Here is a 72,089-nt window from a genome sequence, read left to right on the forward strand (position 1 = left end):
TCAGCAGAGTTTTACGAATACAGACGTCGGAAATCGAGCCTAGGGCGTCGAAACCGAGCGTCGCAAAATCACAAACGACAAGTACGAGTGTAGCCGTAGCACCACAATGGTCTAACCATGTGGATGCTAGGCTAGTTCGAGCTAGCATGCACCTAGCATGGCTAGGCGCACCAACGCAAGATCAAGGCGCACCATCGCAGCCTGGGCATGCACATGGAAACCTATCACAAAGCACCACAAGACCCAGGCAGCCCATCGCAGCTAGCAGCGTGCTAACCTGGGTGCCTAGGTGCGCATGGCAAGCCGTCGCAAGCGCCACAAGCACCACGCAGCCCATCGCAGCTCGCAGCGTGCTAGGTTGGGTGCCTGGGTGCATATGGCAGGCTATCGCATCAGCATAGCACCACGCACAACACCATCGCAGTGCTAGGCACATGCGTGTGTGCATGTGCGTGTGCACCATCGCCCAGCAGCACGCTGCTGTGTGCTTATGTGCGTGCCTTCACATGGCAGCACCAAGCACAGCGAGCTAGCAAACAACGCTGGCCTTGCGTGCATGGGTACCATCGCAGGCCACGCACCAAGCACAACGCACCTATGTGTGTGTGTGCCTCGCACTAAGCATAGCTGGCACGCTAGCTGGCAGCCAGCTAGCCCTCCCTTAACCCGATTTTGTGCAAGGTTGTGGGGACCAAACCAAGGCCTTGGGAAGCAAGGCATATGGTCCCCCACCTAACCTTGGCCACCACTCCTTTGCATGAGAACATGCCACTTGTCGCAATATGGTTAACTTGATTATTTATTTAATTTGGAAATTAAATAAATGATTGATTTTCAACACCCCCACATTGGTGGAGGATGAAAAACCAAGGGTTCATTTCCCTATAAATACCATGCTTGGGTATTGGGAAATGAACAACCTTGAGTGGAATTAAAAAGGCAACTCTAAGAAAGAGTAAACCTTTGATTCGTAAAACTCATAATTATTTTGTCTGGGTCTTGACTATACTTCAAGACTTAGGACACTCGGGTCGGGTCGAGGGTACGATCCGTCGGAGATCTCGTCTTTTCGGGATTTTGATGTAAGAGCTCTTTGGGAGCGAAGCACGCGTCAAAGGTATAATTCTTGTTCTTAATCTTGTTTGATTAAGTTTAATATGCTTGTTAATTGTTTTAATTAAGGGGTGGGTCTTGGTGGGTTTCCGTCCGCGTAGTTTCGGGTCACTACGAAACCCTACACTTGAAACATTTGAAGAAAGCCATTTATCATAAGATGAAACGTTGAATAGTTTCATGGTGGAATAAAATTTCACTAATAAAATTCCACAAACTATTTGATTATGGTTTGGAATCAAATAATGAGTCCATTCGATTTGTGAAAATATTCAAAACAGGGTATCAAGACCGTGTCTTGGATAAAGAAGCACCTGTTAAGTGAACATTAAATATTTAAATAAAAAATTATCCCTAATCGAGGTCATTTAAGCGATGGACGATTAATGACCACTGGAGATTAGTGTGTAGTATGATTTACATCACCGTTTCTTGTGCTGCAAGGACATAGAAGTCATAAATCATTTGCACAGGTGCTAGTTTGGAACTGCACCGGATCGACCTATGAGAGTACTTTAAGAGATTCAAAATTGTCATAAGTACATATCTCATTATAACTATTGGAACCTCTTTCCTCAACCATGAGTATTGTTGAAGTTCTCTTGTTTGAGTACTAGTCGTTTTGATGTTGTCAAACGTCTGCCGTAACTGGGGATTATAACGGCAACACTCAGGCGGCTAGGTCCTCTTAGTAAGGGAAGCTTACAGTACGAGACTGGGAATGTCCCCCTATTAACAATAGGGAATATGTCTTTGTTGTTTATAAGGCCGCTCGAAAAGCGAGACCGTGAAAATGCATGGTCGTGCTCAAATAGATTTTAGAAATTATTTGTTTATTGACTGTCGAACTCAAAGATCGAGAAACTCTTTTGACCGTAATAAGGATGACAATGAATCTTACCTTATAGTTCACGAAGAGACATTAAGCAACATAGGAAATGGGCTATACACTATACGCACACTTGTCCGGAAGGACAAGTGGGAGATTGAAAGGAATGGTGTCCTTCCAACAAGTGTATTATTCCCATAGAGGGTTCAGAATTATCGGAAAGCTAATTCTTCAGTAAGGTCAAGTGATCGAAATGTCTAGGTGGAGGTCGCTTCCAATCAGTAATATTAATGTACAATTAATATTACAGCCTGATCTTGACTGAACCCTTTGGGTCGAACCCAATCGAACATCCAATCCGAGACGACGAATCAATCTGAAGGATTTGATGAGTCGTCGAAGTTTTAACAACAAAGACGTCGGATATCGAGCTAAGAGCGTCGAGATCGAGCGTCGCAAGTCGAGTCGAATTTGGAATTTGACGAGGCGGAAAAAATCATTAAGTTCGAGCGTAGCCGTAGCATCACAATGGCCTAGCCAAGTGGACGTTAGGCTAGCTCGAGCTAGCGTGCATTATGCGTGCTAGATGCACCATGTGTGTGCTAGGCGCACCGCGCATGCTAGGCGCACTACACACCATCGCACAGCTAGGAGCTTGCGTGTGTGTGTGCATCGCTAGCTCTAGGCGCATGGCAGCACCATCGCAGCCCTGTGCATGTGCCTGCGTGCCATCGCAGCAGCAGCCACTGTGCTTGCTTGCTTGCGTGCATGCCTTCGCATAGCAGCACCAAGCAGCAAGCAGCGAGCAGCCACTTGCACACAGCCGCGCATCACAGCAAGCACGCTATGCGTTGTGGTTGTGCATGCTTGCGTGCTGGGCATCGCAACATGCTATATGCTATGGCCTAGCATGCTTGTATGCTGGGCAGTGCCTAGCACAAGCATCAGCTGCCAGGCAGCGCCTAGCATGCTCTACACTGCTGTAGCAGCCCGCATTGCATGCGTGGTGTGCTGGCTGAGTGCATGCGCATGCGGGCTAGCTGGCTAGCCCAACCAAGGTGCCAGGCGCCAGCTGGGCAGCCTTGGCAGCCATGGCAAGCTAGCTGCCAGCTATGCGTGGGTGACCTTGAGTGTTGGTGGGGACCAATGCTTGTTCATAGCCTTGGGGAGCAAGGTGGGATAGTACCCTCCATTAGTGGTCCTCACCTAACCTCTTCTCACCATGTGACACTTGTTGATTATCTATTGCTTGTCATTTTATGATTGAAATGCAAATTCTCCCACATTGGTGGGAGAATGGAAAATCAAGTAGCATTCCCTTATAAATACCCAAGTGTTGGGAATATGGGAATACACTTGATTAGAACTCAATGAGGCATCTCCCTTAAGGTGAGAAAACCTCTAAGTTCGTAAAACTCCAGTTTTTATTGGTCGGGTCCCGACTAACCTTCGGGACTTGGACCGTTCGGGTCGGGTTTGTGGGTACGAGCCATTGGAGGCGTTCACACTTGTGACGCTCGAGCTTTCGAAGTAAAAGCTCAATTTGCGAGCGAAGCACACATCAAAGGTGATTAGGGGATTTTGCTCCCACCAATCGGAATGCGCCACGTGGGCCAATCAGGACCTGCCAAGTGTCCCCCAGTTGGAACTGTCAGGGCTTGCCACGTGGCACGCGCTTATTCGTCCACCTTGGACCTATTATGTCATGACATGTGGCATACTCCATGCCTAATGGAGAAACCGGCCACCCAGGCCCAACTTCCGAGGGAAGCCCAATTGGCCCTAGGTTAACCTAAACCTAGGATGGGCACGTTTCCCAAGGTTATAAATACCTCCCTTAATCCTCATTAAGGGGGAGAATGAAAAAAACACATTAATTACACACAGTAATAACCAGCTGATCTCGCTAACAAAGCAGATTACCTACATTAAACACTCTCACCTAGAGAGACCAAATCACTTTAATTTCTGCATTAATTACTCCTTAATCAAGTACTAACTTGACCGTTGGAGGCGGAGCTCCCACCACCAGGAGTCTCCGTTATTTTGCAAGTACAGGCGTCCGGTTCTAGTCTCGGAATTGTAACTCTCCCGCAGGACATCAGAAAACCCCGAAACATTTGGCGCCGTCTGTGGGGAGAGTACTTCTGAGATGGCATCCAAGTCTGTACCGACTCCTGAAGAGAGGCGTCCCCTAGACAACCCTCAAGTTCAGTCGGACCATGATACCGAGAGTGAATTTGAAGTTGAAGCTCACACAGCTTCAGACGGGACCCTAAGGGCCCGACGTACCCGTCATACCGAAAGGAGGGAACGGGAACATCTTCAAACTGGAAGTGAGCCAGCAGGCGCACCGCCTGTTCGGCAACAGCCGACTGATGGGTCTGCTCCCATCACAAGGAATGAACTCATGACCTTCATGAGGAACTTCAAGGGAGAGATTCAAGAGTTGATCAACAAGAAGCCGCCTGCTCCAGTCAAGGAGCAGTAGGCTAAGAAACCATCCACTTCACTGAAAAGGAAGCCAGTTCAAGGGCGAGAGGCGACTCCTCATCCTAAATCTAGGAAGCGGGAGCCACCTGCCCTTGATTTCACAAAATTCTGTTTTCCTACAGGAAATAGGAAACATGTTCGTCATATTCAGGCGGACGGGTCGAAGCAAACATTCACAGACGCTCGGCTACTGCTAGAGCAGAAGAAGAGTGACCGATTGTCAGAGTCGGCCTCTACTTCAAACTTTCAAGACAGTCTGCGAAATGCCTCGATGAGGCATACTCAGTCGTATCATGAGAGTCAATCAGGCGGCACCTCCCGTTAGTCCGGCTTTCATAGCGACCAGGCGGTACCAAACTTACCATTTGTGCCGCAACAACATTATTTTTTGCAGCCACCTCCGTTTGGTGGACCTGCAGCAAAAAACGTCCAACCTATGGACTGGCAGCTACGGTTGCTTAGACTTGGTGAACAGCCGTCGGCCTTCTCCAAGGAAATTACTGAAGCCGCTCAGCCGGCCAAAGTGAAAAATGTACTAGTAGGCGCCTATGACGGCACTACTAACCCAGAAGACCATCTGATGGCATTCACCAACCTGATGTACCTTCAAGGGTTGGATGATCCCACTTGGTGCAAGTGTTTCCCAGCGACTCTCAAAGGAATTGCACAACAATGGTTCGGCAACCTGCCGACTGGTTGTGTAAATAGCTTCAGGACGCTTGCTTACTTATTCACCTCCAACTTCGCTATGAACATCCCTGCGAAGAAAACGACCCTTGATTTAGGAACAATTCAGCAGGGCGAGAAGGAGGGGCTTCGTTCTTACATCAGACGGTTTAACCTGATGAGAATACAGATTCAAGGGTTACCGGATCCGGGTCTACCTTCAAATTTGATTTGGTTCGAAAGAGGGTGGCGACTCTTCAGGAGGCCTTGATTGAAGCAGAAGCCTATATACAGGCGACTGATCTTTGTACGGTAAAACAGTCGGACGGGAAAAGGTTCGACAAAAGAGAAGGACGACAGAAATAGTCGTCAAACAAAGATGAGAAGAGAAAAGAGGTTTGGGCGGCTGATTCCTCTAAACAGCCGGCCCAGAAAAAGAAAAAAGAATTCAAACCATACTCCCCAAAGTATGCGTTTAACAAAGATAACCAGTTTATCCTAAAAGAAATCAAGGGACGGATCTCAATTGAGAAGCCGGTCCCCATGAAGGGTTCTGCAAACAACCGGAACCAAGATAAATTATGTGCTTATCATGATGATGTTGGTCATCACACCAATGACTGCATCAGTCTCATGCGGTATCTGGACCGCCTGGCTGAGCAAGGTGATCTTGACACTTATGTCAAGAAATCTACGGGGAACACTTCCTCAAAAAAGCAGTCGGCCAAAAAGAATCAACAGGCCGACAGCTCCGATACAGATGATGCAGTCGTCTACACCATTGCAGGCGGCTTCTCAGGAGGCGGCCCCACTATTAGGGGCAACAAAGACAATATCAGGCGGTTAGATGTAAATTCCGTTCACCAAGAACGGTCGTCCAAATATTCATTTCCTGAGATTGTCATCACTGAAGAAGATCTAGGAGGGGTAAGAGGGCCGCATGACGACCCTATCGTTATTGAATGTAAAGTGGCCAACCAGAGAGTTGGCCGAATCCTCATAGATACCGGAAGCTCCTCAGATCTCATCAGTAGCAAATGTCTGTCGAAACTAAAATATTAGACTGATTGCATACATCCGGCCTCCCACCCTTTAGTAGGGTTTGGAGGAGGAGTCGTCCACCCACTGGGACGAGTGGATTTACCCATCCGCCTGGGCGAAAAAGGGGAAGGACGACACATGGTAGTCCGGTTCCTGGTAGTAGAAGAACTCTCGGCCTACAACATGATTCTGGGTCGACCAACCCTGAATAATTTCAAGGCTGTTATAATCCCATCTCTTATGTTGCTCAAGTTTGAGAGGGATAATGGAACAGTCGGCTCCCTAAGGGGAGATCAGAGGATGGCCCGAGAGTGCTATCTCTCGGATGTCAAGCCCACTGTTATGGACACTGGGTCAAGCGGTGAAAAAACAGACCTTGACAATGTAAAGGAGAGTGCGCCTGTTCAAGAAGTAGGCGGCAAGAAGAGAAAGGAATCCCAGACAGGGGCCGCAAGAAAAGAAAGAAAATAGCAATCATTGGCAGAGGAGCGGTCGGATGAGTTCCGCCCTCAGCCGGCTGGTGAGCATGCGGACCTTATCTTAGACGACTCACGTCCTGACCGAACAGTCAAAGTTGGGACGACTGCTCTGAGAGACCTTGGTGATGACTTTCACAAACTATTGAAAGAATACAAGGACATCTTTGCATTCGAAGTCCATGAAATGCCAGGCATTAGTCCTGATCTGGCGGTACATAAACTGGCCGTGGATCCGAAAAAGAAGCCGGTACGGCAAAAGAAGCGGAACCATGGCGAAGAAAGAAGTCAAGCAGCAGCCGCCGAAGTTAAGAATTACTTGATGTAGGGTTCATTCGACAATGTTACTTCCCAGACTGGGTTGCAAATGTGGTGCTTGTTAAAAAGCCGAATGGCACCTGGCAAATGTGTGTAGACTACACAAACTTAAACAAGGCGTGCCCCAAAGACAGTTACCCTCTGCCTAAAATTGATAACCTGGTCGACTCAACAGCCGGCCATGCTTTGATGAGCTTTATGGACGCCTATTCTGGTTTCCATCAAATTCCTTTATGGAAGAAAGATCAGGAGAAGACGGCCTTCGTCACTGATCAGGGGTTATACTGTTACACGGTCATGCCGTTTGGTCTTAAGAATGCCCCGGCTACCTTCCAGCGAATGATAAACACTGTGTTCTTTGATCAGATTGGGAGAAACGTCGAGGCATACATTGATGATAAGATTGTCAAGACTAAACTTCAGAAAGATCATTTGTCGGACCTCCGAGAAACTTTCGCCACACTCAGGCGGCACCATGTCATGCTCAATCCCAAGAAATGTGTATTTGGAGTTGAGTCTGGGAAATTTCTCGGATTCCTTATCAATCAGAGAGAAATAGAGGCGAACCCTGAGAAGGTGCAGGCGGTCATTGACATGCAGTCGCCTCGTACCATCCGAGAGGTTCAGAAGTTAACAGGTTGTCTGGCGGCCTTGGGAAGATTTCTAAGCCGATCAGGCGACAAATGCCTATACTTTTTCCAGGCAATTAAGAAAAAGGCAAGGTTTGAATGGGGGCCGGATGCTGAGGCCGCTTTCCAGAAATTGAAAGTTCACTTGCATTCCTTGCCGAGGCTGGTCAGCCCTTTGCCCAAAGAAGTACTCTACATGTACCTGGCCGTCTCTGATCATGCGTTAAGCGCTGTTCTCCTTGCTGAAAGAGACGGCTGACAGCTCCCGATCTACTTTGTCAGTCACGTACTGAAAAATGCCGAGTTGAGGTATCCCCTAGTGGAGAAATTTGGTCTTGCACTCTTCATGGCTGTTAAAAAATTGAAGCCCTACTTTTTGGCACATGTAGTCGTCGTGTATACAGACCAGCCTATCAAGCGGCCACTTACCATCATGGAGTCATCAGGCCGAATGATCAAATGGGCCATAGAAATACAGAGCCTCGAAGTTACTTTCGAGCCTAGAAAAGCAGTGAAGGGGCAAGCCTTTGCTGACTTTATTGTAGAGATGACTCGTCCTCCTGACTCTCAAGTTCCAGACCAAGTATGGAACGTATATGTGGACGGAAGCTCTACTTCAAATGGTTGTGGAGCAGGCGTCATATGTCAATCGCCAGAGGGCGACAGGTACGAGTATGCTCTACGCTTCAGTTTTCAGGCTTCAAACAATGAGGCAGAATATGAAGCTTTACTAGCCGGGATCCGCATGTGCAAGGCGGCAGGGGCAAGTAAAATAGACGCCTGTTCCGATTCACAATTGATAGTGAGTCAGTACAATGGCGAATACGAAGCAACCCATCCGGCCATGATCAAGTATTTACAGGCGGTCCGACAAGCAGTCGGCTCCCTTGAGGATTTCCATCTGATCCAAGTGCCGAGATCAGAAAACAACCAGGCGGATGCACTGTCAAAATTAGCATCATCCGCCTCCTCTGATACTCCTCGAACTGTTTTTTGGGAAGTAATGGAGAAGAGAAGCATCGAGGAAAACCCTATTGGAATCCTAGACAGAAGCTCAACCTGGATGGATTCAATCAGGGCATATCTGACAAACGGTACACTGCCGGATGATCCTCTACAGGCGGCAGCACTGAAAAAACGAGCCACCTGTTTTGAAATGATCAAGGGAGAACTTCACAAAAGGGGGTACCTTCAACCATTCTTAAAGTGTGTTACTCCAGAAAAGGGACGAGAGATACTAGACGATCTTCACTCTGGTTACTGTGCTTCTCATATAGGCGGTAGGACGCTTGCTCAAAGGGCAAGGCGGCAGGGCTACTTTTGGCCTACTTTGGAAGCAGATGCAATGGAGATGGTGAAAAAATGTGACAAGTGCCAAAGGTTTGGCAAACTAATTCACCGTCCGGCTACTGACCTCACTACCATTCATAGCCCACTACCGTTTGCTAAGTGGGGCATGGACATTCTGGGTCCATATACGCCTGCTACAGGCGAAAGGAGGTACATACTTGTTGCCGTCGACTACTTCACTAAATGGGTAGAGGCGGAGGCTGTAAAGGGAATCAAGACGAAAGATGTAATTTCATTCATTTGGAAAAATGTCATCACTCGGTTCGGGGTTCCCATGTCTATGGTTTTTGATAATGGTCCCCAATTTGAGACGCCTGTTCTCAAAAGCTAGTTGGGTGACCAAGGAATTGCAAACTACTTTGCATCTGTCGGCCGTCCACAAGCAAACGGCCAGGTAGAAGCCTTTAATAAAATCATCTCGGACGGTCTCAAGAAAAAGATTGAAAGAGCAGGCGGCCTATGGGCGGATGAACTACCACATGTTCTCTGGGCCATTAGGACGACTGAAAAAGGGGCGACTGGAGAAACTCCATTCCTCCTAACTTACGGTGCGGAAGCTGTTCTTCAAATAGAACACTATGAGCCGACTCTTCGAGTAATGCTATATGACGAAGAGGCAAACTAGGAAGCCATGCGCCTGGAATTAGACTCACTTCCTGAAAAGAGGGGCAATGCTGTCTTGAGCCATGAAATCTATCGCCTGAGAATGACTAGATCATACAACAAAAAAGTACACAGGCGTCCACTCAAAGTAGGGGACTTTGTACTTAGAAAAATGAAAGCAGTTGGTAGGGATAATGAGTTTGGCAAACTAACTCCCAACTGGGAAGGACCCTACCGAATCTGTGAGGAAGTCAGGGACGGTACCTACCGTCTGGAAACACCAGACGGACAACCGTTGCCTCGAACTTGGAATGTAGATAATCTCAAGAAATATTTCTTTTGAATGATGTAAATAGTCAAGAGCTACTTAATAAAAAGTTTGCACTTACTATTCAATTTTGTACTAAGAGGGGCACGCCTACTAACAAATAGTCGGCTACTCTCCATGTTTAATTTTTACTCTATTTTCAGAGGGGCATGCCGTCTGTACCTTTACAGTCGGCTACACTCCATTGAGTATTTTTACACTCTTCAGAGGGGCATGCCGTCTGTACCTTTACAGTCGGCTACTCTCCATTGAGTATTTTACTCACAATAGGGGCATGTCGTCTTGACATATAGTCGGCTACTCTCCATAAGAAGATGGCCGACTAGTTCCAAACACATAGCCACCCCCCTAATACTTAGCTAAAAAGATTAGGGCCTGGCCGACCCTGTGCCTAACAGGCGGCTACCCTCCTCTTACTTAGCACCTACGTTCACCAAGAACTAACCAAGGCCACAGGCCGAATGATCAGACCAGGCGCCAAGCCAACTGATCAAATCTACAAAACTAATACGACCTGTCCCAACATCATAGCAGGCGTCCGGCGGCATCCCTCCGGATGAAATTCGTCGCAGAGAGCAGCTCCCTTTTGGGTGGAACATTGCTCTATAAACTAATTACACGGCACCTATACGACTGTCCCCAAGGGCAACCACGTAGCCGTTTTTGAGACAAGGATAACTCTATCACTAACCAAACCAGTGGTAGCAGTTGACATCTGAGTCAGATGACCGCCTGTATTACTTGGGATAAATGCAGGGGGTACCTCTTGAGTTAATAGCCAACAAACATTGGCGAATCAAGGGGTCTAGCCGGCCTCCGCCGCCTGGTACCGCTACTACTCAAGCAAGAGTGACGGCGACTGAGTAACACCAACGTTAACTCATAGTCACTCCCTCAAACTTGGTATGGAACTTAAAAGGTTTGAGTAGACCGCCTGTTTTTTGGCAAACAGTGGCACTCAAACCCCTATTCCTACTAGGTAACCTATTGAGTTAATAGCCAACAAACATTGGCGAATCAAGGGGATCAGCCGGCTTCCGCCGCCTGGTACCTCTACTACTCAATCTAGAGTGTGACGGAGACTAAGTAACTCCTATGTTAACTTATACACTCCCTCAAACTTAGTATGGAGCCTAAAAGGTATGAGACGTCCGCCTGTTTTTAGCAAACAGGGGCTCTCAACCACTACTCCTGCTAGGTTAACAAATTATGAGTTAAAAGCCAACAAATATTGGCGAATAAAGGGAAACAACCGGTACCCGCCGCTTGTTATCTCTACTACTCAGTTCCTTGGCGACTAGGTAACACTCATGTTTACTTGGTTAGACCACTTTCCTACTTGGTTAAATTTACAAATGACAGGACCGCCTGCCTAAAAAGGATCCAGACCTTAAAATAGTTCGAATACCGATTGGATAAATGGCCGACTGATCGTCTATCCTGGAAACAGACAACCAGTCGTCCAGGGGCATAGGCGGCGTGACTAACTATCCGTACCTGTCTGCAACTATCGGCCATGTAAAACAGTCGGTCTAGTGAACAATTGGATATTAGATATGGAATACTTAGACAAATTTAAAGCAAAACAAAAATTCATTAAAAAGAAGCCGGTCATTAAAGACCGGAAAAATATTCAAAGTCCCGGCCCCCTGGCCGGGTAAATACAAAACAAACGGCACGCATGCCGTGGAAAGAATACATAAAGCTTAAGAAGGGGGCAGATCTTCAATATTAGCAGCTGCCGCCTGGTCAGCACTCTTCTTGCTGGACTCGGCTTCAGCTGCATCCTTTTTTGATGCCTTACCCCCAAGCGGCACAAGCGCCACTACCGGCTCCTCCTCCTCCAACGCTTCCTCCAACGCCTCTTCCTCAGCAGCCGCCAGGATCTCTTGATTATATGTATCAGAACACTGGCGGTACGTTTTTTCCCATGAGGCAAAGTCGGCATTAGGGAAGAGGCGGCCCCAAGTCATGCGCTGGATTTGAGCGGAGTCTTCCATCATCTCCCGGACCAACTCTTTCTTCTCTTGCTCGGCCTTTTCCGAGAGCTCTTGAGTAAGACTCTTCTCCTGGGTCACCAGGCGTTCCTTTACGTTGGCCAAGGATTTCTCCAAGGCTTCGTATGAGTACATTTTTAGGCGAAGAGGTTTAAGCTCGGCCTTGAGATTGGTGATGGTCGCCTCCAGCTCGCCATTCCTCTTCTGGGCCGCCTCTAACTGAGCCCGAACAGCGGCGGTAGCCTGCGCCTGATAATAAAGAATATCAATGGTTAGAACTTCATTTTGGGCAATTTGAAACATTGCCTTATCACAGTCAGAGGCGGCCATAGCTTTTGCAGCCTTTACCTCTTTGTTCTTCCGGTCAAGCGGCTTGCGAAGGTCGTTCACTCGGAGCAGGGCCTAAGTACAAAGGAATGGGCGTCAGTTTCCAAACAAAAAGAAAACAGGCGTCCAGAAATTCAAATACTCAAAAATATGCTAAGTATACCTCAGCAAGGACCCCTGCAATCCCGTCTAGGTCAAGGGTGCCGACACCCCTGACCGCCTCCCTTTCAGCTGGAGGAACTGCCCTGATAATAGACTTGGCCATCTCTACCAAGTCAGGCTCCTGAGGGCCGGCTGCATCAAGCATAAACAAACGGATTAGACCTAGTAAAAAAGGGAGCAAGTCTAAAATTTACAAGGACAACTTCATATTTCTAGGCGGCCCAGTTGGAGTTTTAGAAGAAGTGGCCGGCTGTTTCTCAGCCGCCACCTGTTTCCTGGCTGAACCAGGAGAGCTCGCAACAGTCGTCCTCCGGGCCTTGGGGTCCGGCTGTTGGGAAGATGACGCTCTTGGAGCACCCGTCTAAAAAAGAAGAAAAAAGTCAGTATATGCATAAACACAACTCCAAAAAGAGGGTGAAAGGTTCGGAGCTCACCAAGGGTGCTCCCTTCTTGGGGGAGTCGGTTGAAGCTTGTTGCATGATGGAGGCCCGCAACATGGCCGCCGCAGTCTTGGAGGCGGTGATTTTGCTCATGGCGTCAGCTGCGAAAACAAACAGCAAAGTTAATAAAAGTCATAACAAGAAATGTATGGAACAAAAGAGTATTCGACAAGCCGACTACCTCTTGAGCACCGACTGCTGAGGCCACAGGCGGCCAAAAAGTACTCGTCGTAGAGCCATTTGAAGCTCGGGACGCAGTGCAGGGGTACTTGCTCTCGTACCCCTAAAGTAGAGTCGACCCTCGACTCTACTTTAAAGAGTCCTTTATCAAGGATCTCTTTCTTAGCCTTGGGGGGAACAGGCGGCATGCTACGGCCGCCTGCAAGAAGGAGCGGATTCCTGTTCCACCTATTGAAGCGCTTGTTCAGCTCAGTGTCTGAACTCTCAATGATAAGGAAGGTGCTCCGCCAGTCCTTCCACTTGTTTGCTTTACCTCTCGTCATGAGGTAGCCCCTGTGGCTTGTCAATTGATACCAGCCGGTACCGCCTGTCTTAGGGGTCCGGCTGAGATAGTTCATATGGGCGAAAGCCTCGAAGCTCGGCTCCACCCCGTGCAGTTCGCACCCGGCCACATAGCCGAGTACGTTGACCCAAGAGTTTGGGGCTAACTGCCATAACCCCAACTCATACCCATCCAAGATCCGCTAAACAGCTGGATGTAATGGGAAGCGCAGCCCTGCCTTGATGGCCGCCTCACAGCAGCCAAAGCAGGCGCTATCATAACTGGTACAAGACGGCCAGACGACTGTGTCTTTTGGATCCGGCACAAACACTAGAAAGTCGGGGCCCATGGTGTGGTTTGCAATAAAGCTCTCCACTTTCTCTTGCATGGCTGTGATCCGGCCCTGAGGTACCGTGCAGTAATAGGGGGTATTTAGCTCTCGGTAAGAGGCGGATGGCTCCGCCCAATTGTCCCCCTTCTCAACTGCGTGAGAAAGTCTCGCCTCTTGCAGGCGGCTGTTTTTCTCTTCTGTGTCCAAAGCATGGCCAGAAGAGCTTGACTCGGAATCGTCCTCTGACGAGTCCGAAGAGGACGACTCCTCCCCTCTCCCGGAGGGGCCTGCCTCCTCTCTTTGAAAAGGAGCAGAATTGTTAACTGTTAAATGGGAAGGGGTCACTATGACCCCTCCCACAGAATTGCCGGCTTTCAGGCCGCCTTGTTTCACTTCCACATCTGGCGCCTGGTCAGATGTTTCACTAAGCGGCACCCTGTGGGAGGAGCCGTCTGAATTTGAGATCCTAGCAGTCTTTTTCGTTCTGGCCATCCTGCTCTGCATAGACACAGATACAGTCGGACTTTGTATAAAGGGCAAAGATGGGTCCGGAAAAGGGCAGGCGGCACTCCTAGTCCTAGATTCAGCCGTCCCCGGTGACCGGCTGATCACTAACCTAGGTCGTGTCGTGTGCTTCCGTGGTGCCATTTCAAAAAATAAAAAGAAAATTAAGAGTAAGAGAACCGACAGTTACCTGAACGAGTGACGATTGATGAAGTGCTGAAAATCCTGTGCAGTCGGCTTGTCAGAACAGGCGGTAGGCAGAAAAGGTCCAAAATGTCAGAGCAAGTTCAGGGGTCCGAATGTTCTTTCTCAAAGTTCTCAAGTGTGAAAATGACTCAAGACAATCCTCCCTTATATAGGCGAAGTAAGAAGGCGAAGGGTCACTTTCAGAATTCAAAATTTGGGCGGGAAAATCTCTCGTCCTTTCGCCGACTGACACCTGTAGAAGGTCGTCGCCTGTTACAGTGCTACACCTGTCACAGGTAACACGTGACCAGTCACGTGCCACCTGTGAGGGGCAAATGATTAGGGGATTTTGCTCCCACCAATCGGAATGCGCCACGTGGGCCAATCAGGACCTGCCAAGTGTCCTCCAGTTGGAACTGTCAGGCCTTGCCACGTGGCACGCGCTTATTCGTCCACCTTGGACCTATTATGTCATGACATGTGGCATACTCCATGCCTAATGGAGAAACCGGCCACCCAGGCCCAACTTCCGAGGGAAGCCCAATCGGCCCTAGGTTAACCTAAACCTAGGATGGGCACGTTTCCCAAGGTTATAAATACCTCCCTTAATCCTCATTAAGGGGGAGAACGAAAAAAACACATTAATTACACACAGTAATAACCGGCTGATCTCGCTAACAAAGCAGATTACCTACATTAAACACTCTCACCTAGAGAGACCCAATCACTTTAATTTCCGCATTAATTACTCCTTAATCAAGTACTAACTTGACCGTTGGAGGCGGAGCTCCCACCACCAGGAGTCTCCGTTATTTTGCAGGTACAGGCGTCCGGTTCCAGTCTCGGAATTGTAACTCTCCCGCAGGACATCAGAAAACCCCGAAACAAAAGGTATAATCTTTTATCCTTTCTTGTGCCTTAAATTATGTTTTGCTTGTTAATTGCTTTTATTATGGGGGCGGGTCTTGGCGGGTTTCAATCCGCGTAGTGTGGGTCACTACGAAACCCAACAAGAAGGTGGTCTCTAATTTATAGGAGGGGGCAGAAGGTGAACCGTCACCTCCCCCTCCAATTCAAATACGAATCCAAATTCGAATTTAAAAAAAGAAAAAAAATAAAATAAAAAGAGGGAAGGAGACGAACCGTCACCTTCCCGGAATGTGACACGTGTCACAGACGCCACGTGGCAAGCCACGTCACACCTGTGAGGGGCAAATGTTTAGGGTAAACCCCCCCATGCCACGTGGCCCAATACTGCGCTAACACGTGGCAGCCCTTCAAAGGCCCAATGGTATCCAATCGGATGCTGACACGTGGCATTGTAATCCTAATGGTGGAGCAGATCTTCATCTGTTATAAAATAGAGGAAACTCCTCATTTATTACACATTTAGAAAAATAAAAACACAAACCGAGCAATATTAATTGCAAAATCTCTCTGAATCAGAGAGAAAAAAACCCATTTAATTTCCACACTTTTCTGCATCCGGAGACATACTAACTTGATCGTCGGAGGCGACTCCCCCCAACCGGAGTTTCGTGGTTTTGCAGGTACAGACGTCAGACGCGCATTCCCAGAATTGTAACTATCCCGAGGGATTCCAAAAACCCCCGAAACAAAACTAAGGCAAAATCCAAGTTTCTCATATTGATTAACAACTTTGTTTCTCTTGGGGGCAGTATAGTCTTTTTAGGGGTATGCTTTCATGTGATGTGTACAAAGATGCTTGCCAACTCTTTCCACGTAGGCTGACTTGGTGGACGGAGTTAACTAAGATAACAGCAGTAGAATTACTAGCAGTAGAATTAGAGAAGATGTAATTAGAATTAAAAAAAACGAAATTAGAATTTTTCAGAAAAACGAAATCGAGGAGAACGGAGAAGGAGGGATTACACGAAATCGAACATACATGCAGGTTGGAGATCAGATATTGTAAAGCAGAGGAATTTCGTCAAGATTAACAGCAGTAAAATTACAGAAATCGAAGAAATGGAGAGGAGCCGAACATTTTGCAGGTCGTTGGAGATCGGAGATCGTAAAGCGGAGGAATTTCGGCAACTCATATTTAGTGTTAATCGAAAAAGGTAACTTTAAATTTGAATTTGGGTTTGAAGTGTTGTAGATCTGACTAGGGTTTACAGTGGATACATGAAAAAGGTGGAAAAAATGCCTTCATCAACCTCTTGCTTCAAATTAGGTGATTTGTTTGTTGGAACGCGGTATAATTTGCTGAAATGTCGGATAATTTGCAAAAAATGAAGTGAACTACTGAATTACGAAAGTGTGAACTGGTTTAATTTCCGTAATTGAAATTGGTTGAATTATTTCTGGTAGAGGTGTATGTTGATAGATGAGCAATTTACAGGATTGTTTAATTTCCGTAATTGAAATTGGTTGAATTGTTTAAATTGTAAGCGTACATTTTGTGATGTACCAAAGAATGTGGTATGTACTTTATAGTTTGCTTAATACTGTGTATGTTCTGTAGATAGATGTTAATGCTGGTAGTAATGTGAATTAATACTAAGGATGGATTTGTGTTGAGTAATAAGGTATAACTCAATATACAATAATATGAATCTCATTAATATGAATCTGTGAAATGAATTTTTGGAATGAATTGATTGCAGGTAGTAGGCACACCGAGGGAGAAAACAATAGAGTTGTACCCCTGGAATTAAAGTTAGTTCTGGTTTGGTAGTAGTAATAAAACAGTTGGTAATGTAGTTGTTGTGGTAGGATTGATAGGTTTAGAAGTACGTATTGTCTTATTTAGAAGTACGTAATAAAATGAAGGTCTACAATCAAAAGATGGTATGGATGCTCTTCAAGTTTTTCCAGTGAGTCGTGCTGCGGCTGACAAGCGTGCTGGACGTGCTGGTAGGACTAGTCCTGGCACTTGCTACCGACTTTGTACAGAAAGTGCATATCTGAATGAGATGCTTCATAGTCCTGTACCTGAGATTTAGAGGACAAATCTTGGTAATGTAGTTTTGCTTTTGAAATCTCTTAAAATTGAGAACTTGCTAGACTTTGAATTCATGGACCCGCCTCCACAAGAGAACATCCTCAACTCCATGTATCAGTTGTGGGTGCTAGGTGCCCTTAACAATGTTGGGAGCCTGGCAGAGCTTGGTTGGAAAATGGTGGAATTTCCATTAGACCTGCCACTGGCAAAGATGCTACTGCTGGGTGAAAAGCTAGAATGCCTTGATGAGGTGCTAACTATTGTTTCCATGCTTTCAGTACCTAAAGTATTTTTCCGTCCTAAAGACAGGGAAGAGGAGAGTGATGCAGCTTAGGTAAAAGTTGACACTTCTCAATGTGTACCAGCAATGGAAAAGCAATGACTATCGAGGAGATTGGTGCAATGATCATTTTCTGCAGGTTAAAGCTTTACGCAAGGCTAGATCACAACTTATGGATATTCTGAAACAACTGAAGATAACCTTTACATCATCTCCTGACTGGGATGTGGTTAGACAAGCCATATGTTCTGCGTATTTCTAGAACTCTGCAAAGCAGAAGGGGATTGGTGAGTATGTTAATACAAGGAATGGCATACCATGCCATCTACATCCAACCAGTGCTCTTTATGTTAATACAAGGAATGGTACACGCCAGAGTATGTTGTTTATCACGAGCTGCTTTTGACCTCAAAAGAGTTCTTGCAGTGTGTCACTGCTGTGGAGCCTCAACGGTTATCAGAATTAGGGCCAATGTTCTTCTCAGTTAAAGAGTCTCAGATACATCATTGTTGGAGCATAAGAAGAAACAGAAAGAAGAGAAGACAGCTATGGAGGAAGAATGGAGAGTTTGAGAAAAGAACAAGAATATGCAGAGAAAAAAAGGAAGGCGAAAGAGAGGGAAAAACGTCATAAAGAAAACCAAAAAATTGCTATGCCAGGGTCGCGACAAGCTACCACATACCTTAGACCCAAAAAGATGGGTTTGTAAAATGTATAACTTGTTGCCATATACAATGTAAAGATATATAGTGATTAGTCAATTAGAGGCGAATGTCATTTTGTTTTGTTAGGAATGGCATTTTGAGTATCAATTTTCAAATGCATGGCCAATTACTACTAACCCCTGAATAAGACAGTTAGACAATATTAGATAATTAGCCCAATTTTAACTTTGTGAATACTATAACGTCGGTCAATACAAATGCATCAGTGACTATGTGCACTTGTTTGATTAATATAACATTCATTCCCAACAACCAAATATATCACAACATTCATTCCAACAACCAAATATATTACAAGATTCATTACAGTTGATCATCATGCCCACTTGAACTGGGTATTTAAAGTCTTACAAAAGATCAACTAATGCCAAGCATATGGGAAGCCCAAAGTACCTACTATATCACAAACAACAACCTGGAACTTCATCATCAATATTAATTCACTTGTCTTGACAACGACAAAAACAATCTCCCTTTTCCCTCTTCGGTCACAGATCAGATGTTGGAGAAACAAAACACTTCGTGGCCATTCCTAATACCCACACCTCAAACAGTATGAATTGGAGTAACCTCCTTGTCTTCATGGATCATTGTTATGTAGTCACGATTCACATCAACTTCCTCACTCTAGATTTGAAAAAGCTTCTCAAGATGCGCATCCACCCGGATTATGACCTTCTTATACCTTGGACGGGTTCGGACCTCTCGAAGGTAGATGACTTTTGTACGAACGTCCATATTAGACTCATCATTCTAGTAACAAAAAGTAAAGTTCTGGTACATTAGTAAAAAAAAAACCATGACTTGAATATCAAAACTAGGTATTATCACACAAATTTAAGATAATATCAAAACTAGGTATTATCACACAAATTTAAGTTTGGGAAAAATTAATCTTAAGATAATATCACAAAAACTTATTATATTATCACACAAACTACAGATATTATCACACAAATTTAAGATAATATCACAACATAAATAATATATTTTATATATTAAACTATGTTACCATAAATAATATATTCTATATAAATTGATAAACTAATTAACAAATATGAAACCATATTATATAATATATTATATATAAAGACTCCTAAGCTTACAAATACGATACCATGATCTTCGCTGTCATATTTCTACTTACCCGTCCGACAACAAACAACTTTGCTCCGTTGTGAATCCCAGCCCGTTCCGGTGTCTCACCTTCAGAAATTATAGCGCCAGCCTTCTTAATAGTAATATCATCCGGAAAGCAGTCCACCCTAGCAGCATACTTGTAGTAAACCCGCTCGAAACTTTCATTAACCCTAAGGCTAAACTCTACTCCAGAATCATTTTCAGTGAGGCTCCTTACCGTGAATGTTATCTTCGGGAAAAGGGAACTAGGGTTTGGGTAAACAGCCTGAGTTTCGGCCTGGTCTTCTCCGGCCACTTCCGTGTCGTCATCACTGAGGACATGTATCACCTTGGATTTACCGGCCTTTTTTCGCCTTGAGGAGGGTCTTTGACATCATTAAGGTCGATGATTACATCTTCCACCACCGGAACATCATGCACATTTGTCATGACTTTAGCCTGTTTTCGAGACACTGAGTTCCCAGCCTCCAACGTAGAAAACAGCCTACGTCGGGCATAGGCTGATGGTATTGGATGGGAAATTATGGGGCTGGAAGCCTCACTACTCACTCTAGTAGAGGGTTTTAATATGGGGTTTATGGTTCGAGAAAGAAGAGTGATGCATGAGATATTAGTGGTTCATTTTATATAACAAATTACTTGTGGGATTATAACCCCATTATAGTGGAAGACAATTTTTACGCATGTGATATTTTGGGGTTGAAAGACCACTCGTTGAACACTTGTGGAATGGGCCGGCCCATTTAGTTACACTCATGACTCATGTGGAGACCTGCAAGTTTGGGCAACACAAAAGCAACAAAAAGGAAGTGTCCTATTTACGTGATAAGTTCTGATGGTTATTAGACTTATTAGTACCCAAGGGATACAACAGGTTACTATCATTTGTTTTTTTCTTATCTGACTGATTTGTCCATATCCTCTTTTGTACAGATCATATCTCACCAAATCCCCTAAATCAATGAGATGAAAGTGCCTTTGTTGAATTGATGGGTATTAGTTTGTTCAGATACAACCGTTCAAGAAAAAATAACCTCTTGTATCCGTTTGGTAATACCCACCAAGACAAGTGAATTAACAATGTATTTTGTAAGACTTTAAATACCCGGTTCAAGTGGGCATGATGATCGACTTTAATGAATCTTGTAATATATTTGGTTGTTTGAATGAATGTTGTGCTATATTTGGTTGTTGGGAATGAATGTTATCTTTCATGTCTAATGATAATATTTGGTGATTGTTAAACGAAAATAATATAAAGATTAAATTATATTCTTTATATATAAGTATATGATTCATAATGATTAAGGTATTTGTATGATAATAATATTGATGATAAAATAAATTAATGATAATTCTAGGCCATATTAATCTAAAGTTAATCCAAAGTAACAGTAACTCTAAAACACCCTTGAAATGGAAATGGACAGTGCTTATAAGATGAAAGTGCCTTTGTTGAATTGATGAAAGTGCCTCTTGTATCCGTTCTGACGTTGAATTGATTGGTATTACCCAACGGATACAAGAGGTCATTTTGTTTGTATCCACTTTCTTACAAATCATCTCTCCAAACCCCCTAAATTCATGAGATGAAAGTATCTTTTTAGTTCCTTTTACTCATAAACATCAGAAACCGAAAAAGCAAAGCTATTTAATGATACATATATGTAGGCTTAGGTACTACTCAGCTTTTCCCTAAATTTCCCTTTTTGTGAAATGATATGTGATAAAGATACTACCTAAGATATCTCTGATTGCTATTATCTCTCCATATTTTTGCCTAAACCGGGATAGCTCAAAATCACAATATTCAACCATTGCCTTATTCAACTCCTTTAATTATGCTACTGTTTTGAATCGTGCTTGTATATTTGTTAACTTTGTATCTAGCTGTAATTTAGTTTTATATTCTTTGCATCCCTTTTTAGACTCCTAGCTGTATATATAGGTTGTAAGCTATATTCATTATTTATACAAGCAACAATATTATCTTATATGTAGCTATATTCATTACTTCATATGAATACATTGGAAAAGATTATTCAGTAACAATGTTTGACCACAGTAAAAAATTGGTTTGTTGATTTCAAAGTTCACTTTATGAAGTATCACTTAGAGGTAATGAGAAATCAGATGTGGAACGCATGTATTGCTTTTTTTTTTTCTTGCGATAAATGACAATTTAATGAACAAAGTTATCGCAAAATGTTTCATTCAACATATCAATTAACATATCATCATGATATGAATTAGTGACAATTCTTAAGTTAATTTAAATTAACAGTAAAAGGTTCTTTCTCAAAACTAAAATAAAAGAAAAAAAGACGACTATGAATTGTTACATACTTAAATAAGTGTTCTAAAGGTCTTAAAATAGGGAAGTACAAAATAAAAACACAGTTGTTCGAATTAACATTAAAGTTTCTATATCAAAAACGAAAAAAGAAAGACTAAAAGATAAATAAGTGGCAAACTCATTTTACTTTTGTTGGAGATGTGTCAAAAAAAAAAAAACAAATTAACAATCTAATCCCCATGTTTTACATCAATTAAGATTAACCATATATTACATGATCAACGTTTAAACTAAATCGAATAATTACGACGTATTTGCCATCAGTTCTCAATAATCAAAGGTTTAGATCAATGGTTATCAAGGAGGCATTATCAGTACAAAAAATGTAGGCCTTATCTTTTCTAAGCTTGCAGTCTGATGTCGATTGTATTTGTCTTCTATTCCTACGTAGTGGTTTATGCTCTTTTTTTCCCTTTCATTTTCTGTTGTGTAATGGTTGGCTTCTTTATAGGTGGTAGATATAAATATTGTCAAAGTTCTGCATTGTAGATTGTAAAAAGACGTGTGTTGCTACATAAAATAAATTGGGGATGCATTAATACAGGAGTTTTCAAATCTTCTGCTTGCTTCATGTAACGTGTTTCTGGTTACATTGACTTATTTTTGATATGTTATGCCCCCTGAATAATGATAGCAAGTTTCATTTTATTGAATTCTTAAATTTCAAGATGTTTAGCAAGAATTTGGTGGTGTTTATTCCCCCTTTTTTTTATGCTGCAGGTTGATGATCATGTTGAGTCTAAAACAGTAAACCGGGAGGATTTGAAGCCAGTGAAGGATTCAGTTCATACGGATGTTGCTTGATCACAAGATGTGAAATCAGAACCAATTAAGCAGATGAATTTTGATCTAAACAAGGTTGTTGACCCTAGTGTGAAGAAAGATGTTGAGCCACAACTCACTAAGGATAGGAAATAAAACCAATAACAAGAAACAATGAGGAATCACAAGTTATTGAGTCGAGAATCCCAGTGATTGAGGAGGATCAAAGATTATTCAGGGACGTTGAAGAGATGAAATCAAAATTACATGAACTTGATTCGAAATTAAGCAAGGTCAGCTTTTGTATTAGATTTTGCTTCATTAACTTTCTTAAACTTGCTGCAGGCAAGGAGGACCCAAGAGAGTGGATGGCAACCAAGATGGTTACAGAGAGATGAGGATGGGTGTTATCGTTACATTGGTGGTTACTGGGAAACAAGGGAAAAAGGTAGTTGGGAAGGAATACTGATATATTTGGACAGAGGAGCGATTTCCATACCGCCATTTTTTTTTTAGGATCTTCTATAATCAAGACACTGATACCATCGAAAATTGGGTTCTTACAAATTTTCTACTCATCAAATAAAAACTTTAAGATGCAAAGTTCATGATGATTAACTTTAGATAAATATACAGAGAGCTTGGTGTTGCACAGGGTACTGAAGGTCAGACTTTGACATCCTTTCCATGATCGACGAAACAGATTTGTAGGCTGTGGCCATTTTTGGAAGATCACAGGTAAAATTTATGCATGTCAGCTTTGCCACATTCATTTACATGTAAGTTATCATTCGTAGCATATGCTTTTTATTAGGTATTTGAATTCATAACACATGGCAGTTGTACTATTTTTATGCGCATTAATTCATTATATGCTCATTAATTAATAACGATATGGATGCAATCAGAGATGTATCAAGCATAATAGAACAAACAAAAAGAAAATCAGATCACAAAGTGGTGTTTAACCTGTCCGTCTGGTGATGCACTTGTCATATTAGTCTTCTTGTGGTAGTTTGAGGCCTGTATTTGTATAATTCTAAAACCTGTTATTAGGCTGGAAAACTGACTTGCAATGATCTGCATGGATTAGTTTGGTTTGGAATATTGGGATCTCTATAAAGTGATAGATTAATATTCTTACTGATTATGTAAAGATGAAATTTAGGAGAATGTGATGGCCTAGTGGAGCACATCCTAATTTCTAAATTTGATTTCTGGGTTCAATTCCTCACCGTTTAGGCAGTTCTCCTGAGATAGGCAGCTGGTTGCTGTGCAAGTCCCACCGCTAATTGTTTGAAAATAACAACAGAAAATGTCAGACACGAGTTTATTTCTTTATCTTAAAGTCTTTCAGTTATGTCAATTGCTGATTTTTCTCTTTTTCAGTCCTGTTTTGCACATTTTTGATAAAACTATCTTGATAAGCAGAGGCTTGGTGGTTCCTGGGATGGTTACTGGCTCACTGAGACTCTACATCATGATGGAGACAGCTTCTCCGGTGGTATGGCTTTTTGAACAACCCTCTTGAGAGAGTCGAGATATATTGTGGCACATAATTGCTGCAATGTGATTACTCCTTGTCAACTCTTAACAAAGGATGGTATTACAATGTTGTCTCACCTTCAGAATTTGTAATTTTGTACATAAATACGTCCAAACTGTTTTACTTGTTCTACTAAATTATCTTGGAATTCCTCAAATAATTGTACCGCGTTTTTTTAAATTTTTTTTTTCAGTTTTTATAAGTGTAATGTTACCAAGTTATTGAAGAAAATATATGTGTTTTATGTATATTATGATTATATATAAGTATTTGGTACAATTTAAGTGAAAAAAATACAAAAAAAAAAAAAAAAAAATTAAATTTTTGTAGGGCATTTTTAGCATAGGTTTTGAAACAGAACCGGTACTAAAAGTTTTTTTATTTTATTTTTTGGGCCACTTTTCGTACCGGTACAGAGCAAGAACCGATGCTAAAAGTTTATTTTTCATTTTTTGGGCCACTTTTAGCACCGGTTCACAGCAAGGACCGGTTCAAAACCAGTGCGAAATGGGGGTTTTGAACTGGTGCCCATTTGTATTTTTCGCCTAGTGTTGAATCAAATTAAAGTCAAACACATTCAAATAAAACTAACTTAATCAAATGAATGTCAAACGCATTCAACAAAGCTAATTGAATCAATTATCAATCAAACACACTATAACAAAGCTTTTTCAATAAAATAAAAGTCAAATGCATTCAACATAGCTAATTGAATCAATTGAAAGTTAAATGCATTTAACAAAACTAAATGAATCAAACCAAAGTGAAACACATTCAATCAAAGGAAATTAAAAAAAATGAAACTCAAATGCATTCAACAAAGCTAATTGAATCACATCAAAGTCAAAAAAAATTAAAATAAAACTTTTTTGAATCAAAAGAAAGTCAAAGCATTCAACAAAGTTAAATAATCAAATCAAAATTAAATACATTCAACAAAGCCAATTACATAAAATGAAAGTCAAACACATTTAAATAAAGCCTTTTAAATCAAGTGAAAGTTAATTGCATTCAACAAATCTAATTGAATCAAATGCAAAGTAAAAACATTCATACAAACCTTTTTGAATAAAATAAAAGTCAAATGCATTCAACAAATGTAATTGAATCAAATGAAAGTCAAATACATTTAACAAAGCTAAATGAATCAACCCAAAGTGAAACAAATTCAAACAAAGCTTCCTAAATCAAACGAAATTCAAAAGCATTCAACAGAACTAATTGAATCAAATAAAAGTCAAATGTATTCAACAAAATTAATTGAATCAAATTAAAATCAAACACATTCAAACAAAGCTTTTTGAATCAAGTGAAAGTCGAATGCATCAACTAATCTAATTAGATCAAATGAAAGTTAACCATATTAAAAAATGTTAATTGAATCAAATGATAGTCTAATGCGTTCAACAAAGCTAATTGAATCAACTCACTGTCAATCAAATGAAAACAAAGCTTTTTGAATCAAATGAATGTCAAATGCATTCAACAAAGCTAAATAATTAATTAAAAGTCAAATGCATTAACCAAAGCAAGTTGAATAAAATGAAAGTTAAACACATTCAAATAAAGCCTTTTGAATCAAGTGAAAGGTCATTGCATTTAACAAAGCTAATTGAATCAAATGCGAGTTAAACACATTCATACAAACCTTTTTGAATAAAATGAAATTCATTGCATTCAACAAAGCTAACTGATTCAAATGAAAGTCAAACACATTTAAACAAAGCTAATTAAATCAAATAAAAGTCAAATGCAATCATCAAAGCTAATTGAATCAAACGAAAGTCAAATGCTTCAAAAATGCTAATTGAATCAAAGAAAGTCAAACACATTCAAACAAAGCTTCTTAAATCAAATGACATCAAATGCATTAAACAAAGCAATTTAAATCAACAGAAAGTCAAATGCATTCAACAAAACTAATTGAATCAAATCAAAGTTAAACACGTTCAAAAAAACATTTATAATAAAATGAAATTCAAATGCATTTACAAAGCTTTTCAATCAAATAAATGTCAAATGCATTCAACATAGCTAATTAAATCAATTGAAAGTAAAATGCATTTAACAAAACCTAATGAATCAAACCAAAGTGAACACATTCAAACAAAGGAAATTCAAAAAAAATTAAAGTTAAATGCATTCAACAAAGCTAATTGAATCACATCAAAGTTAAACAAATTAAAATATAGCTTTTTTGAATAATAAGAAAGTCAAATGCATTCAATTAAGTTAAATAATCAAATCAAAATTAAATGCATTCAACAAAGTCAATTAAATAAAATGAAAGTCAAACACATTTTAAATAAAGATTTTTAAATCAAGTGAAAGTTAATTGCATTCAACAAAGCTAATTGAATCAAATGCAAAGTAAAAACATTCATACAAACTTTTTTAAATAAAATAAAAGTCAAATGCATTCAAAAAATCTAATTGAATCAAATGAAAGTCAAATACATTTAACAAAGCTAAATGAATCAACCCAAAGTGAAATTAAAGCTAGTTGAATAAAATTAAAGTCAAACACATTCAAATAAAGCCTTTTGTATCAAGTGAAAGGTAATTGCATTCAACAAAGCTAATTGAATCAAATGCGAGTTAAACACATTCATATAAACCTTTTTGAATCAAATGAAAGTCATTGCATTCAACAAGGCTAATTGATTCAAATGAAAGTCAAACACATTTAAACAAAGCTAATTAAATAAAAAAAAAGTCAAAGACAATCATCAAAGCTAATTGAATCAAATGAAAGTCAAATGCATTCAACAAAGCTAATTGAATCAAAGAAAGTCAAACACATTCAAACAAAGCTTTTTGAATCAAATAACATCAAATGCATTAAACAAAGTAAATTGACTTAACAGAATCCAAATGTGTTTCGGGGTTTTTGGATATCCTACGGGAGAGTTACAATTCTCGGACTGGATTTGTGCGCCTGTACCTGCAAAACAACGGAGACTCCGTGTGGTGGGAGCTCCGCCTCCGATGATCAAGTTAGTTCCTTGTATGTGGAGTAAAGAATGTGGAAAAGTAAAGGTGATCTGATGGGAGGAGCGATCGAGGTGTGCGATTAATGCTAAGTCTGGTCTAGCAAGTAATATGCACGAGGGTTTAGGTTTCTCTTGGTTAGATGATTAATTAATTCTGAATATGTTTTATGAAGGCTAATTTATGTATTTATATCCTCGAATTGCGCGCCCAATACTAGGTTAAATGGTAAACCTAGGACTGATTGGGCTTACTGAGGGATTCGGGCCTGTGATGGCCGTTTTTCAGGTTGGCAGATAATGAGCCACGTGGAGTGGCACGATTGGTCCATGCTGGACCTTTCGAAGCATGACACGTGGCAGCCCCTGAATGGTCCACGTGGCTAACATGTGGCAGGTGCTGATTGGTCCACGTGGCTGGGAAAAATCCCCTAAACATTTGCCCCTCACAGGGTTCACGTGACTCGTCACGTGATGCCTGTGACAAGTGTCGGCCCGTAGCTGGGCGATGGCCTCTGACAGGTGTTGGCCTGTGGTAGGCCGTCTGTTTTTCCCGCCTATTTTTTAATTTGGGGTGTGACCCTTCAAATTCTCGAATAACCCTATATAAGGGCATGTTGACTAAAGTCTAGTTCACATTTTGTGAACTTTGCAAGAGAACTCGGAACCCTGAATTTGTGCTCTTAGACTTCTGGATGACTGATAATCGACCGACTGATTGTGCTAGCCGACTGTTTGTGGTGACCGGCTGTTTTTAGACGCCCATCTCCTTTTCTCAGTACACACACTTCAGGTAACCGTCTGCTCTTGCACTTTTTCATTTCTTTGCATTTTTTCTTTTGAAGATATGGTATCCTAAAAGCACCCGGCACGACCTAGGTTAGTGATTAGTCGGTCACCGGGGACGGCTAAATCTAGGACTAGGAGTGCCACCTGCCCCCTTTTGGACCAATCTCTGCCCTGTGCTCCAAGTCCGACTGTCTCTGTGTCTATGTAGGACACTATGGCTAGAACAAAGAGGACGGCTAGATATACAAATTCAGACGGCTCCTCATATTATGTGCAGTTGAGCGAGCTCTCGGACAGGTCGCCTGGTGACCCAAGCACTCCAAGTGACTCAATTTTAGAAGAATCTGAGGTTCAGGCGGCCAGTCCTATGGTTGTAGATATGTCCGGCCAAGAGCAGGCCCTCTCTAGGAAAGAAGAGTCGGCCTCTTTTTAGAGCTCTAGTGACTCTAAGTCAAGCTAATCTAGCCGGCAGTCTCTATACTCAGAAGAGAGGCATTCTCGTCTTCATGAGACGAGAACGTCTCATGCGGTTGACAAGGGAGTCGGCTGGGATGAGCCGTCTTCTTCTCATAGGGAGTCGAACACTCCCTACTATTGTCATGTCCCTAAAGGTCGAATTAAGGCCATGACTGAGAGGTTAGGGGCCTTTCAGGCCGACCATGTAATAGGCCCGGATTATTTCCTATCGGTGCCGGATGGTGAAGATACAGTTGTTTGGCCTGAGGGATCAAGCTATGGGGACGCTTGTTTTGGCTTCTATGAGGCGGCCATTAAGGCTGGCTTAAGATTCCCCTTTCATCCGGTTGTTCAACAAATCCTAGACGGATACCAGGTAGGACTCTGATAGTTGGCCCCAAACTCGTGGTCCAACATTGTCGGCTTTGTGGCCGGCTGTGAAATGTATGGGGATGAACCCAATTTAGCAACGTTCGCCCACATGAATTATCTAAGTTGGACCCCAAAAGGAAGCGGTACCGGCTGGTACCAGATTTCCAGCCATAAGGGCTACTTGATGACAAGGGGAAGGAGAACAAGTGGAAGGACTAGAGGAATACCTTCTTCATTGTTTCTAGCCCCAACAAACTTCTTAACAAGAAGTACAATAGGTGGAACAGGGATCCACCTCTCCTCGCAGGCGGCTCTAGCCTGCCGCATGTTCCTCATAAAGCCAAGGAGGAGATCCTTGATCAGGGTCTCTTCAAAGTGGAGATCAGAGCCAACTCTACTACAGGGGTACGAGAGTTGATCCCCTTAACTTGCATACCCAAATTCAATTGGATGTATGACGAGTATTTCTTGGCCGCCTGTGGGCTTAGTGAACGGACCCCTAGAGGTAGTCGACCCCTTTTTATGCTTTCTCATTTTTAGTTTTGCTTGAATTTTTTACTAACTCTGAGATGCCTTTGCAGACAAAGCCATGGATAAGATCTCTGCTTCCAAGAAGGCGGCCGCCCTTCCTCGCGCGGCTATAATTAACCAGAAGCGGCCTTCTACCGACTCTCCCTTAAAGGAGACGTCCAAGGTGAGCCTTCAACACTTGGTCATGCTCTTTGTGTTAATTTTCTTCTTATTTTTCCTCTTTTTTTTTTTTACGATCTTGACTCTTGTTGCAGGGTGGGGCACTCAGACCCTCTCCCTCGGAGCAACCGAACCCCAAGGTTTGAAAGCAGACGGCTGGGAGTACGCCTGGTTCTTCCAGGAAACAATCGTCTGATTAACAGGAGCGGACCCCTTAAAGTGGGGCAAAACAAACAACCGTCCCTAGGGACACCCGACCTCCAAGAGGTATAACTAATTTCTTAGATTACCTTATCAATTTTAACATTCTTAGATCAGGTGGCCTGTTGCTTTCCTCTTATCTGATAAGTTTTCCATACTTCTTATTGCAGGCGACCATTAGGAGCTGGACAAGTCTATGGTCAAGGCCATTCCCTTAGATGAAAGGGAAATGGTCAGGGGAGTCGGTACCCTTGACTTGAACAATATAATGGTTCTACTCTTTGAGGTAACATTGATGAATTTTCTTCGTCATTAGACAATCATTAGCATTTAACTGCCGCCTGTTTTTTGAAAGATTATGACCCCTGTTTTGTTGATTCACAGGCCTTACTTCGCATACATGGTCTCCGCCGCCCCATCAACGAAAAGAATAAGGAGGTAAAGGCTGGGAAGGCCATGGCTGCCTCTGATTGTGACCGGGCAATGTTTTAAATTGCCCAGAATGAAATTTTGACAACTGACATTCTGTATTATCAGGTGTGTCTGCCATCTTGTAGGTCAAAGCCGAATTGGAGGCGGCCAAGAAGAAAAACTTAGAGCTGGAGAAGGCGGTCAAGGATCTTCAAGACCAGCTGCAGCCGCTTAAACATGCAAAACATGCGGCCGAAGAGCTTAAAGAGTCGAACCAGAAACTCAAGGAGCACCTGTCATCCCAAGAGGAGGCCTTGACCAAGCAACTCAGCGCTAAGGCTGAGTATGAGAAAATGGACTTGGTCCAGGATATGATGGAGGACTCTTCGGCCATAATGAAGATAACCTAGACTGCTCTCTTCCCAGACTCAGACTATGAGCAATGGGAGTCCGAATTCGCCGCCTGCACTGAAGAATATAACATCAAGATTATGCAGCAGGCGAACGATGAGGATGAAGTGAGGGAAGAGGCGGCCGGCTCCTCTTCTGAAGGTGAGGATGAAGGTGATGAGGAGGAGACGGACGCCAACAAGGGGGAGACTGAGAAAAAGGAGGCAGACGCCAACCAAGTGCAGGCGCCGGCTAATGAGCCTCAAGTGAGTGTGCTTGTGGAGCAGGCGCCCATTGCCGAAGCTGATCAGGCGGCCGCCGTTACTGAGACCCCTCTCTCCAATGCTTAAGCTGCGTATTTTTTCAACTCTTCTTTGGCCTGCGAGCCGTTTCTTCTTGTATATTTTTACCCGACTTAGCGGTCGGGGTCTATGAATATTTTTACCGGTCTTTTTGACCGGTTGTTTATATATGAATGTGATGACTGTTTGGTCGTCTTGTCTATCAATATTTTGTTATTTCCCATTGCCAAATTTTTTTGCCAAGTGTAGAATGTCTTTGTTGACCGCTTATTTATCATGCCGACTATTCTTGGTTGTTGTTCTCCTTTTTGCATCAAAATTTTCCATTTGAATGTTTTTAAATGTTTGAATGTTGCCAAGTATAAAAGACCTCTCAGTGGGTGTCGCAATCGCCTGATATTGTTGCCCCTGGCCGACTGATTGTTTCTTTATCAGTCAGTCGGCCATGAGTTCAGTCGGCATTTCCTTGAAAGCTTGGGATAATAAACTTTCTAGACTTGATCATTTTAGGAACCTTACCCAGGCCGCCTGTTGGTCGCGCTTGGGCACAGGCGGCTGTCTTGAGGGTTTTAAGCAATGGTCGTAGTAGGCGTAGTTGAGGAACATTCGTCCTATTTTGGTAGACCTGGCGTTGGTCATATAAGGGCGCTACCTAGGTGGTGGGCGCCTATTTAGAATTTAATTGTTTTCCAAGTTTGATGTAAAGAGGCCGTCTGTTGACGGGACGCCTAGTCGGACAAGCTACGCCTATATTGGTTACAGGCGGTAACTTCTATCAGATCTAGAATAATAGTGGTCGAGAGCCCCTGTTTGCCAAAAAATAGGCGTCTTGAGGTTAGTCAATCACCGCCACTTTGGTTTGAGTAGTAGGGAAATTAGGCGGCGGAGGCCGGCTGGTCCCCTTGATTCGCCAAATTTATCTTGACTATTAACTCAAAGGTTGTTAACCTAGTATGAATAATGGTTTGAGTACCTCTGTTTGCTAAAAAACAGGCAGACTACTCATACCTTTTAGATTCCATACTAAGTTTGAGAGAGTGACTATGAGTTAACATTATTTGCTTAGTCTTCGTCACTCCGACTTGAGTAGTAGAGGTACCAAGCGGCGGAGGCCGGCTGGTCCCCTTGATTCGCCAATGTTTGTTGGCTATTAACTCAAGAGGTACCGCCTGCATTTATCCCTAGTAATGACAGGCGGTCATCCGACTCAGATGTCAACTACTACCACTGGCTCGGTTAGGGGTAGAGTTATCCTTGTCTTAGTTGTAAACGGCTACGTGGTTGTTCTTGGGAACAGTCGTTTAGGGGTCGTTTGTTTAGTTTATAGAGCATTATTCTACCCAAAAGGGAGCTGCTCTCTGCGATGAATCTCATCTAGAGGGATATCGCCGGACGCTTGTTATGATGTCGGGACAGGTCGTATTAGCTTAATTTCAAGAGAGGATCAGCCGGCCATTGACATAGTTTGGTTCATGGTGAACGTAGATGCTAAGTTACCTTAGGCTGGAGTATAGGAGAGTTGCCGTCTGTTTTGGGTTCAGGCGGCCCTCTTCTACGAATAGTAGCCGACTGTATTTTCAAACAACATGCCCCTTTAATGAGTAAAATACTTATTGGAGAGTAGCCGACTGCAAATGTACTGTCGGCATGCCCCTCTAATGGAATAAAATACACTATTGAGAGTAGCGACCTGTAAATGTACAGGCGGCATGCCCCTCTACTTACCACAAAATTGAAAATAATTGCATGTTTTATTAATAACCCTTGTACAATTACATCATTCAGAAGTAATACTTCTTCAAATTGTCTTCATTCCATGTTCTAGGTAGGAGGGGGCCGTCTGGTGTTTCCAGGCGATAGGTGCCATCTCTAACCTCTTCATAGATCCGGTAAGGTCCTTCCCAGTTGGGAGTTAGCTTTCCCAACTCATTAGCCCTACCGACTGCTTCCATTTTCCGTAGTACAAAGTCCCCTATTTTCAGTGGACGCCTGTGTACTTTCTTGTTATAAGCTCTTGTCATTCTCAGACAGTAGATCTCATGGCGTAGGGCTGCGTTGCCCCTACGCTTGGGGAGTGAGTCCAATGCTAGGCGCAGGGATTCCCAATAAGACGCCTCGTCATACAGCATGACACGAAAAGTCAGCTCATAATGCTCAACGGGTAAAACAGATTCTTCCCCATAGGTCAGGAGAAATGGGGTTTCCCCAGTCGCCCCTTTTTCAGTCGTCCTTATGGCCCAAAGAACATGTGGAAGTTCGTCTGCCTTTAGGCCGCCTGCTTTTTCAATCTTTTTCTTGATACCGTCAGAGATAATCTTGTTGAAGGCTTCTACTTGGCCGTTTGCTTGGGGTTGGCCAACTGATGCAAGTTGTATGCAATTCCTTGATCCCCCAACCAGTTCTTGAGAATAGGCGTCTCGAACTTAGGACCATTATCAAAAACCATTGACATAGGCACCCCTAATTGTGTGTTGACGTTTCTCTAAATGAATGAGATAACGTCCTTGGTCTTGATACCTTTGACAGCCTCGGCCTCTACCCATTTGGTAAAGTAGTCGACTGCTACTAGGATGTATCTCCGGCCGCCTGTTGCTGGTGTATACGGGCCCAAGATGTCCATGCCCCACTTGGCGAATGGTAAGGGGCTATGTATGGCCGTCAGATCAGTGGCCGGGCGATGGATTAAATTGCCAAACCTTTGACACTTGTCGCATATTTTCACCATCTCCATAGCGTCTGCTTCCAGGGTTGGCCAGAAATATCCCTGCCGCCTAGTTCTACGAGCTAGGGACCTGCCGCCTACATGAGAGGCGTAGTATCCTGAGAGCAAGTCATCTAAGATCTCTTGCCCCTTTTTCGGGGTGACACATTTGAAGAGAGGTTGGAGATAGCCCTTTTTGAAGAGTTCCCCTTTATGCATTTCAAAGTTGGACGCCCGTTTTTTCAGTAGGATCACCTCTGAGTGAGTAGCCGGTAAGGTGCCGTCTGTTAGGTATGCCGGATGTCATCCATCCAGGTGGAGCTTCTGTCTAGGATCCCAATAGGGTCCTCCTTGATGCTTCGTTTCTCCATTACTTCCCAGAAAACCGTCCTCGGTGTGTCGTAGGAAGCTAATGATGCTAGTTTGGAGAGGGCGTCCGCCTGGTTATTCTCAGACCTGGGAACTTGATTTAGGTGAAATTCTTCAAGTGACCCGACCTCCTATTTTACCGCTTGTAGGTACTTGATCATAGCCGGATTTGTGGTTTCATAGTCACCATGGTATTAGCTTACGATCAGTTGTGAGCCAGAATAGGCGGCTATCTTTCTTGCCCCGGCCGCCTTACACATGTGGATGCCAGCCAAAAGGGCTTCATATTCCACCTCATTGTTCGAGGCTTTGAACTTAAACCATAGGGCGTACTCGTACCTGACCCCTTCAGGGGACTGGAATATGACGCCTGCTCCACAACCATTCATTGTAAAGCTCCCGTCCACATAAACTTTCTAGACCTGCTCAGAATTCTCATGATCAGTCGGCCTGGTTAATTCCACATAAACGACTTTCATTTGGCTTCGTTCTTCACCATGGTTCCTCTTTTTTTGCCTGACCGGCTTCTTTTTGGGATCCACAACAAGCTTATGTACGGATAGGTCCAGACTTATGCCTGGCATCTCATGAACTTCAAATGCAAATACATCTTTGAATTCCCTTAGCAGTTGGTGTAATTCAGCACCAAGCTCAACAAAAGCAGTCGTCCTAACCTTAACTATTCTCTCAGGGCGAGAGTCGTCCAGGACGACGTCTACATGTTCACCAGCCGGCTGAGGGCGGAACTCATCTTACCGTTCCTCCGCCAATGATTGCTATTGTTTTCTTTTCTCTCGGCCTCTAGATGGGTGGCCTTTCTTTTCTTTCCGGCTGCTATTAGGGCAGGCTCGGCTCCCTTGACTTGCTCAAGGTCCGTAGTCTCTCCATTGGGGCCGGATGCCACCACAGTGGGCTTCATATCAGAGAGATAACAATCCCTGGCTATCTTTTGGTCTCCCCTTAGGGAGCCAACGGTTCTGTCATCCCTCTCAAACTTAGGAAGCATGAGCGAGGGAATGATGACAGCTTTTGAAATGTTCAGGGTGGGTCGCCCTAAGATCATGTTGTAGGCCGACAGTTCTTCAACCACCAAGAACCAGACCACCATGTGACGACCCTCTCCTTTCTCACCCAGGCGGATAGGCAGATCCACCCGTCCAACTAGGTGTACGACTCCTCCTCCAAATCCCACTAAAGGATGGGAGACTGGGTGTATGTTGTCGGTCTTGTACTTGAGCTATGCCAAGCACTTGTTGCTGATGAGATCAGATGAATTCTTGGTATTTATGAGAATCCGGCCAACTCTCTGGTTGGCCACCTTGCATTAAATTACAATGGGGTCGCGGCCCCCTGATTCCTCCGTAGTCTTCCTCAGTGATAACAACTTCAGGAAATGAATTGTTGGAGGTCCGTCCCTGGTCGACGGAGTTAACATCTAGACGCCTGATGGTGTATGGTTTAAACTCCCTCTTCTTCTTCTAGGACGGTTGTTTAGAGGAGTCGGCCGTGAAAGGAATGATGTCCTTCCAATAAGTGTATTCTTCTGATAGAGGGTTCAGAATTATTACGGAGCTAATTCTTTAGTAAGGTCAAGTGATCGGAATGCCTAGGTGGAGGCCGCTTTCGATCAGTAATATCAATGTACAATTGATGTTACAGCTTAATCTTAATTGAACCCTTCGGGTCGAACCCAATCAAATCACCGATCAGAGACGACGAATTAATCCGAAAGGATTTAATGAGTCGACAGAGTTTTACGAATACAGACGTCGGATATCGAGCTTAGGGCGTCGAGACCGAGCGTCGCAAAATCACAAAGCGACAAGTATAACCGTGGCACCACAATGGTCTAACCATGTGGATGCTAGGCTAGTTCGAGCTAGCATGCACCTAGCATGGCTAGGCGCAAGTTTAAGCACACTAGGTGTGCTAGGCGCACCATCGCAGCCCTAGCATCATGCCTAGGCACCAAGGCAGCCTATCGCAAGCACCACAAGCACCAGGCAGCCCATCGCAGCTAGCACCGTGCTAGCCTGGGTGCCTAGGTGCGCATGGAAGCCTATCGCAAGCACCACAAGCACCAGGCAGGTCATCGCACCTAGCACCGTGCTAGCCTGGGTGCGTATGGCAAGGCCACACACGCACCAAGCACAACCATCGAAGTGCTAGGCATTGGCGCATGTGCAAGTGCGTGTGTGCGTGCCTCGCACCAAGCATAGCAGTGCTAGGCACTGGCTGATGCGTGTGCGAGTGTTGCGTGGTGCGTAGCACGCTGCGTTTTGCGTAGCACGATGCGGAGGAAGGGGCCAGCATGCGTGGCTCGCTAGCAGCACGCATGCTGGCTGTGCTAGCAATGGTGCGCAAGGTATGTGTGCGTGCTAGCCTGTGCGTGGGCTGCTGGGGCCAGTGCGCAAGGTATGTGTGCGTGCTAGCCTATCGTAAGCACACATCACTAGCACCAGCCCATCAGCAGCACGCACTGGCTGGCTGGCTGGGGTGCTAGGCAGCAAGGTAGTGCTAGCTGGCAGCCAGCTAGCCTTCCTTGAGCTGGTTTTGTGCAAGGATGTGGGGACCAAATCAAGGCCTTGGGGAGCAAGGCATATGGTCCCCCACCTAACCTTGGCCACCACTCTTTTGCATGTGATCATGCCACTTGTCGCAATATGATTAACTTGCTTATTTATTTAATTTGGAAATTAAATAAATCATTTATTTTCAACACTCCCACATTGGTGGAGGATGAAAAATCAAAGGTTCATTTCCCTATAAATACCAAGCTTGGGTATTGGGAAATGAACAACCTTGAGTGGAATTAAAAAGGCAACTCTAATTAAGAGTAAACCTTTGATTCGTAAAACTCATAGTTATTTTGTCCAGGTCTTGACTAACCTTCAAGACTTAGGACGCTCGGGTCGGGTCGAGGGTACGATCCGTCGGAGATCTCGTGTTTTCGGGATTTTGAAGTAAGAGCTCTTTGGGAGCGAAGCACGCGACAAAGGTATAATTCTTGTTCTTTATCTTGTTTGATTAAGTTTAATATGCTTGTTAATTGTTTTAATTAAGGGGCGGGTCTTGGTGGGTTTCCTTCCGCGTAGTGTCGGGTCACTACGAAACCCTACAGGTCGCCCAGACTTCTTTTCTCTTTTTCTCTTCCTTATTGGCCGACTGCTTTGGCTGGCTTTCTCTTTTGTCGAAGTTTTTGTGGTCCGACTATTTTCCAACATTACAGAGGTCAGTTGCCTGAATGTAGGCGTCCGCATCCATCAATAATTCTTGGAGGGTGGTCACCCTCTTTCTGACGAGGTCGAATTTGAAGTTCGACCATCCTTCAGACCTTTAAAAAAGTCTGTATAAGCTACTTCATCAGGAAGTCCTTGTATCTGAATTCTCATCAGATTTAACTTCTTGATGTAAGAGAGAAGTCCCTCCTTCTCTCCCTGCTGTATGGCCCCCAGATCAAGGGTGGTCTTCTTAGCAGGAATGTTCATTGCGAAGTTTATGTGAGCAAGTAGGAGAGGGTCTTGAAATTGTTAATACACCCGGCCGACAAGTTGCCAAACCATTGTTGGGCGACGCCCTTCAATGTGGCCGGGAAACACTTGCACCATGTGGCATCATCCAACCCTTGGAGGTACATAAGGTTGGTGTATGCCATCATCTGATCTTCTGGGTTGGTAGTGCCATCATATGCCCCTACCAACACATTTTTTACTTTGGCCGGCTGGGCGACCTCTATTATTTCCTTAGAGAAGGCGGATGAGTGTTCTCCAAGTTTGAGTAAACTAAGTTGCCAGTCAAAAGGCTGGACATTCCTTGCCGCCTTTCCTCCAAAAAGAGTAGGCTGCATGAAATATTGGGACTGCGGGACGTAGGTTTGAGGAGGCACATACGGTGCCGCCTGATTCTTTTGGGAACCAGATTGAGAGGAGGCTCCGGGCGTCTGGCTCTCATAATTTGATTTTGAATACCTCAGAGAGGTATTATGTAGCCTGTCTTAACAATCAGACGTAGAGGCCGACTCTGACAGTTGGTCATTCTTCTTCTGCTCAAGCAACATTCTAGCATCAGAGTATGTTTTCTTTGACGCGTTCGGCTGAACATGACGGATGGGCTTTCTCTTCCCTGGTGAGGGAAAGTGGTACTTAGTTAGGTCGATCACTAGTGGCTCCCTCTCCTTAGGTTTAGGGGAAGGAGTTGCCTCCTGATCCTTTACAAGCTTCTTCCTCCCTGATTGAGAGGGTCTTCTTGCCGACAGTTCCTTTGGTGGAACGGTTGTCCTTTTGTTGATAAGCTCCTGGATCTCCCCCTTGAAACTATTCATGAAGGTCATGAGTTCGTTTCTTGTGATGGGGGCAAATCTCTCAGCCACCTGTTGATGATCAAGCGGCTGGCCGGCTGGTTTACTAGATCCAACCAGGCAGTCCTCCCGTTCCCTCCTTTCAGTGGGACGGGTGCGTCGAGCTCTTAAGGTCCCGTCAGAGGCCGTATGAGTCTCGACTTCAATCTCATTGTTAGTATCCTGGTCCGTCTGAACCAGGAGGTCGTCCATGGGACACTTCTCACTTAGAATCGGTACAGATTGTGATTCGATCTCGAAAGTACTCTCCCCACAAACGGCGCCAAAATGTTTCGGGGTTTTTTGATGTCCTGCGGAAGAGTTACAATTCCGGGACTGGATCTGTGCGCCTGTACCTGCAAAACAACAGAGACTCCGGGTGGTGGGAGCTCTTCCTCCGAGGATCAAGTTAGTTCCTTGTATGTGGAGTAAAGAATGCGGAAAAGTAAAGGTGATCTAGTTCCTCTAAGGGGAGGAGCGATCGAGGTGTGTGATTAATGCTAAGTTTGGTCTAGTAAGTAGTATGCTTGAGGGTTTAGGTTTCACTTGGTGAGATGATTAATTAATTCTGAATGTGTTTTATGAAGGATAATTACTTAGTTTATAGCCTCGAAGTGCACGCCCAATACTAGACTAAATGGTAAACCTAGGATTGATTGGGCTTGCCCAGGGATTCGGGCCTGTGATGGCCGTTTTTCAGGTTGGTAGATAATGGGCCATGTGGCGTGGCACGATTGGTTCATGTTGGACCTTTCGAAGCATAACACGTGGCAGACCCTGAATGGTCCTTGTGGCTAACATGTGGTAGGTGCTGATTGGTCCACGTAGCGGGGAAAAATCCCCTAAACAAAATGCAATCAACAAAACTAATTGAATCATGTCAAAGTTAAACACGTTCAAAAAAACCTTTTTAATCAAATGAAATTCAAATGCATTCAACAAAGCTTTTCAATCAAATAAAAGTCAAATGCATTCAACATAGCTAAGTAAATCAATTGGAAGTCAAATGCATTTAACAAAACATAATGGATCAAACCAAAGTGAACCACATTCAAACAAAGAAAATTAAAAAAAAAATAAAAGTCAAATGCATTCAACAAAGCTAATTGAATCACATCAAAGTCAAAAAAATTAAAATAAAGCTTTTTTGAATCAAAATAAAGTCAAAGCATTCGACAAAGCTAAATAATCAAATCAAAGATAAATACATTCAACAAAGCCAATTAAATCAAATGAATGTCAAACACATTTAAATAAAGCCTTTTAAATCAAGTGAAAGTTAATTGCATTCAACAAAGCTAATTGAATCAAATGGAAGTTAAAAACATTCATATAAACCTTTTTGAATAAAATAAAAGTCAAATGCATTCAACAAATGTAATTGAATCAAATGAAAGTCAAATACATTCAACAAAGCTAGATGAATTAACAAAAAGTGAAACAAATTCACACAAAGCTTCCTGAATCAAACGAAATTCAAAAGAATTCAACAGAGCTAATTGAATCAGATAAAAGTCAAACGTATTCAACAAAGTTAATTGAATCAATTTAAAATTAAACGCATTCAAACATATATTTTTGAATCAAGTGAAATTCGAATGCATTCAACAAATCTAATTAGATTAAATGAAAGTTAACCACATTCAAAAAAAGCCAATTGAATCAAAAAATGATAGTCTAATGCGTTCAACCAAGCTAATTGAATCAAGTCACATCCAAACAAATGAAATCAAAGCTTTTTGAATCAAATGAAAGTCAAATGCATTCAACAAAGGTAAATAATTAATTCAAAGTCAAATGCATTCAACAAAGCTAGTTGAATAAAATGAAAATCAAATACATTCAAATAAAGCCTTTTGTATCAAGTGAAAGGTAATTGCATTCAACAAAGCTAATTGAATCAAATGCGAGTTAAACACATTCATACAAACCTTTTTGAATCAAATGAAAGTCATTGCATTCAACAAAGGTAATTGAACCAAATGAAAGTTAAACACCTTTAAACAAAGCTAATTAAATCAAAGAAAACCGAAATGCAATCAACAAAGCTAATCAAATCAAACGAAATTCAAATGCATTAAAAAATGCACAGTAAATCAAATGAAAATCAAACACATTCAAACAAAGCTTTTTGAATCAAATGACATCAAATGCATTAAACAAAGCAAATTAAATCAAAAGAAAGTCAAATGCATTCAACAAAACTAATTGAATCAAATCAAAGTCATACATGTTTAAGAAAATCTTTTTAATCAAATGCAAGGCAAATGCATTCAACAAAGCTTTTCAATCACATAAACGTCAAATGCATTCAACATAGCTAATTAAATCAATTGAAAGTCAAATGCATTCAACAAAACCTAATGAATCAAACCAAAGTGAACCACATCCAAACAAAGCTAACTTAATCAATTGAATGTAAAATGCATTCATCAAAGCTAATTGAATCAATTTTTAGTCAAACACATTCTAACAAAGCATTTTAAATCAAATAAAAGTCAAATGCATTCAACATAGCTAATTGAATCAATTGAAAGTCAAATTCATTTAACTAAACTAAATGAATCAAACCAAAGGGAAACTCATTTAAACAAAGCTAATTGAATCAAATGAAGGTCAAATACATTCAACAAAGCTCATTGAATCAAATCAAAGTTATATAAATTAAAATAAAGCTTTGTTGAATAAAATGAAAGTTAATTTCATTCACCAAAGCTAATTATATCAAATGCAAGTCAAACACATTCATACAAACCTTTTTGAATCAAATAAAAGTCAAATGCATTCAACAAAGTTAATTAAATCAAATGCATTCAAGAAAGTTAAATGAATCAACCCAAAGTGAAAAGAATTCAAACAAAGCTTTCTAAATCAAAGAAAATTCAAAAGCATTTAATAAAGCTAATTGAATCAAATAAAAGTCAAATGTATTCAACAAAATTAATTGAACCAAATCAAAGTCTAACACATTCAAACAAAGCTTTTTGAATCAAGTGAAAGTCAAATACATTTAAAAAACCTAATTCAATAAAATGAATGTAAAACACATTCAAACAAAGCTTTTTGAATCAAATGAGAGTCAAATGCATTCAACAAAGCTAATTAAAACAAATGAGAGTCAAATACATTCAAATTAAACAAAGCTTTTTGAATCAAATGAAAGTCAAATGTATTCAACAAAGCTAAATGAATCAAACCAAAGTGAGACTGTGAATGATCAGGGTGGCTGGAAACAGCAAGACAGGAGGAATCAACAATCTAGGGAGGAGCAGGACAATGGATATGATGTTGTGACTTAGAACAAATTTGAAATGTTGGTGGAGGATTTGGTTGGTGAGACTAGGAATGGCAAAATCAATAGCCCAAGAGTGAGAGATGGAAGTGTTTTGTATGGTGGTAAGAGGGGAGGAGGGTAATCCTATATCCCTCATGAATAAATGGGATTTTGGAACATAAGGGGCCTGAACAAACCTGGAAGAATAAGTGATGTTCTTTCTTTTCTTAGAAATCATGAGATAGGTTTTTTTGGTCTCTAGAAACCAAAGTGAAGGCTGCTAAGTTTGGGAAGGTCTTCACTAGCTTTTGTAATGAGTGGTCTGTTGTAGCTAACTATGGTAAGGGTGTTCATGGAAGAATTTAGATTTTTTGGAGGCCTGAGATCTTTAGTGTCGATGTGATAAGAATGGAGATGCAGGTAATTCATGTCAAAGTTATGCAAAATGCTTCAGGGGTCTGGTTTTATTGCTCAATGGTGTATGGGGTTAATGATCAAGATGGCAGAGAGTTTCTATGGAAGCAATTAGGTCAGTTTGGGAATAATTTGTCTAATCCTTGGGTGGTGTGTGGTGATTTTAATAATGCCTTAAACCTTGAAGATAGAGTTGGATCACCAGTGACCTTGACTAAAGTTGAAAGATTCAGAACTTGTATTAGACATAATAATCTTAGTGAGGTCAAAACAGATGGTTTTTTCTACACTTGGGGCTGGGAGAGAGTGTTCAAGAATTGATAGAGTTCTTGGGAATGTAGCATGGCTGGATAAGTTTCACAATGCAAGCACTGTATTCTTACCTGAGGGCCTCATGGATCATTGTCCATGTGTGGTTAATATTTTGGGAAGTGTTGGTTCTACTAAGAAACCATTCAAGTTCTTCAACAAATGGACTGAGTTTCCTGGTTTTCTGAATTTAATTGCTAATAGTTGGAATTGTCATATTCAAGGTACTCCTATGTTTTCTGTTGTAAAGAAGATCAAGTCGGTTAAAGATGCTTTAAAAGCCTTAAACAAGCAGCATTTTTCTACTGTCCTAAGTGATGATGACTCTTTAGAGGCTGAGATGATTAAGGTGTAAGCCCAGTTGAACCTAGATCCTGTAAATGAGAGTTTAATTGCACAAGAATATGAAGTTAGAAATAAGTATGCTGAAGCTCATAGTAGAAAACAAGAATTCCTAAGTCAAAAGGCTAAGCTTCATTCGCTTAAAGATGGGGATGTAAATACTGCCTATTTTCATTCTTGCCTGAGAAAAAGGAGAGTGCAAAACAGCATTTGCAGTATTTAGTGGGAGGATGGTAAGATGTCTCAGAAGCTTGATGAGATTGCTAAGGTGTTTATTGGGTTTTATAAGCAATTGTTGGGCACTTCTAGGTCCATGGACAGAAGGGTGCACCAAGGTGTTCTGAATATGGGTGAGGTGTTGAGTGAGGAGCAGGGCAGATCTATTTGCAGGCCTTTTACAGCTGCTGATGTTAGGAATGCTCTATGGGATATTGATGAGAACAAGGCTCCTGGGCTAGATGGGTTCTCTAACAAGTTTTTCAAAGTGGCTTGGCATATTGTGGGAGAGGATATTACTGAATTTGTGTTAAATTTTTCCAACAGGGAAGATTGCTGAGTCCAGTAAATGCTACTGTGCTCACTATGGTTCCTAAAATTGAGAATGCAACTAAGGTTAGTCAATTTAGACCTATTGCATGCTGTAATGTGCTGTATAAGATCATTTCCAAAATGATCTGTGCCAGGCTTAAGGAAGTGCTTCTTGGATTAATTAGTGAGGTTCAGAGTGCCTTTGTGAAAGCAATGGTGTCCTTCCAACAAGTGTATTATTCCGATAGAAAGTTCAGAATTATCGGAAAGCTAATTCTTCAGTAAGGTTAAGTGATCGAAATGTCTAGGTGGAGGCCGCTTCCGATCAGTAATATTAATGTACAATTAATATTACAGCTTAATCTTGACTAAACCCTTCGGGTCGAACCCAATCGAACAACCGATCCGAGACGACGAATCAATCCGAAGGATTTTGATGAGTTGTCGGAGTTTTACGAATAAAGACGTCGGATATCGAGCTTAGAGCGTCGAGATCGAGCGTTGCAAGTCGAGTCAAATTTAGAATTCGACAAGGTGAAAAATCAATCGAGTTACAAGTACGTGCCTAGCCGTAGCCTCGCATTGGCCTAGCCATGTGAGTGCTAGGCTAGGCAAGCCCCACCGCAAACCTAGTATGCTATGCATGCTAGGCTCATGATGCTAGCTGACCATGGCAGCCCCACACCATCGCATAGTAGCATGCCATGCTGTGCATGGTGCTGGGCGCTAGCGGCCTAGCTAGCATGCTGGGCGCTAGCGGCCAAGCTAGCATGCTGAGCGCTGGCAGCCTAGCTAGCACGCTGGGTGCTAGCAGCCTTGCTAGCATGCTAGACGCTGGCAGCAACAACATGACCATGGCAGCCTAGTGCTTCGCAGCATCGCATGCAACACACGCACCAGCCAGCAGCGTGCTAGGCATGCTGGGCTGTGCGTGTGTGTGCGTGTGCCTCGTATATCAGTGTGCTAGGCTCATGCGTGCAAGGCTCCTATTTGAGAAAAGTGGGGACCAAGGGTTGTGGGCATTGCCTTGGGAAGTAAGGCCATGGTCCCCCCCTCTTTGAATGGTCCTTACCTACCCTCTACTCTCCATGTGCCACTTGTTACTCATTGATTGCATTGGTTCTTAATTTGTTTTTGATTAAAATAAATTAATAGAAAAATGCAATTGTCCCACATTGATCATGAATGGGATGACAAGTTGATTTTCTCTATAAATACCCAATGGTTGGGCATTTGAGAAAACACTTGAGTAGAACTCAATGAGGAATCTCCCATTAGGTGAGAAAACCTCTAAGTTCGTAAAACTCCAAGTTTTTATTGGTCGGGTCCCGACTAACCTTCGCGACATGGACCGTTCGGGTCAGGTTCATGGGTACGAGCCGTTGGAGGCGTTAACACTAGTGACGTTCGAGCTTTCGAAGTAAGAGCTCGATTTGCGAGCAAAGCACGCATCGAGGGTATAACTTCTTTCACTCTTCTTTTAATTATTGCTTAATTATGTTTATGCTTGTCTTAATTGCTTTAGTTATCGGGGCAGGTCTTGGGGGGTTTTTTTTTCCGCGTAGTGAGGGTCACTACGAAACCCAACACTTTGTAGCTGGTAGATCTATTCTTAATAATGTGTTGATATGCCAGGATATCTAAAATATTATAATAATAAAAGAAAAGCCCCTAGGTGTACTGTAAAGGTTGACCTCAAGAAAGCTTATGATTCTATTAGCTTGGATTTCATACAAAATATGCCGGTTGGTCTTAAATTCCCTGATGTGTTTATCAAATGGATCATGCAGTGTCTCTTCTCCCTCCTTTTCTATAATGATAAATGGTGGCTTGAATGGTTTTTTAAGGGGAAGAAAGGAATAAGGCAGGGTGATCCCATGTCCCCTCTTCTGTTTGTAATTGTTATGGAGTATCTGTCCAGATTGATGAGAAAAGTGGGAGGTGTGAGAGTTTTTAGGTTTCATTCAAGATGCCAAAAGCTCTAGTTGAACCACCTTGCTTTTGCTGATGACCTCATGTTGTTTAGGTATGGTAACAGTGCCTCTGTGTCACTCCTAGTGAGGGCTCTAAAAACTTTTGAGAAGTGCTTTGGTCTTCATGCCAATGCTGAGAAAATAGCCATATACTTTGGGAATGTTCTTGAGGATGTGAAACAGGAAATTTTGATGGTTTCTGGGTTTGTTGAAGGCTCTACTCCATTTAAGTATCTTGGCATCCCTCTGAATGCTAGATACTTGTGAATTATTGATTTTGATAGCTTCATTGACAAAATGGTGGTTAAAATAACCTGTTGGTCTAGTAGGAACTTGTCTTATGCAAGTACGGTCTTGCTGGTTAACTCAGTGCTTCCTAGTTTACACACTTACTGGGCTCAATGTGTCCTGCTTCCAGCTGGAGTAAATAAGAGAATTACTCAATTATGTAGAGCTTTTATCTAGGGTGGGGATGCTGTGTTGAGAGAGACCCCCCCATTATCATTGGATTGGATTTGTAAGCCTAAGAAAGCTGGTGGTCTTGGTGTGAGAGACTGTGCAACTTGGAACTCAGCAACTCTTTATGGATAGCCCAAGAAAGATAGCCCAAAAAGAGGATTCTTTATGGATTAAATGGGTTAACACTTTGTATATTAAAGAAGAGGAATGGTGGGACTACAAGCCAATGAAGAGTGCAGGGTGGGCTTGGAAGAAGCTGTGCAAGGTTAAAGACAGTTTGAGAGAGGGTTTTAACAATAATGGGTGGTTGAGCCATAAATATAACATTTCGACAGTTTATAAGTGGCTTCAGGGCTCACAAAGCATTCTTTTATTCTGTGGCTGGCTGTGCAAAACAAACCGAGAACCAGGAGCATGCTAGCTGATTGGGCCATATGTCAGGATAGTACCTGCTTACTATGTGGTAATGCTATTGAGGATAGGAATCACCTATTTTTTTTTGGGTTTCGTAGTGACTCTCCCTACGCAGAAAGAAACCCGCCAAGACTCGCCCCCATAATAAATGCAATTAACAAGCAATACATAATTAAAACATAATCAAGGATAAAAGATTATACCTTTGACACATGTTTTGTTCGACTATGAGCTCTTACTTGAACCCCAAATATACGAGGTCTCCAACGGGATCGTACCCTCGAACCCGACCCGAGCATCCTAAGTCTCGAAGGTTAGTCGAGACTCGGACAAATAAAACTATGAGTTTTACGAATCAAGGTTTACTCAAATCAAGAGTTGCCTTTTAATTCCACTCAAGGTTATTCTTTCCCAAATACCCAAACTTTGGTACTTATAGTGAAATGAACCTTTGATCATCATTTCCCATCCAATGTGGGAGAATGAATAATTTTGATACTTAATTTAATTCCAAATTAAATTAATAATCAAATCAATCACAATGCAACAAGTGTCAAGGGGAGAGAGAGAGTTAGGTGAGGACCATGAACTTTGGGGGGACCATTGCCTTGCTCCCCAAGGCATGCTCCAATTCCTTGGTCCCCACCCTCACAAAACCGGCCTAGGAGGGCTGCTGGGCTGGCAACAAGCTAGGCACACCAGCTAGTGCTTCCAGCTAGCACCAGCCAGCAAGCCCCGCATCACCCCAGCCAGCATATGCGTGCTGTGCTGGGCGATGCGTATGATGCTGCTGCGTGCTAGTGCTAGGCGCTGCTAGCTACTAGCGCTGACACTTGACTCTCTCGCCATCACACAGGCATAACAATGCCCCCTTCGCACTTCCTAGCATGCGTGCTGCTGGTGAGCCACGCATGCTAGGTATCGCCTCGCCAGCCACACGCATAAGCATGCGAAGCTTGGTGCTGTGATGCTGCGATGGCATGCGATGGCCCTAGGCATAAGCACACGCATACGCACACAAGGCCTACCATGTTGCTGCTGTGCGAGGCTGCTTCTGCGATGGCGCCTACGCACATGCACGCACACAACGGTGCTGTGCTTGGTGCGATAGTGCCTAGGCACCCATGCACGCACGTTGCAGTGCTGCGATAGGAAGCCTAGTGCACCTAGCACGCATGGTGCACCTAGCAAACCATGGTGCGCCTAGCACACACATGGTACGCCTAGGCTTGCGATGAGCTAGCCTAGCCTAGCTACGGCTATGCTCGTATTTGTTGCCTGTGATTTTGCGACGCTCGGTCTTGACACCCTCGGCTCGATATCCGACGTCTGTATTTGTAAAACTCCACCGACTCATTTATACTTTCGGATTAATTCGTCGTCTCGGATCGGTTATTCGATTGGGTTCGATCCAAAGGGTGCAGTTATGATTAAGCTGTAATATTAATTCTACCTTAATATTACTGATCGAAAGCGGCTTCCACCTAGGCATTCCGATCACTTGACCTTACTGAAGAATTAGCTCTGTAATAATTTTGAACCCTCTATCAGAATAATACACTTTTTGGAAGGATACCATTCCTTTCAATCTCCCACTTGTCCTTCCGGACAAGTGTGCATATAGTGTATAGCCCATTTCCTATGTCGCTTAATGTCTCTTCGTCAACTATAAGGTAAGATTCATTGTCTTCCTTATTACATTCAGAAGTGTTTCTCGATCTCTGAGTTCGATTGTAAATAAGCAGATGATTTCTAAAATCTATCCGAGCATAGCCATGCATTTTCACAGTCTCGCTCATCGAGCGGCCTTGTAAATAACAAAGACATAATCCCTTTTTTTGATAGGGGGACATTCCTAGTCTTGTACTGTAAGTTTCTCTTACTAAGAGGACCTAATCTCCCGAGTGTTCCCGTTATTAATCCCCAGTTACGACAAACGTTAGGCAACATCAAAGAGACTAGTTTTCAAACAAGAAAACTTCACAATACTCATGGTCGAGGAAACGAGTTTTGATAACTATAATGAGAAATGTACGTATGACAATTTTGAATCTCTTAAAGTACTCTCATAGGTCGATCCAGTGCAGTTCCAAACTAACACCTGTGCAAATGATTATGACCATCATGTTCTTGCACCACAAGAAACGGTGCTGTAAATCATACTACACACTAATCTCTGGTGGTCACCCAATCGTCCATCACTTAGATGACCTCGATTAGGGATAATTTTCGATTTAAATATTCAATGTTCACTTAACAAGTGTTTCTTTATCCAAGACAAGGTCTTGATACCCTGTTTTGAATATTTTCATAAATCGAATGGACTCATTATTTAATTCTAAAACACAATTAAATAGTAATGGAGTGAATGATAATTTTGCACAAAATTAATTACTCCATAAATGAATGGTTTCAATACAATGTCTTACATTAAAACAAACAGTTTGATTAATACACATGTACAGGGAATTTCAAAGCTAGTGTCTGATGTGCTTAATTCCCATTGCCTCAACGTGCTTGTTGTGTTTCACTTGAGGCAAAAGTTTAGTCAAAGGATCGGCCACATTATCATCCGTGCCGATCTTGCAAATTCTGATTTCACCTTCTAATTTCCATTCCCTTATCATGTGAAATCGCCTTTGGACATGTTTGACCTTCTGGCGCTCTCTTGGCTCTCTAGCTTGAGCGATAGCTCCATTATTGTCATAGTAGAGATCTATTGGACCCTTGATGGAGGGTACAACACCAAGTTCACTGATGAACTTGCGAATCTAAACAGCCTCCTTTGCAGCTTCAGAAGCAGCCAAGTATTCGACTTCAGTTGTAGAGTCTGCAGTTTTGCTCTACTTGGCACTCTTCCAGCTAAACGCTCCTCCATTCAAACAGAATATGTATCCTGACTGTGACTTGAAGTCGTCTCTGTCAGTCTGGAAGCTAGCGTCGGTGTAACCTTCAACAACCAGGTCTTTATGGCCATCATTAACCAGGAATTTATCCTTGTTCCTTTTCAGGTACTTCAGGATATTCTTGGCCGCAGTCCAATGCGCCTATCTTGGGTTTGATGGGCATCGGCTCGTAGCACTCAAGGAATACGAGACATCTGGCCTGGTACATATCATGGCATACATGATCGACCCAATTAGCGAAGCATATGGAATCTGATCCATTCTCTGTCGCTCAAAAGGTGTCTGTGGACACTGTTTCTTGCTGAGAGTTACGCCATGGGACATGGGTAGATGCCCTCTCTTGGCATTCTCCATGTTGAATCATGCTAGTACTTTATCAATGTAAGTACTCTGGCTCAATCCAATCATCCTGTTAGATCTATCCTTGTAGATCTTGATGCCCAATATATACCGTGCCTCTCCTAAGTCCTTCATTGAAAAGCACTTTCCTAACCAGCCCTTTACGGACTCCAGTAGTTTTGTGCTGTTTCCAATGAGTAGTATGTCGTCGACGTATAGGGCTAGGAATGTGATGTTACTCCCACTTACTTTCTTGTACACACAAGATTCATCTGGATTCTTGATGAAACCCAAACTTGCTGATGGCTTCATCAAATCCCAGATTCCAACTCCTGCTGGCTTGCTTTAGTCCATAAATGAACTTCTTAAGCTTGCAAACCTTTCCAGCGTTGCTCGGATCGACAAAACCTTCTTGCTGTGTCATGTACACAGTTTCTTTCAAATTCCCATTTAGGAAGGCGGTTTTAACATCCATCTGCCATATTTCATAATCGTAATATGCAGCAATCGCTAGAATAATCCGGACAGACTTTAGCATTGCAACTGGTGAAAAGGGTTCATCATAGTCAATCCCGTGGATTTGTCTATAACCTTTTGCCACCAGTCTAGCCTTGTTTATAGAAACATTTCCATCCTTGTCTGTCTTCAATTTGAAGATCCATTTCCAACCAATGGGTGTGTAACCCTCGGGCAAATTCACCAAGTCCTAGACATGATTTTCAGACATGGAGTCCATCTCGGATTTCATGGCGTCTTGCCATTTAGAAGAGTCAGGGCTCGTCATAGCTTGCTTGTATGTCGCTGGCTCATCTCCATCCATAACTGGGATGTCTTGATCATCGGTTAAATCAATACCAAGGTATCTGTCTGGTTGAGATCTTTGTCGTTGCGACCTACGAAGGGTAATAGGTTGAGCCTATACATTGTCTGTTTGATTCTGACCAATCCTCTCAGCTGCTTCCAAAGCACTTAGATTGTCAGTTTTATCAGGTTGACATTGTTGCTCGTCCTCTCAAACTTCGTCGAGTTTGATTTTCCTCCCACTTGTCATTTTGGAAAGGTGTTCCTTCTCCGAAAAGACACCATCACGAGCAACAAACACTTTGTTCTCGGATTTATTGTAGAAGTAATACCCATTAGTTTCTTTTGGATATCCTACGAAGAAACACTTATCCAACTTGGGGTGAAGTTTGTCCGAAATTAATCGCTTGACATATGCTTCGCATCCCCAAATCTTGAGAAAAGACAACCTAGGAGGTTTCTTAGTCCATAATTCATATGGAGTCTTTTCAACAGCTTTTGACGGAGCACGGTTCAGTGTTAGTGTCGCGGTTTGTAGCGCATGTCCCCAGAAAGGGATAGGAAGTTCAGTATGACCCATCATTGATAGAACCATGTCTAACAAGGTTCGATTCCTCCGTTCGGATACTTCGTTCCATTGAGGAGTTCCGGGAGGTGTCAACTCTAAAAGAATACCATTTTCTTTCAAGTGATCGTCGAATTCATGGCTCAAATATTCGCCACCTCGATCCGATCGAAGTGCTTTAATTTTCTTGCCAATTTAATTTTCAACTTCTTTCTGAAATTCTTTGAATTTGTCAAAGGATTCAGATTTATTTGACATTAACTAGATATAGCCATATCTACTAATGTTTATTAATGAAGTTGAATTCTTAGATTTCTTAGTTAGTGGTATCAACTTTTGTCTAATCATATGTAAAAACATGCAATTTCCATTGAACATATATTTGCAAGACAATTTTGAAACAACTTTTGTCAAAGTCTTACATGCAAAATAACTAGCTGTCCAACACCATAGATCATATTATGTTCAAAAGCTTGATGAAAAAACTAAGATTAGTTTAATTACTTGTCATAAACAAAATAGTGCATGCAAGCACGACCGAAAAACCATCTTTGTCGTCTACTTGTCCATGCACAAACACTTGTAAGCTTCTCACTTGTTCCCTGAAAAGGCAAAATAAAGTGAGTCATACTTGGTATCCAATACCTATGATAAGCTTAATTCACAAGTGTTTAGAAAGATACTTGAGGCAGATGCTCCATTCCTCTCTTCCTCTTCTCGAAAGAGCTTGCATTCTCTCTTGAAGTGGCCTTGCCCACCACAATATAAGCAATGCATCTTTGCCTTAACCTTCTTGAACTCCCTTCTCGTTGCTCTTAAGGGCCTCTTGGTCATTCCACATGCGGTGGCTCAGCTGAGTAGTTGCACCACTTCCATTAAGGAGTGTGTCTCCTTTCCTGCAACTATATGTTCTCTAAGTGCATCATAGCCCGAGTGGAGCGAAGCAAGCAAGATATGCCCCGCCATCTCATCCTCGAATGAGATTCCGAGAAGCTGCATGTGTTTGAATAGCCTAGTCATTCCAAGCACATGAGGTCGGAGGGGCATGCCGGGTCTTAATTTGGCATAGAAACCTTAGAGGAGAGCTTTTAAGGAATTTTTCTAGGTTTTTATTTTAGCCACTTTTGTATTGAACAATCTTGATAGTTTTTAGTGTAATTTTCATTGTCTATCAACATTAGTTTTACTCTTAGTTTTTGAAGAAGTAATTTTGCAACATTGATGTATGGTCAAGCTTGTAGATTGAATGATGTATGGCTCTTTATTTGGATTTCAATGAAGGTTTTGGTATATTTCTATATTTTCTCTTGTTTTTATGATTAAAGTTTCTACTTTTGTTAGTTTAGTTGATAAAAACTTTGTCTTTCTTACTATTTCATTGGTTATAATGTTGCTTAGTATGATTGTAGTTGTAGTTATGACTAGTGAGTAGTTTCTTGTTGCTAGGGGTTTGGTGAAGATATGCTTTGAGTTTGATGTATGCTAGGCTAGGTGAATTTGGAATATTTGTGATTAAATCTTCCTTGTGCTTATACTTATTAGCCACTCCATGTTTATGGCCATATGCATGTTGTGGTTGAATGACGTGAACTAAATCGTGACGATAGTGCGACTTAGGAATAGTCATTAGGTGATTGATTATTGCATGACCTTATCTTGTATGCCTTACGACGATAGTGTGAGTGTATGCTAGCTAGGAAAGCTCTTAATCCCGATAGGTGATTAAAGAGTATTCTTGATATTGTCTTGTATGAGTTGCTTGGGTTACATGTAAACCTATTTTCCGATGCCCAACTTCGTTGAATTCATAGCATGTTTGATCCTTCCCCCTAGTTCTTGTTTTAATTGTTATTCTATCCCCTTTAGTCATTACTTTACCCACCATACTTCTTGATCGAATTAGATTAACATTAGGAGATAAATAGCGGTGCTTAATCGTTTCCCTGTGTTCAACCCTTAACTTGCCTCTATGCTCTTTTAGTTGCATGTGTAGGACTACAAATATCATTTGATAGAGGTGTCTTAGTAACGACCTAAAATACCGCCCGCCAAATTGGCGTCGTTGCCGGGGAAACGGTTTCCATAGTGTGTTTATTTTCTTGTTGAGACTAGTTCTTTTCTATTCTTCTGTTTTTCCGTATCTTGTCAGTGCTCACTTTCTGCTTAGCTTTGTATATGCATAGAAGACTTAATTGCTCTAGGCCTTTGGTGTCCATAGACCTCGAGCTAGAGCGTACTCTAGCCCAATTGAGGAGACAAGCAAAGGAGAGAGGTGAAGACCCACTTCAAGAGGAAGTGAGAAGTTCCCCTACCCCATCTTCACCCATTTCAAGTGAGGAGAGCGAACCATCCACAGGCTCAATTCCCAACCCATTTGCCCAATACCATAATCAACAAAGCATGGCTGGTCAAGGAAACATGGGTGATCAAAGGTCACTAAAGCAACTTGGAGCACCCGAACCTTATGCCTCTCAAAGTGGGATCTTAGCCCCCACCACTCAAGCAAACAATTTCGAGATAAAGCCTAATTTCATTTCAATGATAGAGAAGAGGAAATTTACCGGTGGGAAATTTGAGAATCCCCATGAGCATCTTAAAGAGTTTCTCAAGTATTGTGACACTATCAAGATCAACGGAGTCTCCCAAGAGTACATAAGATTGAAGATGTTCCCGTTCTCACTCATGGGAGCAGCGGAACATTGGTTGAACAAGGATGTCCCCCCCCGGTTCCCTCACGACTTGGAATGAGGTAACTATGTCGTTCCTAGGAAGGTTTTACAATCACAAGAAAACCGCCGAGGCTCGCTCAAAGATTCAAAGTTTTCGCCAAAGAGGTGGAGAGTCTCTTTGTGAGGCATGGGAGAGATTCAAAGAGTTACAAAGGCAATGCCCACACCATGGGATTCCTAATTGGCAAGTCTTCCAAACATTCTACGGAGGACTCTCCCCTCAAAGCAAGACTAGCCTTGATGCCAGAGCCGGAGGCCCAATCATGAACAAAAGGGAAGATGAAGTGGAGAGCATCATAGAAGATGTTGTGCGCAATTATGAGGATTGGTACGAAGGCGAGAGGGAAGCCACTTCTAGAAAAGGAACGGTACAATCCGTCGAGCAAACCAATGCCATCACAAATCTTTCCAACCAAATGGCAAAGATAGAGAAACAAATGGAGGAGTTCATGAAATCAAGTTCTCAAAATACTTCCTCCCCTTCTCCCAAGGGAGGCCATGGTATGAATCCTTCTACTTCTTCTCCCTCTAATTACAATGCCATGCCTCCCGGTTGTATGTTTTGTGATATATGTGGAGGCTATGATCATAATTCTCAACAATGTATGTCCATAAGTGAAGGTCCCCCTCCCCATGAATATGATGATAATGTTGAAGATGTTAATGCCATGAATTTTGTGTCCCGTGAGGGAAATAATGGAATGCGGCCAAATTGGAATCAAAACCTAAACCGTGGTTGGAATCAAAATCAACGGAATCAAAGTGGTGGTGGTTATGATAACCAAGGCCAAGGTAGGGGAAACTCTTCCAATTACAATGGAAGAAGCTACTCAAACCAAAGCCCCAATTGGAATCAAAACCAACAACACTATTCCAACAACCAACAACATTTTAATTCCAATCAGGGTTCCAGGGGTAATAGACCTCAAAATGCTTCTAATTTCTCACAAAATAGTAGACCCCCGGTTTTGACCAAGTAAGGCCCCATTCTCAAATTCCCCCTACTCAACCCCTCCAAATAGAAGCCCCTCCGGATCCTATGATGACTATGCTTCAAAATTTCATTAAAAATCAAGAAAACCATAATAAGAGTCAAGAGGAAGAAAAGAAACAAATCAAGGCACACATGAAAATGCTTGAGACCCAAATCTCTCAAATTGCCCAATCAAGTTCTTCATCCTCCCCTTCTTCATCTTCTTCTTTACCTAGCCAAGGTGTCAACCCCAAGTCTATGTATGCCATTACTACTAGAAGTGGGAAGATCCTTGTGAGTGATCTAAATGTTGAGAAGAGTCCCGATGTGAGGATAGGACTTGAGGTTGAGGATGAGTCATCAAGAGAGAATGAGATTCTAGAGGGAAGTGTCGGAAAGAATGAGAGGGGTGAGAAAGAGAAAGAGAAGGAACCTGAAAAGGAGAGCACCAATGATCAAACATCTTTACCCCTTAACCTCCAACCTAGGAATGAAAGGTTGCCTTTTCCCCAAAGATTTGCTAGGTCTAGGCTTGATGTCCAATTCGGAAAATATTTAGATGTAGTAAAGAGCTTGCATGTTTCTATACCCTTTGTGGATGCTATGAAAGAGATGCCTCACTACTATAAATTCCTAAAAGACCTTTTGAATGGAAGGAGAGAAGTTGAAACTGTTAACCTAACCGCAAATTGTAGTGCTATTCTCTCTAGTAAGCTACCAACCAAATTGCAAGATCCCAGTAGTTTTTCCATCCCCTGTTCCATCAATGAGATTCATTTGGGGAAGGCTTTGTGTGATCTAGGTGCTAGCGTGAGCTTAATGCCCTTTTCGGTCTACCAAAAGCTTAATGTGGGAAACCTTTCACCTACAAACATCACCCTCCAACTAGCGGATAGGTCCACAAAATTGCCTATAGGGAAAGTTGAAGACATACCCCTTAGAGTTGGTAAGTTCACTTTTCCGGTGGACTTTTATGTTCTTGAGATGGATGAAGATGAAAGAATTCCTATAATTTTGGGTAGGCCATTCCTAGCTACTTCTAAAGCAATTATTGATGTCAAATAAGGTAAGATGACCTTGAAGGTTGACGATGATTCTTTCGAATTTGATTTGAATAAGGTAATGAGATAACCTTCCTCTAGCAATGAATGCTTTAGAATAGATACAATTGAAAACTTGATGAATGAGTTTAGATACCCTCATATGCATGCTTCTAATGATCTACTTGAGAATGTTTTGTAGAATGAGAATGAGGTAGGTGATCAAAAGGAGATGCAATTATATGAGGAAATGCTTGATGAAAAAGAGGAGACAACCCCCAACCAAGAGACGCTCCAAACATATGAAGTCTTCCAAGTAGAAGAGGAGGAAATCTCCAATGGTAAGGGAGCTCCGAAGGTAGAATTGAAACCACTACCTTCGGGCTTGAGGTATGTCTTTTTGGATGCTAATGATACTTTTCCGGTCATTGTCAATGCTAACCTCACGGAAGAGCAAACCTCCTAATTTCTTAGTGTTTTAAAAAAGCATAGGAAGGCTTTGGGTTATACTCTTGATGATCTCAAGGGTATAAGCCCCTCCCTATGAATGCATAAAATCGATTTAGAGGAGGGTGCTAAGCCGTGTAGGCAACGACAAAGGAAGCTTAATCCTTCCATGCAAGAGGTTGTGAGGAAAGAGGTTTCCAAGCTACTTGAAGCAGGGATCATCTATCCAATTGCTCATAGTGATTGGGTATCCCCGGTTCAAGTAGTGCTGAAAAAGGGAGGTATGACGGTAATGGTCAATGATAAGCAACAATTGGTCCCAACCCGGCTTGTTACGGGATGGCGTATGTGTATTGATTACCGCCAATTAAATGCCAACACTTCCAAAGACCATTTTGCATTACCGTTCATCGATCAAATGCTTTAGAGGCTTACAAAGCATGCTTTTTATTGCTTTCTTGATGGCTATTCGGGATTCTTCCAAATCCCAATTGACCCAAAAGATCAAGAAAATACCACTTTCACTTGTCCCTACGGTATTTTTGCTTACCGTAGGATGCCTTTTGGTCTTTGTAATGCCCCAGCTACCTTCCAAAGATGCATGATGTCAATTTTCAGTGACATGATCGAGGAAGAAATGGAAGTTTTTATGGATGACTTCTCTGTTGGTGGAGGCACATATGAGAAGTGCCTAATGAATTTATCTCGTTGTTTAGAAAGGTGTGAGAGTGCCAACTTGGTGCTCAATTGGGAGAAATGCCACTTCATGGTGGAAAATGGCATTGTTCTTGGCCATAAAATCTCCCAAGCGGGCATCGAAGTTGATGGTGCAAAGGTTGATGTGATCGAGAAGCTTCCTCCTCCCACAAATGTGAGAGAAGTGAAGTCCTTCCTTGGTCATGCCGACTTTTATCGCTGCTTCATCAAAGATTACTCTTTGATTGCAAAGCCTCTCACATCTCTCTTGCAACAAGATAAAGAATTTTTATTTGATGAAGCTTGTCATGAGTCATTTTGTAGGTTGAAAAAGGCTCTTTGCACTGGCCCCATTGTCCAAGGATCGGATTGGTCTCTACCATTCGAGCTAATGTGTGATGCGAGCGACGAGGCCATTGGATCAGTTCTAGGACAAAGAAAGGATGGGAAACTTCATGTTATATACTATTTATTCAAGACCCTCAACGATGCTCAACGTAATTATACAACTACCGAGAAAGAGTTCTTGGCGGTTATTCATTCATTTGAGAAGTTTAGAACCTACCTCTTTGGTTCTAGGACAATAGTGTATACCGATCACTCGGCTCTCAAATATTTGATAAACAAGAACGAGGCCAAACCGAGGTTGTTGAGATGGGTCTTGGTCCTCCAAGACTTTGATTACGAAATGAGAGATAAGAAGGGGGCCGAGAACAAGGTGGCGGACCACCTCTCTAGGTTGGGAGGTGCAAGAATACATGAAGACGGTTTACCAATTGAAGATGCCCTAATGGATGATGTCTTATATGCCCTTGAGGCAAAATCGGAGCCTTGGTATGCGGATATTGTGAACTACTTGGCTTGTAGTGCCATACCTCCGGATTTCACTCCTCAACAACACCGAAGGCTCAAGCATGAAGCAAAGAAGTATATATGGGATGACCCCATGTTGTTGAAGAGAGGGGTGGATGGACTTTTGAGAAGATGTGTTCCTAATGAAGAGTTCCAAGATGTGCTCTTAATGTGCCACTCATCCCCTTGTGGTGGTCATATGAGTGCTCAAAAGACCTCTTCCAAGGTTTTGCAATGCATGCTCTTTTGGCCCTCTCTATTCAAAGATGCTTGGGAATTTGTTAAGACTTGTGATAGGTGTCAAAGGACGGGGAACATATCAAGGCGTGATGAGATGCCCCAAAATCCGATTCTTGAACTAGAAATTTTTGATGTTTGGGAAATTGACTTCATGGGCCCTTTCATCTCATCCCAAGGAAACAGAAACATTCTAGTTGCCGTTGATTATGTTTCCAAGTGGGCGGAAGCCGTGGCATCTCCCACCAACGACTCAAAGGTGGTCATTAATTTGTTCAAGAAAGTCATCTTCCCAAGATTCGGTGTTCCTAAGGCAATCATAAGTGATGGAGGCTCACACTTCAAGCACCATACATTCAACAAGCTTCTTTCAAAGTATGGTGTATCTCACAAGCGAGGCCTTGCTTACCACCCCCAAACAAGTGGTCAAGTGGAGGTCACAAATAGGGAGTTGAAAGTCATCTTGGAGAAGACCGTTGCTAGAACAAGGAAGGATTGGTCTAGTAAGCTCATTGATTCATTGTGGGCATATAGGACCGCCTTCAAGACTCCTATAGGGATTACCCCCTATAAGCTTGTTTATGGGAAGAATTGACATTTACCCGTAGAGATGGAGCACCGAACACATTGGGCAATCAAGCAAATAAACTTTGATCTCCACAGTGCGGGTAAGCAAAGACTTCTAGAGCTTCATGAGTTGGAAGAGTTGAGAATGAACGCATATGACAGTGCAAGCCTCTACAAAGCAAGAACCAAGGCATGGCACTACGCTCAAATTTCCAAGAAGGAATTTGTGGAAGGACAAAAGGTCCTACTCTACAATTCAAGACTCAAGCTCTTCCTCGGGAAATTGAGGTCTAGATGGAGCGGTCCATTTCAAGTATCCAAAGTCTTTCCTTATGGCTCAGTTGAGGTATTCAATGACAAGTACCCTCCATTCAAAGTGAATGGACACCGTCTCAAGCCATACTATGAGGGTTAACTAATTGAGAAGCCGGAAAATTTATCGCTCATTGATGTTTTCAAGTCACCATGATTCCGTGTGAAGTACGTCAAGCTAGTGACGTTAAAGAAGCGCTTACGAGAGGCAACCCGGTTTCTAACCTCTTTGATTTTATTTTCTTTCAAATCGCTTTAACTAATCCATCTAACACTTTTCCCAATCAATTTTGATGTAGGTGTGATTGCGTGTTCCCACGAGGAAAGAGAGACAAGAGTAAAGCAAAAATGAGGAATTTTGAGAAATTGTGCTCGAATGAATACTAAAGAGACAGAACCTCAGCGCGATTTGGTCGCGGCTGAAGCGCGATCCGCAAGAGCAGAAAGGCGCGGGCGCGCCAAGTTTAGTCGCGGGCGCGCCTGTTATATGAATGTTAATTGCTCCCATTCCAGAAAGTAGGAGCGATTTAAGCGCGATTAAGGAGCGGCTCGCGTCAAAAAGTAGGCGCGGGCGCTCCTGTTTTAGGAGCGGGCGCACCAGCTCTTTGGTCCTAATACTCACCCAATTCTAGAGAATAGGGGCGATTTTTCGCGATTTGTGAGCGGCCCGCGATGCCTAAGTGGCGCGGGCACGCTTAATCGGAGCGCGGGCGCGACAATAGCTTGGTCTAATTTCCAGGGAGTTGGAGCGATTTTATCGCGATTTAGGAGCGGGCCGCATTCTCACTTAGGTGCGGGCGCGCTTACCTTGGAAGCGAGCGCGCGTTCGTCGGGAGCGGGCGCGCCATTCTGGGTTTCAGAAAAAAAAATACGGTTCGTCTTTTACTTCCCCAAACCCTCACAAACACAACATCACCCTTCTCTCACTTCGCGGCCGCTCCTCACCACCATAATCAAGATCATTTCTTCTTCCATCCTATTCAATTAATCATCCTCAAGCTTCAATCATTCATCTTCTCCGTTTGTTCTTCATCAAAGCAAGCAATTAGTCATCCTCAACACCAACCGCGACGAACTCGTTTGCTACTCAAAACCCTCAACAATTTGACACCGAAAACAGCAATTTTTCGCATAAGGGTAAAGGTATTTAATTTCCTTCATTAATTACTCTCTTTTGATTAATTTATAAGCAAGGATTTTTTTTATTCTAGGTTATTAGCGAAATTTGATTGATTATTGTTGAAATTACTGCTGGATTCTGTTGCAATTGATGTTGTTGGTTATTATCTTAGGCTATATTCGTGGTGTCAGTTGGATTATTATTGCTTGTGAACAGGTACATTGTAGTTTTGTGGAGGTTAAGGGTGGAAATAGCCGGAGTTGGCTTTGAAAAGGAATGAAAACAGAAAAAAAAGAGAGGTGGGCAGTCATGAGTCTAAGGATTGGGAAGAAGAGAAAAACTGCAAAGTCGGGACAATCGTCCCAAAATCAAAAGTCTGACCAACCCAATGCCTTACCGACCTTAAAATTCTTAAACAAAAGTCACTCCTCCATATACTCCGAGATGAAAAAACGTAAGTTGCGACCTTCTAGGCACTACCATCGTGGAGACATGATAAAACTCGGTATAAACAATGATTTGTGGATTCTTTTTGACAACCTTCGACTACGGTCATTTGTAAAATCCTCATTCATGACCTACCAAGAACCCACATTAGAGTTTTTCTCGTCTTTTCAAGTGGATAGTCTAGAAAATAACGACTTTCGAATTTCTTTCCAACTCTTCAACAACCCCCACACCATGTCATTGGCAGAGTTCAACCGAGTCCTCGACTTTCATCCTGATGCCGACATTCACTACCCTCTTTATGAGAACTTTAGGGAGTATAGTGAGTACGCTTGGTGGCGTTCCATTTCAGGTAAAAATGAGTTTTACACCCGGACTTCCATAGCCAGTGAGATTTGGCACCCTACCCTTAGGATCCTACACCGTTTACTAGGGTATTCTATCATTAGTAAACAGGACCTAGGAAAGCTGACTAAGGAAGAGGTCCTTTGCCTGTGGATAGCCACAAAGGGAGAGTATGCAAGGAGGTTGAATTTGGGTTTCCTCTTCATGCAAACATGCCAGGCCATAGCAAAGGGGAACCCCAAAAGCAAGGGGATATACACTGCGGGGCGATGGTCACTAGATTGGCCACCAAGTTAGGATACACTGACCTTCTACCTCTATGCACGACCGAAGGTAGTCGTGGGGATATTTACCTTGACTTAGACCAACTCCGCCGCTCTGATTTTATTACTCCCACGGCAAACCCCAATGCTTTTAGGTGGTTAGTTAGAGGAGCCCACCATTGTTTCCTCCCTAAGCCTCACTTCACCTCCCTCACGCGTTAGTCCTCCAATGTGTGGAGAGTTTTGAGAGATAGCGGGCAAGTGCCCGATGTTGATGGGGACGATGAGGTAGGGATAGGTAATGAGGAGGAGGTTCAGGAGCAGCAGCAGCAGCCGGTTGCCCAGCAACCCACAGGTACAGGTACATTTCATCTGTCTGATATAGCTAGGCAGTTGCAAGCAATTTATGAGTCACAACAGGGCCACCATCTGCAGCAACAGGCCCTCTATGACTTAGCTGTGGATAAAGGAGAGATTGCTCCCCCCGTGAACTACCCTAATTGGCCGCCTCAGCACGGCCTTGTTCCTTCTTAGGGGGGGGGACAATCTCCCCACTTACCCCTACTAGCAAGGTCCTTCCGAGCCTAGTAGGGAGCTCCGCAGTTTCCCAGAGGACGGGCAGTACGATTATCGTGTGCCCGGCGGGTGTGACTTTAGAGGGGACCCTACTTACCCCTATGTGCATCCCGATCACCCCGCCCCTCTGTATTCCCAGTCTGAGGACGCTCCTTCTAATCCTTTTCCTAGTTGGCAAGAGGATCTTTACAGAGGTCACTACGGTTGGCCGCCGGGCTTTGACGGTGGTTGGGGCCTTTTTGGCCCCCCTGGTGGCTTCACTTATGACGAGCCGCCACGTCGGCCTGACTCACCTAGTGAGCCTGGCTCTAGTGGCCAGTAGGCTACGTCCCTTGAGTATATCTCTCTCCCCTGCTTTTCTATGCTTATTTTGACGAGTAGGAGATATACTCTTGGTAGGGAGTGACCCAGCTGGGATTCTTGCTTGCCTGTCGGTCTTTCATTGTTTTACTTGTACCTTTATGCTGCTGCTGATTTGCATGACTCCTGTCTTTCGTTGGTTTTTGCCCCTGTTTACTGATATGGTTGTTGAGTTTTTGATGTGTATGATGATGATGATGATCGCTGGTATTGGTTTATGGCGTGTGAATATATGGTTCGATGATTTCTGAGGTAATGATTGAATTTAGAGTAGATCTAGTAAATTTGTAAGGGTAGATTAGTCTATAGTGAAGCAAAAAAAAAAAAAGAAATATTTTTTTGTAAGGGTAGATTAGTTTATAGTGAAGCCGAATGAGTGCTGCATTCTATTTCTTAATTTCATTTTTCATTTTTTTTATCTTTCATATATTTTAGCCTTCATTCGGACTAACCCCCTTTTGTGTTTATAGTTTATTTTCTCTTAATTTGGATACTCACCCCTTCTAGGACGCGTGCTTTCACTTTGGATATTCTCACTTGGGCGTCATTTCGGTGAGATCTTTCTTTTTTTTTCTCTCTCTATTTTTCGTTATTGTGCTTTAGGGTAGCCTTAGTTTAGATTGGAGTTGAATGGTTCGAGGTTATATGCTCTTGATTCTTCGGAATCTGGTGATCGTTGGTATTGATGTCGAACGATCCTTGTTTGACGATTGGGAATTATTTGCTTGCATGCCTTTTGCCTATATACTCCTTTGTTTTGTATCGGATTTTTCTTTTGCTCAAATCTAATCATGTGATTGTAGTATATTTTGTGTTTATTGTGAGCAATAATTGATAGATGGCATTCTTGAATGACTTTCTTCCTAAGGATTAAGAGTTTCCACGTTCTTGGATTGCCATTGGTTGACTCTAAGATATGTCTATGCTAAGGTAGTTGTGCTAGAACTCGTAAGGCCCACCGAACCCAAATTCACTTGTTTGTGGTAAGAAGGTGTTTCCCTCATTGGGGGATTTGAAGCCCTAAAGGTAGTTTTTGTAACCCGATGTGAGTTTTCTTGTTCAAGCCTCCAACACTTATTGTATGAGTGGCATAGGATCCTTACCAAGGCATGCTTAGATCGAGAACTTGATGTCTAGCTACCCGAGATCGCGACCGAACTATATCTAGGGAGGACAAAGGCATTTTCTTCGGTGACTATTTTGCTTTCCTAGGGTTTAGCTTTTCATTTGTTGCTTCCTTGTAACTTAATTTGCATATCCCCCTTGCTAACCATGTTGAGCCTACATCTCCTTGTTCTTAGCATCTTACAAACCCTATGGCCCTTTTATTTCATTTTTCCCCCGTAGAATTGTGAAGTTTGAGCCAAGAAAGTTTGTTGTAATTTTGGTTTGATAAGTTGGAAGATGATGGTTTGGTATGGAAAGTAAGGTTGTCTTCGATATTTTTGGTGTTTAATAAAAGCAAATGTGAATTCCGGAAAAAGCCGTCCATAGTTATAAAAGGCACGGACAAAGTAATCCAAGGTTGACAACAACATGAGCTATAATATATATATATATATATATATATATATATATATATATATATATATATATATATATATATATATATATATATATATATATATATATATAATTTTTTGCCAATTTGCAATCAGATTTTGATGTAGTGTCCTCCCTAGTCTGCGCATTGAGGACAATACTCAATTCAAGCTTGGGGGAGAGATTCTACGCATTTCATTTATAGTTTTGTGAGATTGTGTTGAAAAAGCTTGGGGGAGATGTATTTTTGTTTGGAAATTGGTGATATTCTACGTGGTTTTCGAGAATTGGTTCCATTCTTTGCTTCACAATTAGGATTTACCACCAAATTTTCATATTTTTCCTCACCTTTACCTCCTAGCCTACATTACAACCCCTTTTAAAGTCCTTTCGACTTGGATTGGTTGAGTCACTAGTAGGTGGAGGGAGCTAGATTTCAAGCATATGGAGAGAGCATGACTAGGTAAGATGTCGGGTCACCCTTGTTTCATTTGTTCCGGCTCCTTTGTGGAGTCATGAGATGCTACCTTGAAGGGTGGATTTGAATTTAGATGAGGAAACGCGGTAAGAATGTATGGAATGCGGGTGGAGTGGAGCATGTTAGAGTTCTCTATGCTTAGCATAACTTATCTTTCAATCAACCATTGGCATCCAAAAACGTGCTTACTCTTAGTACTTAGAAAGATTGTTATCCATCTATGCATGTCTTTTCATTATGCTCTTCATTTCCATGTTTTATTCCGTGCTTTTAGTTGATTTTCTTCTTTATTTGCTCCTTTGTTTGGGTTTGTTTTGAGCATGTTGCCAAGAGTTGTGGGTTAAACTCTTTGGAAACCCCCACGAGAGCATACTCGTCTTCATTGGCGACTTTGAGGTTTAAATGGCTTGTTGTTGATGCTAAAAAAAACCGTGATTCCTACGAAAGTGAGTAAGTGTAAATTCCGTTTCCCCCTTTTTTTTTTTTTTTTTTTTCTTGTGTTTGAATAATCGTTTCTCATTCTCCTTTGCCTTTAGCTTTGCTCGAGGACGAGCAAAGGTTTAGCTTGGGGGAATTTGATGAGTGACATTTATGTCGCTCTTAGGATAGTCTTTTCTAGTAGTTTTAGTAATAATTCTGTCCATTTTAGTATGTTTTTTCTATGATCCGCCTAGTTCGAGTATTCTACCTTTGTGGCGCGTAATGTGTACTCATATGGTTTAGGTAGTCTATGCTCCCCTCCCCTTTCGTTGTATTACGCCTTTCTTTCTTGTTTTATGATTGCAGGTGTATGCCGTTGATTCGGAGATGGAAGGAACAAGGGAAAAACGGGAAGAGATCCAGAGGAGCGGGCGCGCCACCTATAGGCGCGGGCGCGCATCCCTTGAACGCGGGCACGTTGATGAGTTGGACCAACCATTAAATACCCACTTTGGAGCTTGCGCGCATTTCTCGGAGCGGCCGCGCCATCATTTAAAGTGCGGGCGCGCCATTGTTAGGCGCGGGCGCGCCTGTCTGCTGCTGATTCAAATCCCGGTTTCAGCCCAAATTAACAAAAGGGGGAGGAAAAACGGCTAACTAGGGAGAACATTCTATCATAGGGATATTATTTTAGCATAGAAACATTAGAGGAGAGCTTTTAAGGAATTTTTCTAGGTTTTTGTTTTAGCCACTTTTGTATTGAACAATCTTGATAGTTTTTAGTGTAATTTTCATTGTCTATCAACATTAGTTTTACTCTTAGTTTTTGAAGAAGTAATTTTGCAACATTGATGTATGGTCAAGCTTGGAGATTGAATGATGTATGGCTCTTTATTTGGATTTCAATGAAGGTTTTGGTATATTTCTCTATTTTCTCTTGTTTTTATGATTAAAGTTTCTACTTTTGTTAGTTTAGTTGATAAAAACTTTGTCTTTCTTACTATTTCATTGGTTATAATGTTTCTTAGTATGATTGTAGTTGTAGTTATGACTAGTGAGTTGTTTCTTGTTGCTAGGGGTTTGGTGAAGATATGCTTTGAGCTTGATGTATGCTAGGCTAGGTTAGTTTGGAATATTTGTGATTAAATCTTCCTTGTGCTTATACTTATTAGCCACTCCATGTTTATGGCCATATGCATGTTGTGGTTGAATGACGTGAACTAAATCGCGACGATAGTGCGACTTAGGAATAGTCATTAGGTGATTGATTATTGCATGACCTTAGCTTGTATGCCTTACGACGATAGTGTGAGTGTATGCTAGCTAGGAAAGCTCTTAATCCCGATAGGTGATCAGAGAGTATTCTTGATATTGCCTTGTATGAGTTTCTTGGGTTACATGTAAACCTATTTTCCAATGCCCAACTTCGTTGAATTCATAGCATGTTTGATCCTTCCCCCTAGTGCTTGTTTTAATTGTTATTCTATCCCCTTTAGTCATTACTTTACCCACCATACTTCTTGATCGAATTAGATTAACATTAGGAGATAAATAGCGGTGCTTAATCGTTTTCCTATGTTCGACCCTTAACTTGCCTCTATGCTCTTTTAGTTGCATGTTTAGGACTACAAATATCATTTGATAGAGGTGTCTTAGTAACGACCTAAAATACCGCCCGTCAGGGCACATTTTATTGTTGTTTGAGTTACTTGCAAACATTGTTCTACAATCGAAAGAATTTGAAATGAAAAACCATTCATAAATCAATAAGTTGAAATTTAAAAGCGTTCATGCATATTTTCAATCTTATTGAGCATTTAACCACGCATTAATAAATGTCCCTTTTAGGCGAGAATAAAATGATTCCGAGATCCCAAAGATCAAGAAATGGTTGTTGGGTTTCGTAGTGACCCTCACTACGCGGAAAGAAACCCGCCATGACCCGCCCCCATAATAAATGCAATTAACAAGCAAAACATAATTAAAACATAATTAAGGATAAAAGATTATACCTTTGACGCGTGCTTCTGACAAAGGGTATTTAAGGTCGTTACTAAGACACCTCTGTCAAATGATATTTGTGGTCCTAAACATGCAACTAAACGAGTATAGAGACAAGTCAAGGGTCGAACACAGGGAAACGATTAAGCACTGCTATCTATCTCCTAAAGTTAATCTAGTTCGGTCAAGGAAAATAGTGGATGAATTAATGACTAAAGAGTATGTAAAATTAGTTAGAATAAATGCTAGGGGTAGGGGTCGAACATGCTATGAAGTCAAAGGAGCTAGGCTTAGGGAAGTAGGTTTACATGCAAACCAAGCAACTCATACAAGGCAAAGTCAAGAGTACTCTCTAATCACCTATCGGGATTAAGAGCTTTCCTAGTTAACATGCACTTACACTATCGTCATAAGGCATGCAATACTAAGGTTAGACAATAATCAATCACCCAATGACTATTCCTAAATCACACTATCGTCATGATTTAATTCAAGTCACTCAACCACAACATGCATATCGCCATAAACATGGAGTAGCCAAAAAGTATAGGCGCAAGGAAGATTTAATTGCAAGTATTCCAAACTAGCCTAGCCTATCATACATCAAATTCAAAGCATGTCTCCACCAAACCCCTAGCAATAAGAAAACTACTCACAATCCATAACCCTAAAAACAACTACTCTAATCAAGCAAGAAATTAAGAAAGAACAATAAATGAGATAGAGTTTAGAATGCTCATTGAAGTATTGAAAAGAATCCAAAACAATGTCACTTTGCATCTTCATCTTCTTCAATCCACCATTAAAGCTCTTCACTTTCTCTCTCTAAAATACCCTAAATTACTCTCAATCTCCATTACAAAGTATAAAAACAAAGATTAAAACTAAATCTAAGCCTAAATTATGTGAAGATTGATGGAGAGATGTTAGGGTTTAACCCCTCAAAGAGGAGAGAGAAAACCCCAAAGAAACTCACAATCCAAACTTCCAAAAAGAGGAGAGGAAGAAGCGTTTAAAAGACCCGTAGCTGCTCGTGCGCGCCCGCGATATTTGCCTGCGCGCCCGCGCACTGGGATTGGCCTGGCAGTGACATTCATTTTCAAACGGCCATAACTTCTGTTCTAGGAGGCTTCTGTGGGCGTGCGACCTACCGTTGGAAAGATCTTTAAGTCTAGTTTCCAATGCAATTTGAATCACCTCAATCCAATTTGTAGATAAAAAAGTTATGGCTAAAAGAGTGAACAAAGGTTAGTTTTGGAGTTCAGGCCCTTGAGCGCCCGCACCTATCTTAGGAGCGCCCGCGCCTAAGCCGCGCCCAAATCGCGCCTACATTCTGCTTCCAATATTTTCGACCCCAATGTTAGGCACGCCCGCGCTGGGTTTGGCGCGCCCGCGCCATTCTGAAAGCGCGACCCGCGCTGTCCGCATGTCCTTGCTTGCTTGCTCCTTAACTTCCTTTGTAGCTCTTCAAATGAACTCCAATTCTCCAAGCTCTTCATTCTCTCAAAATCAACTCCAAAAGCCTACAAAACACAAGGAAAAGCACAAAAACATAATAAAGAGAGAAAAGGAGCAAAAAGGGTACAAACAAGGGACAAACGTAGAAAAATACCGCGATTAGAGGATCTAAATAGTGGCATAAATGCCACTTATCAAATTCCCCCACACTTGCCTCTTGCTTGTCCTCAAGCAAGAACAAAAGCAGAAACAAAAAGAAAGAAAAAGGATCTAATAACATCAAAAGGAGAGGGGTGAAAAAGAATATACACTAACTCACTTTCGTATGAATCACGGTTGTTTTTAGCGTAAACAACAAGCCATTTAAACCTCAAAGTCGCCTATGAGGACGAGTGTGCTCTCTCTCAAGGGTTTCCAAAGAGTTTAACCCATAACTCTACACATAAAGCAACACAAACAAGGCAATGCATAGACAAATAAAATAAACACAAAAACAAGACGTTCTTGGTGGACTTTTTGGAACGAAACAAGCACCAATGAATGCACAACTTTCTAAACAAATAAGGGTATGCACGTTCCAAGATGTTTAGGGTTGAAAGAAACATAGACTAAGCTAAGCATAGAGAACTAAGAGCCGTACAATTCACCTTTCATCCCAAACTAAATAGTCGCGTTCTCTCCACTAGCTTCAAGTCAACCATTAGGTGGGCTTCTCATGGTTCCTCGAAGGAACCGAAAAAAGATAAAGAAATGAAAACGATGGGAAGGTTATCCCGACGTCTTGGCTATGCACTCTCTCTATATAAGCTTGACAACTATCTTCCTCCATCGATAAAGACTAAACTCTATAGGGTCTAAAGGTCTTTTATTGGTTGTAAGGGTATGCTTGGGGTGTAAGGTGGGAAAAATTTTGAAAAATTTAAAAATTTGGTGGTATTCCCCCGCACTTATTCAATAAACACACACTAACAAGACTAAGAAACAGGGCTCCCCCACACTTGAACGGAGCATTGTCCTTAATGCTCAAACATGAGGGATATGAAGTTTTTTTTTTTTTGGTCCTTACCTTTTTTGAGTAAGGACAACTTTTCATAAGAATTTGCTCTTATTTCACTGAATAGAAACATAGTTTACTCACTTGCTTGACCAAAGAACTACAACTTTCTCATTTGCGTTCAAAATCAACACAAACAATTCTCAAACCAATATGCTTCACATAAACAAAAGGTTTAGGGGAACAAAAGGTCATTCGGTTTGTAATGTGGCTCAAAATCAAGAAAGGGAAATAGGCTCAAAGGGTTAGCAAGAGGGGCAAATTTAAAAGAAAACCAATTTTGTAACAAAACAAAAAGAAGGATAAGAAAATGAAAAATGCCTATGTCCTCCCTTAAAGGGTTCGGTCACGATCTCGGGTAGATAGAAGTCAAACTCTGGATTGAAAAATGCATAACCAAGGATCCAAATATGCCACTCAACAAAGTTGATGAAGGCTAGAACACATAAACCTCACACAGGATTTGTATAGCAATTACCGACCTAAGGGGTTCATATCCACCATGGAGATCGACACCGTCTTACCACAACCATGGATTAAGGCTACAAGTATCCCAAAGTTCTTAAAACCGCTACCTTAGCATTAAAATATGTTTAACTCAACCCAAAACACTCTCAAACCGTGCATACCATTACCAATTAGGAAGGAAAACATTCAAGGACACAAGTTCAAAGTAGTAAGACCAAAACAAGAACGGATCAAAACACATATGCAAACTTGCCTTGTTTTCAAAGGAAAAGACGCTATACAAACAAATATTCACAAAACGAGAACAACTTGAGAATGTATATACAAATTGCGCTAGAAGAGAGCATGATCAACGACAAAGCCATGCATACCAAAAGTCAAGTCAATAAGGCACTCATGGCCATCCAAATATAGAATAACCAAAGTAAAAAATAAACCTTGGTATGTATGGGGGGTAAATCAAGCAATCAATAGACCAAGAAAGGGAAGAAGGAAACAACAAAACCACAAAGATTTATCTTTCAAACCATATGAAAATAAAAGGGTAAAGCAACAAAAGAGAGGAGATGGAAAGAGTGAACCAAAATGTTAGGTGGGTGTAGAAACCCGAAAATTAAGTCATTTTCCTCATTTCCATTAAATTGCTCTTCTTTGATGCTTCAACTTCCATTTACAAATATTCCTTGGTTTGCTACTTCTTATGGTTCTCGGTCCAAGGTCATGCGCAAAAGTATAGACATCAAGTACCTATATACAAAGATAAACAAGAGGAAAACAAAATTAAAAGATATAAAAGAAAAGTAAAAGCAATATAAACACGGGTTACTTCCCGAGAAAGTCTTGTTTAAGGTCCAAGATTGACCTTATTAGTAAATAACCGGACAAAGAACGCAAAAGCTTGTCATACGCATCGGAAAACATTTCAAGAAATAGAGCATATACGATGCTCATATGACAAGCAAGCACAAAGTTGAAAGAAACTCTATGCTTGAGGGGAGGGGGAAAAGAAAAATCAAAAGAACCAAAAGAAAAATCAAAAGAAAAATTAAAATAAGAAAAAGAAAAAGAGGGAACAAACTCATTTAGTTGCATTTTGGAAGGTGAAAGCTCATCATTGAAATCAAAAGTAAGGTAATGGTGGTATAGAGAGGCAAGGGGCTCCTCAATTGGTTTATTTTTAAGAAAATATGGTAGTGAGATGGGAAAAGAAGGAATATTGCTAAACTTCCTTGAAAAAGGGATGTAAGTTGAAGGGGTTTGAATTGGGATCGCACTCACCACCTCAATTACACCACCTAGCATTGAATCACAAGCTTTCTCTTCCAACTCATCTTCAATACCCTCAAAGATTTTCGATGTATTCTCAATCACCAATTGGGATATTTCACTCTCAACAAGAGCATGATCATCATTGTTAACATTCCCCAAGTCACCATGAATGAACATCGGTATCTCATCATAACCTAAACCAAACTTTTCTCTAAGCAACCTCAAATCAATGTTTAATTGCATCAATTTTGTATCGTCAATGGGTTGCGAAGAGTTTTGAGGCTCAAATTGGGTGGAGGGGTTGGTATTCACGAAGTCATGAAAAGTCTCACCATCCATACTCCCTCCATCACTTTCAAAATCATCATCCTCAATCGCATTCTCAAATTCCAAATGAGTTGTCTCACTCTCTTGATTACCCTTAGGCTCACTCAAATGGGAGGAGGGAGAAGAAGGAAAGGCATCCTCTTGGGATGAGGCTAGGTTGGAAATTTTACTTTCCGTCATTTTAATCCAAGCTTCCTTTTCATTCCTCTCTTCATCTTGTTTTCTCATAAACTCCTTAAGCATCTCCATACACTCTTCTTCCTTCGATCTCCCCACTGAATTACCCTCACAAAAAGGCTCATTAGACACATAGGGGAACTCATTAGGAATCGTGTATGAAAAAGGAAAGGAAGATGAAGAATTATGCATTTGAGAATTTGGGGTGTGTGAAGCATCATTGGAATTCATGCACATAATTTATGAACATTGAAAAATATCATGAACTTTATCAACATTGGGATGCATCTCATTACAATTAGCATACAAAAGGGAAGGGTTGCCATCATGCATCAAGGGATCATCATGGGGAACATAAGAATCATCATTAGAGTTTATGCAACAGTTAGAAAAATCACAACAATTATCATAATTATCTTGCTCATTGCTATTCCGAGCAAACCACAAATAGAAATCCCAAGCCTCATCCGAAGATGTGGCTCGAAATTCACCATTAAATATGTTTTCAACCACCCCCCTAGTGTACTCATTCAAACCCCAATAAATTATCTCACAAGACTCCCATAAAGTACAACCAAGGTAATTAGAGAAGTCTTCAAACCTATTAAAGTATACCCAAAAGGGCTCATATTCAAATTGAGGCAAAGAAGGACATGACATTTCATTTTGGACAAATTGATCCATGACTCAATGAGGCAAAACAAATAGCAACCAAATAAGAAAGCTCAAATATTTTTGGAATTTCCCCTTTTTTTCCCTTTTTTTTTAAACAAAAAATAAACAAAAAGAAAAGAAAATATTCGCAAAGACCTAGACTCAATAAGGTAATACCACAATAATGGAAGCCGTCCCCGGCAACGGCGCCATTTTGGTGAAGGATAATTAGGTCGTTGGACTAACTACCCTCAACCAAACAATATTTATAAACCTACACCTACACTAAACAAGTTTAGTGGTAAGTAGAGGGTCGAACCACGGAGACGACATAAACACTATCAACACCACCACCAATTAAGCTAGATCAAAGAGATAGGATGGATAGAACAATAAACAAAATGAGATTAATATTAAGTTAAACTAACACCAAGGGAGAGGGTCAAACGTGAAAATGATCTTCAATAAAGTTAGGCAATGGAAATGATTTTACATGCAAACCAAATATCTCATATAAGGCAATACCAACAATACCATCTAACCACCTATCGGGGTCAAAGGCTTTCCCAACTTAACACATGCTCATACTATCATCATAAGCTGTGAAAGTTAAGGTTTTTGCATAGAATCGATCACCTAATGGATATCCCTAAGTTACACTATCGTCATAACTTAGTTCAATCCACCCAATTACAACACATGATTGGCCATTCACATGGAGTAATTAGTAAAACATGGTTACAAGGTATATTTAATCACATATAACCAACATTTGTCTAGCCTAATACATTCAAGATTCACCACATGCTATCACCAATCCCTTAGTAAAGGGAATTACTCACTAATCATGAACAACTAACACAAAACCCAACAA

The 72,089-nt window shown here is 42.0% G+C and overlaps 1 protein-coding gene and 2 long non-coding RNA genes across 3 annotated transcripts; all 3 read left to right on the top strand.

Annotated features, from left to right (window-relative positions):
• Positions 1–16,059: 16,059 nt before the first annotated feature.
• On the top strand, positions 16,060–18,340 carry LOC110720655. The gene is made up of 2 exons (XR_002511345.1): positions 16,060–16,379; positions 16,926–18,340. It is a non-coding gene; the product is annotated as an uncharacterized LOC110720655 (long non-coding RNA).
• A 3,869-nt stretch (positions 18,341–22,209) lies between these two features.
• Positions 22,210–24,609, top strand: LOC110720656. Its single transcript, XR_002511346.1, has 3 exons — positions 22,210–22,336; positions 22,485–23,264; positions 23,958–24,609. It is a non-coding gene; the product is annotated as an uncharacterized LOC110720656 (long non-coding RNA).
• Positions 24,610–54,258: 29,649 nt separating this feature from the next.
• Positions 54,259–55,170, top strand: LOC110720653. The gene has a single exon (XM_021899706.1). The coding sequence runs from the start codon at positions 54,259–54,261 to the stop codon at positions 55,168–55,170; it is 912 nt and encodes a 303-aa protein (XP_021755398.1).
• The last annotated feature ends 16,919 nt before the right edge of the window (positions 55,171–72,089 follow it).

Source organism: Chenopodium quinoa, unplaced genomic scaffold (genome assembly GCF_001683475.1).
Source record: "Chenopodium quinoa cultivar QQ74 unplaced genomic scaffold, ASM168347v1, whole genome shotgun sequence".
Taxonomy (NCBI): domain Eukaryota; kingdom Viridiplantae; phylum Streptophyta; class Magnoliopsida; order Caryophyllales; family Amaranthaceae; genus Chenopodium; species Chenopodium quinoa.

What these genes read in the sequence shown, in the direction of transcription:
- LOC110720653 (XM_021899706.1), top strand. Translation starts at nt 54,259, where the DNA reads ATGAAAATGCTTGAGACCCAAATCTCTCAAATTGCCCAATCAAGTTCT.